The sequence below is a fragment of the Mercenaria mercenaria genome, chromosome 16, assembly GCF_021730395.1.
Source record: "Mercenaria mercenaria strain notata chromosome 16, MADL_Memer_1, whole genome shotgun sequence".
In the NCBI taxonomy this organism is placed as follows: Eukaryota; Metazoa; Mollusca; class Bivalvia; order Venerida; family Veneridae; genus Mercenaria; species Mercenaria mercenaria.
The window spans coordinates 34,957,671-35,029,759 of NC_069376.1; the positions used below are offsets into that span (position 1 = coordinate 34,957,671).

Below are 72,089 nucleotides of genomic sequence, written 5' to 3' on the forward strand. Positions count from 1 at the left end.
TTGTCAACGTTTAGGAGACTTGAGGATGCATTGAATTATGTCGTTGATGTGCTTGTTTAAAAATAATGCATTTAGCATTACCGACGTATTTTAAATATGCCGAAGACATCCGTCCAGAGAAGACCAAATTATTATTATTAAATGTGAACATAATCAGCACCGAAACGGTGGTTAAGAATCAAGACTTAGTCTATGTAGGTCACAGTCGAGGATTGTAAAAGTACACTATTAAATTGATTTTAGCAATTAATGCATTATGCGTCTACGTTCAAATCTTTTTAAAATCGTAAGTTTAGTTATTTTTAATGTGTCGCAAAATGGACTCGAACCTCTATTACTTTTGTAATAAACAGTGTTCAGGGATCTTGAGGATGGATTGAGTTATGCCAATATTTTGCTGGTATCATTTCCAATACATTAGCACATAATACATTACCGGCGGATTTTCAATATATAACATTTGTAACATTTAAATACTAATACCTTCTGTTTTCAAATTTACAATAAAATTAAATTGTAGTTATCCTTTTTATATATATATATTTGCCATCGAAATATAGTTCAAAACGGTATCCTCAAATGTAGGATAAATATACAAAACACCAATACACAACTCGCACTATCATTTTTTGTAACATACTAATCTGGTATTTCAATTCTTAATATGAAGATACGTCATATAAATATATTTGATTCAATGGAAGTCTGTAACTACTGTCTATGTCACATTTTGTGTAACAGAATGATATGTATCAACGTTTATTTCATCTGATATAAAACAACTCAGTTTATTATGTATACAGTTGTCACAATATACACACACACGGCAATAATGTTTTACAGTTTTCTCACATACAAGGTGTTCACCTGGAATCGCTTCAGAAGAGTTAGAATTTGTTCTGATTTCGATTTTGTCCTATTGAAAGATAAGATTGGTGTCAAAAGACTTTGAAACATTGAATGATTTTTATTAACGTTAGAAATCTGTATTTTACTACTATTTAAAAGGGGAAAAACAGACAATAAAATTCAATCGTGCAACCAGGACTGGTGACGTCATTTATGGATCAACCCTCGTACTTGTTAAAACCGTTTAGTTTATTGCTTTGTCTTAGTGTTCTTACAAAAATTGACGTTTAGAAAAATGAATGATTGGCGTTTTCGCTCTAGACCTCCCGATAGCCCATACTAACCCTATAGAAGCTGGTCATTACGTGTGCTTTATTCTGTCTCATATTAGTATAATTAAAATAATATCGTTTAGCCCTGCGATAAGAATATAGATTTCAACTTTCATACATACACGGTTTCTGGGACAAATTGGCGTATATAACATCAAGGTCTGATTTTTTATATTTTGCTGCGTTCCCAGTAGATTCTACCTCGATGACAGAAGTTGATTTTTGCGTTGTCACGACTTAGTTATATTGTTGCCATAAGACACTATTGTGTTTCCCCGGAGCTTCATTATATTTAACAAATTTTTCTTTCTATCAAATTTGTTCACATTATATAAAGTAAACTTTTTGGTATTACATCCAAAATACCCATTCGCGTTGTCCTTGTCTGAACTAATATAATTTTTCATTTTATGAATACATTTATATATCGCCAGTCAACAGTTCCTGCTGTTGACCTCTCCATAGTTCAACACAAGTTTGCCGTGACAAATTGAGAAGGCACCTTGAAATTTATTTTTTTGTCATGTTACAAAACATTTTAATCCCGGGCTAATAGTCATTCAATAAATATTCAAGCCATTCAATAAATATATATCATTGTTATCTTATTTCAGTGTCTTTGCACTCGTACAGAACAAGCTTTTAAAAATTACTGAAACAACAATACGTTTTGTAAAGTTTGGTATAGTGTTAACATTTTCATTTCAAATTAAAGATTTTCATTTTATTATTGTTTCTTTGTGTGACAAACAATACACTCTGTGTCGGATCAAAACAAATGGTGAATGGATTCACAAGTCCATCTGACGCTGTTGCGATCACTCCTTTCTTCTTTCCATCTTGTCCTATCTGTACAATGTTGTTTGATCCGTATCCACATACAAATATGTTACCTCTTCTATCAGTATCAACTCCTGAATCATATACTAAATCTGAATCGGTGTATGTATCAGTATGATTTCCGTGAATATCAAGAGTTCTCATCTTGTTTGTGAAATCGACGACGAACATTTTATCTTTGTTGTCACTGAAGGCAATGTCTCTGCTTTTTGTGAAGAGAGGATTCCCGGCACTGTCTTTTGATACTGTCTGAAGCAGATTACCTGTCATATCATGTATGTAAAGGGAAGAACTATTATCAGTTATGTACAATTTGTCTTCATTGTAAGCAATACCATAACAACGATGACCCACAGTTAGTTGGCGTGTTCTTGCCATTTGCTTTCCAATAGAGACAAATTGAATTGCCTTGTGATTAAAGGTTACTGCTGCTTCCTGTTTATTTGTAGCGCAAACAAAGTGAGGAATATCGGAAAATTCGCAATAATCTATCGCAGACAAATTGGTAACGTATGTACGTTTGAGCTTTCTATTGTTATAATCAGTTAACAGCAGCATTCCTGTTTCTGTTAAACATGATCCAACGATATGACATGTGTTTCTTTCATATGGTAATTTGATATTCATATCACTGGTGCCTGTAATTGAATAGACGCTTGCTCTAGGTTTGAAAGCTGTGGAAGAAGAAATGTAGAGTTCTCCTAATGACTTTAATCTACGCAAAGTATCTCTTATATCTGTGTCCACTTGAAATTTTATTTTTGTGTTAGAAGGTGACTTCAAGGACATAATGACTTCATCTGCTATGGTAGCTTTCTCTTGAGCGATTTTCGTATTGACAAATGTTTGAGTTTTGTTCACTTCTAGTTGCCGAATATCATTATCAGCTTGCTTCATGTCTTTCATTTCAGTTTCAGCTTTCTTCTTCTCTTCCTCTAGCATACTCTTCGTTTTGTGATATTCTTCTTCAACTTCATTTAAAGATTTCTTTTTAAGGTTTTGAAGTATAACTTCCAGTTCCTTTATGAAGTCTGTAATTGCAGTTATTGCTTCTGCCTTTGAACCCTTCAACTCTTTAAGAAGTGACAAACGCGTCTGTATAATTTTCTCCAACTGCTTTATCTTATCCTGTAGCTTTAGCGATGTATCATCTGCGTCTTCCTTTTTGAAAACAGTGTTGATTATATCGGGTACCAGTTGTACGTCTGTGCAACTCCTGAAAAGAAGTAAAAATGCTTAAATGTAATAAAAATATGTGATATTTATCCGGAACATTATCCGTGGAGACATCTCTACAAGAGCGAGGTACATTAACGATTCTAGTTTGTAAAACAAGAAATCACTACTTATACAATATTTGATACTCTAAACGTCTTTAACGGCAGACGTTCAGGGTACAACAAGTGAAACTTTGAGATAAACCATAAATTACGCACTTTTTTAATACTAACGTTCATTTGTCATCTATATTTAGTTTCTGCAATACTCCTAGAGCAAGATTTAGGCAAACATTTTCAATATATCCTCAAAACAGTTCCAGTAAAAGAAAGCAAAACTACAAAGAGAATTCTACTTTTTGCGTCTAGCGCATCTCTCATGAGTTTGTTGGGTAAAATATAAAAAAAAAACCAGCTCGGTCGACTTTTCCGATGCTGGATAGTGAAATTCGGCAAATCTGAGGAAGATGGAGCTGCCACTGGAGTGTTTAATGACCATTATGTAGACGAAAATATTGTACAGTTTCAAATGAATTTAAAAGTAACAGAGATAGAGGTAAAGTGTATCGAAACATTAAATAAGTATAAATTAAAGAGCCGTAATTCATGGAAACTTTCTGCACGGGTAAAGCATCATGTGACATATCATGTTAAGGGCGGATTAAGGCAGGCGCACCCTCGCATACGTAATTTATCTTTGGATCTGGTTTAAAAATATAAGATATGCATTCTTCTCGCTCGCTACGCTCGCTGAGGTAATTTATCTTTTGTTCTGCTTGAAAAATATTAAACATGCATCCTTTCTCGCTCGCTACCCTCGCATTGGTAATTTGTCATTATTCTGGATGAAAATAATAAAATATGCATTTTTTCTCGCTCGCTACGCTCGAACAATCAAAATCCGACAAAATTTGCACGAGCTCCTATAACACTCTTTACCATTTCTATGTTAATAGCTCTTGGTAACCCCTCCCCGTAAAAATCCTCAGAAATCGGACTAAGAAATTCCATTCCAAGATACTTATGCAAGAATAAGTCTGACAAGTCATCAAATATATACATGTACTATAATTAGCATGTTATTTAGGTTGATTTTGTCACAAAACCTGTCCTTTTCAAAACCAAATAAAGTATCTTAGAACGCCCATAATGCACCAGATGGATCCAGTTTTCAAACTTTTCCGGGGGCGGGCATGCCCCCATACCCCCTAGTCTCTCTACTACAAATAATTTGCAATCCCCACCTCCCCCTAACACCAAATCCTGTGTCCGACCCTGCATGTGGCTAATAATGTAAATAAAATATTTTCAAAACGATATCCTTTAATTCCTAGATAAGAGAATGCATAACTCATAACATATTGCTGCCAGAGTTATGGACCTTCTGTCATATACTGTGGATGATGATGTGAAACAACTATATTAAGTTTGTATCAAATCAATTTAGTAACAACAAGCTAAGTTGAAATTCTAGGAAAAAAGGGAGCAAAATTCATGAAATTCTTGCACCAGAGTTATGGAATTTGTGTCATGTTGTGTTGATGATGATGATGATTATGATGATATTGATGGTGATGATGATGTTTATAATTATTATTATTATTATTATTATTATCATCGTCATCATTATTATCATTATTATAATTATTATTATTATATTCTATGCAAAAATGGTGTATAATTCAAGGACAGATGGGCCAGAGTTATGTACCGTGTGTCATATACTAGTAATATGTACGTGGTTACACTAGTCGAACTAATCCGACGTATACAGTTTCTTTTATATTGTGACGGTCATTTGAACTGTGCAAGCGGTGGCTGCAAAAGTCAGAAATTAAAAAAGCAGCCACTCAGCGACAGTAAGCTTGTCTAGTGGTAACACTGGAACAAATACTTTATGCTTAACCAAATCCATTTTAATAGTAATAACTGAAATAGAGTGAACGTGCACCAAACGTTAAACCTAAAATTCTTAGTAAAACGGGAGAGGGGGAGGGGGTGTAATTCATTAAATATTAGTCCGAGAGTTATGGTCGTTGTGCCGTATGATGTGGATGTTGATGAGGAATAACTATTCTAAGTCTGAAGCACAGCCATCTAGTAATTACAGATATAAAGGGAAAGTGCACTAAAAATTTAACAACGGGATGGACGCGGATGGGACGTTAAGATGGATTTCACGTAGAATTATGACCTTTGATAGTCAAAAACATGCAAAAAGGGGCAACATTTGAACAGCCTAATCTGCGTACAATGTACGAGGAAGAAGAAGAATGAACAGCCTACTTTTCTTAAAGTAACCAGCATTTCAAAAATATTCATATTCTCTTAGTAATGAAACCAAAGTATGAAGCACTGTCTTAGAAGACTTGTTAGCTTATGAGTTTTGTTATTTACAACATGAACCTTGCATAGACAGCTCTGAATGAAAAACTTCATATGTCAGTCTCTCTCAAACCTGTCTGAATGAATTAAGTCTGATTTAAATTTTAACAATAATCATACCTGTGCGTCAAAGCCATACAGCTTGTGCAACCCACCACGTCATGGTTTCCACAGTACATATCCATAACCTTTACTGTATGAATCTTGCATCTCACGGTCGGTAAATCCGGGAGGTCCGTCGTAATACCTGTTGACTTAAAGTCTGATTTATCAAGAAGCTGATGTCCTTCCAAAGCGGGAAAATCTTCATGTATGTCTACACATGACCTACAACAATATCCCTGACACTCCACACAGTATTTTACCGCTTCTCGGTTCTTATTTTTCTTGGCACAAGGCGTGCAATTAAAGTTAAATATTTCATCTGAAGTAACTTCACACCCACCTGTCGCCATTTTGTTCAGATAACAACGTTTTCTATCTCTTTCGATTTCAAAGATCGTTAACGTTATCAGATATCACTTCAAATTAACTTTAAAGGTAGTGATAACCTCATACATGGTAAACCCACAGTTCGTTTTAGATTATGTTTTAAATTTTGTTGAAAAATGTTTTTAGACATTGTATTATTGTATTTGTTGTCTTATTTACTCTGACCTTTGTTATTTCAACGACTTTCCAATATTGTCTCATTGAAATACAGTACATTTACGTTTCACATACAAACCAATGTATTAAAATTACATAACATGGAGTGTAGACTAGCAAAAGCTGTAGTGACGATTTTAAAACCTTTTATAATATTAGTTTTGCATGAAGTCATGCCTTCCAAACTGATTATTTAACCATGGTACAATGGTTCACACAGGGTGCGATATGTATACCACAATATGCTCACAAACCAATTTTCCTGACATGTCGTATGCAGACTTAGACAGTTAGCCTTCCTTGATTGAATCTGCAAGTAACGGACTTCTTCGAAACTGATCCTTTATTCTTAGTTGTGTTCTCCGAGTGCTAAATGCAGGTTTCACTGATTGATTCACCAGTCCTTGTTGCCCAACTAAAATAAAGTTATTTTAGCATAATTAGCCGAAATTCATCCAAAATGTAATTTTACATTATCCGTTTGCCAATCTTGTTAATAAGACAGGTTGGAAATACATAAATATTAAAGTCACACGCCTTTTTAAAGCGCCGTTTCATTCAGATTGTTAAAACATCCCAGTATCTATCAAAAGCAAATGTTAAACTAAAAATTGTATTGAAATAGATAACACACAAATGTAATAATAAACGGGAAAAAACAGTGTGCGGGTTTAAAAACTTTCGTATTATAGAGGGTAATTACAGCATTACATAGAAAATAGTAAAAGTAATACAAAAAAGGTAGTACTGTTATTTCCAGGAAGTAGACTCGAGAGTGATTCAAATATGCTCCAAGCTTTCATCACAATCGGGAAAAAATGAATTTCTTTGAACCTTCAGACATCGCTTTACAGATGCTACATGTTGCTATTACACTGGTTCGACCGCACACGATTCCCGTTCTGCATATACTATAATGAAAAGTCTATAAGTTTGATAATTTTAAACACACTACACAGGTATAGTCAGTTTTAATAATTCCGCATGTAACATGCACTTTCAAAGTTAAGAGTGGCGACTTTGCTAAATTTAGCTTACTTTGAGGTACTACTTATTAACTAGGACGTGAAATTTCGTCAGCGATGAAAAGTTTTGTCGACGATCATGTCATGGACCAATTTATTCATGCATCGTCGATCCCGAGAGTAATTAGCACGTACGTCACTAGTAATTTTCTGAAAGAAATGGTGCTAAAACAGCTTAAGCCAAATTACTGGATTTTTTGTCAGTGGAAGTAAGAGGTATCACACTTATATTTAAGAGACAATATTTATCAGTGTAAAATACATAAATATAAAATGACGTGTCTAGCCGTCCGATGACTGAACGCCTAGCCTGCATTCGAACCATCCTGTAACCGGACGGCTAGCATATTCTAACATATAAGTTTACATATTCGATTCACCATTATTAATTTTGGCAATCATCCATTTTTTTCGGTGAAAATGCAGTACTTTAATCTTTCAAGATGATTTAAAATGTACTTTGGCATGTGTTCAAACAAACTTCTGTTTGCAGACAAGTATTGATGTCATAATGTGATCACTCACTGGCATCTGACCAGAAAGAAAGAATCATTGTACATGTTATACCCTACCCCTATGTATACTATAAGAACCATGATCGTGAACGGGAAATTATGTAACTCACTGCAATCGCACATCTCTCACATAGAACAGTTCGGTAAATGGGTCCTATGTATACTGAAAAAGTGGTAATTTATCTTCCATCGTGCACCATTCTCACTGTCTCAGTGTTGGTTATGTTTTTGTAAACGTTACAGAAAAACTTGGAGGAACGTCCCTATTTGCCGTCCGGTCAAGCCGACAACATATATTCTGGTTGGCTGACGTAGAAATGCCGCATGTTAATAGTCGTTTCATCTATACATGTACACTAAAATGTGTATATAAACATACTGTGTTAAAGGTTTAATACAAATATGTACCACTGTGAAAAATCATTTTTAGAATGAGTTTAATTCATCATATATAACTGTGAATAATGCACATTCTGTTTTTGTTTGTCCACGTTTCGCCTATCATATGCACACGGCCGTGTCAATGTAGGGGGATAATTAAAAAGTTAAACGAGGTAGATTTATGGTTCTTGCACGCGTCACATCGTCATGTCATGCTGACTTTCGCAAAGTTTTTTTAAAAAACATCCGTACGGACGCTGAAATTTGTATATGCCGCCCCCATGAGTCGTTATAAAAGTTATCTCCGCCTGGCTCAAATAAACGTCTTTGTTTCAAAGAGGACGCTATGTAAATCACAGACATGTTCATGTAATTGTAATTAAAGATATGAATACCATTAACTCGTAAATAAATTTGTAAATAAATTTGTTGTCATTTATTTTTATTTGATATATTTAAGGCAAGACTCGAACAAAACCAGGAATATTTTAACAAAGTATATAAACATAATTGTTACAAAAAGTCATAGATGATTCGTAAAAAAATACCCTCTGAGCAATTGTTTAAGGTAGAGGGTACACTTCGAATTTTGGCCCCCGTCAATATTTGTTATAAATAGAACTTCGTGATTTTGGATGTCTGTAAATTAAGCTGAGAGATAATGATTATTAATTCTTTAGAAAATTTATACAGCCGATACATGTAAAATTCTGATGTCAGTTGGAAAACTAACTGCTGGTAGCTTTGTATGATCAATGAGACACCTTTTCGCGGAAAAATTCAAATCACGGAAGGGTTCTGTGCTTTTTGATTGATACTCAAGAACATTTTCGCTATTTTGTGAAAAAACGAGCTGGATGGGCCCCCATTCCGTTTATGTCCTGACGTTCAGTAAGGACTATTAAATTGAGAAATGCAATAAAATTGGGCATTGTTCTTGCAGCGGGATCATTGCAGGCTGTTCAAAAAGAGCAAAATTGATGATTTTGGCATGCTATTTTTCATGGATGGTGTAAACCTTTCGTTTTGATAACATTCTTTATTCTTGTATGAGAATTCTGATCTTGCCATTAATTAAAAGCACAAAACATGCACGCAATTTATAAAATGGCGACCCTAATTCTGCTCATAAGGGAAGTGCAATATTGCGACTCGCTACATGTAAGACCGTCCGTGCCCAAAATTTTCGCATCTAAGTGTACCCTGCTACCTTTATATTGGAGGCAGTCATTAATTTCCCGGACTTCGTTGTTATGCTATAAAATATAATAATTAGAAATACATCGTGTTTAAACGTTGATGAAATGCAGGCAAATAACAACGATTGTTAAATACACAGTTAGGCACGCACGGGGAATTTCAAATATCAGAATAGTGACGTTACATACAATTTATGTATAGGATATCGACCGAGTACGAGGTCTTTCTCTGTAGGAAAGACCTGCGCACGGGCTTTTCTACAGAAAAAGGCCGATGTACGAGGTCGATATCCGACTTACATACCGTCATTCCTTCTCAAAATGTCCAGCAGTTACGATACATCGATATTCGAAGACAACATGAAACATCAATAAAGTAAAAATACTTTCATTCTTTTAGAGAAAATTATGCACATTTTGGTCAAAAAACACCAAAAAACATTGTCAAAACTGTTTTAAAAAACCTTTTACTGAAAGCGTCCATGAAGAAACTTGATGTGATTTGACAAAGTTCACACAAATCCGTCCGTCCGGAGCCATATCTAGGAAGTGGTTTGGGATATTTAAATAAAACTTCATATTATACTTGTTCACCACTACAGGGAAATGGGGTCCGTCAGGTTTCAATCAGACTGCCCAAATAACACCAGAGTTAGGGCCTTTAGTAGATTCTAGTGTTAACTATATAGGATACTATAAATTTGGAAATTTCTGCTTCATAACATATTTAAGCAACTTCAGAGTTATTTCCCTTTAACTGTTAAAAAATGCACATATTTGTACATAACAAACTAACCAATTGGTAGATTTTCACTTCTTTCATTTTTCCCATAAACATTTATTATCAACATGTGAAGTTGTGTACCCGGTCATTCCACTCCACCGCCCTGGTCACACCTCGTTCCAATCCCTACCCCACAATTTTCTTTCTTTTTTTTTTCATTTTTTAACCTTGAACGTTCCATGAACATTTATCAGCAAGCAAAGCCGTACCCTCTCCCCGCCTCGCTCCTCCAACTAGTCACCCCCATCACCCCCGATCATGCACCCCACCCCATTTTTTTTTCCATTAGTATTTATTATCAACATGTGAATTTTTGTACCCTCACCCGGACCTCCCCCCACCCCCACCTTCCACCTAAAAAATAAAACAAATTTAAACCTTCCATGAATATTTATCACCATATGAACATATGAAGTTGTTCTAAAAGCTAATTAAGCCTAAAACAGTAATTATAATTCCGTTCAAAAAATTCATTAGTCAGGATCAACTTAACATACATTTATTATGTACACTTAAAACATTCGTTTTCTGTTAAATTAATTTTGATATATTTCATTTCCTTGCCTTTCCTCACCACAAACCCATTTTGCGAGGTGGGGGTGGATACCAATTAATTGAATTTGCTTGTTAAAATCTGTGTTGCTGAATAAACAATTGCTCAAAATTTATTCAACTGAAAATAATGTTTTGAGTGGAATTTGCTGGAAAATGGTGAATTGTAAAACTTTTTTGTCTGCCTCAGTGGTAGAGCGGTTAATCTTAATTTTGACTTATCATTTTCATTTCACATACATATATTTTCCTTTCATCTTTTGCGGCTTTATGTGGAAATTAGGATTTTTTTTCTATTTTTAATTATGCATACATGTAAGGTGTATTTAATAACAAGAAATGTTAAAAAAATTATGCATGCTTTTTGAAAATCCGTTTATTTAACACTGACTATTTTATTAGGAAATCACCATAAAAAAGCATGTTATTGAAACATATTTATGAGTTTAACAGATGCTATTACGTCACTTTTTCACGTGCTCAGGTCTGGGTAAGAACAACCAGACCTCTGCACGAGAATTCTTTTGTTTAAACAGGTCTTTCAAAAAATATAGACCTCTGTCTAACAAAGGAAGAGGTATGTAAGTGGTGCTTGATCGCATTTATCATAAAGGTATCAATACCATGTCGAGTCCTATCTTGACACTATTGTTCAGACAATCATTTTGAGTTCATGTAACGATTAAAACTTATTCTGCCCTGATAAGCGTTCAGCCTTCAGGATATAGCAAAGTCTATAGGTCCGAGGTCCAGAAGGACTGAGATGCTCAAAGCAATATAATTTTAGAATAATCAGTATATACTCAACACGATGACTTCGTGAATTATTTGAACGAAAGATGGAATTCTCTGTTTTCAATTGAGGACATTATGCGTGCTTGTCAGCGCCACTTTTAAAAAAGTAAAGAACGTAATATTAACGGTACGCGTTTTGACGGCCGCTTATGTAAAATAAGTACTTGTTTCTTGGTAATAATCCGCAACCGGATAACTTGAGTCCCGCGCAAAAACGCGGACGCCATTTCATGATCATTGATAAAACAAAAATTAAAACTGTGTGTGTATATTATTTGATAAGAAGGTATCAGTATTTTAATTGCACAGTCTGTATAATTCTTGCACACCGGACTGGCGTTTCCGGTGATTTTACCCATACCTGCAAAACCCATCTGGCATCCCCCATGCCTGATGACTCTCGTGCTGTTAATGACAACTAGTGATTCAAGTACTAATAATATGTTGTTTACGTAAAATACGAAAAACAGCGGGTACCCTGATAGTATCTCTCCGTTCCTTATAGTAAATTTCTCGATTCAAAACACGTTAGTTTAAAACTAAGTGGAACTTTGTTATTGTGCGTAACCCAAAACACCATGACATCACTTTTGCTTACGGACGTTAATTTCCCGCGCTTTGTGTTCATTCTCTATTATAAGAGTGCTATACAAAGAAAGTTTTTCTACCTGTTATTTGTAAAATACGGTATGCTAGAAAAATAATCTACAGAATAAAATGCTAAAATGTATACGATATGCAAGAACAAATATCAGCCATGTGTTTACGAATCGGATAGAAATATCCGTCCCGAGGGCACCTGCGCATTGGGCGGAAATGAGGCTTGCAATTTCCGTTTGATTACGTAGTCTCCGTATGAGTTCCGGTGGGTAGGAAAGCCGCTACGGTAACGGCCGAAGAACACTAAAGAAGAATTAAGAAAGTACGTAATTTCATGGAATAGCAAAGTCTAAAGATCTATATCCTTGAACCAAAGATAAATAGTTTAACTTAATAAACTGTCAATAAAGATATGCTAATAATGGAGTGTTAGCTCTTATCAATTCATATCAGATATGGAAAGACCCGATTAATATTGTTTTACGTATTAATTAATCTAAGCCCTTTTCTCAAATTTAAAAAGATTATATATACAAAAATTCAGTTCTTCTTCTCATGTTGGCTGAAAAATAAGTCGTGCTCGACTAGTAAATATGAAACTGTTAATTTTCAGATCTAATTTGTGTATGTAGCGTTTCTAAACAAATTATCTCGGATGTCACTATATAATTCACATTCAACACAATGTAAGCACGTGTTTTCATTTTCAATATGCCTTTTACAGAAGGGACATAATTTGTCATTAACAGGCAATCGTCTCAGACTCCACATCTAAATTTAGCCAAAAACCATTAATGTCAGGCCAGCGTGAAGTTAGCAATAGACAACCATATAACTGCTATTACAGATGGAACGTTATAGTAGGCACAGCCGTATTAAAGAAGTAACAAGTGACTTCCATAGCCGAGTTGTTAAGGTCGCTGACTTCAAACCACTTGCCCCTCATCGATATGTTCGAGTCTAACCAAGGGCGTTGAACTCTTCATGTGAGGAAGCTATCCAGATGGCGTATGGAAGGTCTGTGGTTCTACCCAGGTGTCCGCCCGTGATGAAATAATGCACGGAGGGGCACTTGGGGTCTTCCTCCACTATTGAAGAGCCTGAAAGTCGCCATATGACCTATAATTGTGTTGTTGTGCTGTTAAAGGCACTGACCTCCAGTTTAGGCTAAAAATAATCTTTCTTTCAAATTGAAGTTTTGGTCATATTATGAACATTAGAAAAGGAGTTTATTTTTCTAAAATATTTAAAAAATTCTAAATCAAGAAATAAAGATGACCTCGTTAGGAATCGAACCCCGGACAGCCGCGGCAATAAAGACATTTTGGAATCAGTGAATTATAACTTCGAAATATAGATATTTATAATCGAGACAGTTTACCTGGAGTAAAGCGTTACAAACCAAACGCTTTTAGATTTTCATCGTAAAAAGTAGTAAAAACAGCAAGTTCTCATGTGTTTCCGTAACATAAAGTTTGTCAGTAATTAAGTTTTGAAACCTTCTAAAGAAATATAGCATTTACCTAAAAATATTTTTGTCGAACGATCTGGAGGACACCCTTTAAATCCAACAAAACTAAACAAATAAAGAAGTAACAGCTGTAAAGTCACAATGTTTAGGAGGGCTTGAGGAAGCATTTAATAATGTCAATATATATTTTATGAAATCTGGACATGCTTTGGTTTTCAGTTTTTGCTAAAATCAGCACCTAAACGGTGGCCACGAATCATGTTTTGGTAAACTTAGGTAGCTGGAAATTATAGTAGTACTATCAGAATTACTGCTATGACTGTTACATTTACAGTGGCAACAGTGTAACTGCTATTAATACCTTAACTACCAACAGCAGAAACTACAGTATTACTGCTATTACTGTGATAACTGCCAACAACAGTAGCGACAGCATTACCATAATTTTTGTTACAATATTTTCTATACCTTACTATGTTCAGGAGGGTTTGAGGATACATAAGACTATGTAAATATTAAATTTGTGTGTCTATTGTAATAGTGCATATAGAATTGCCGACGGATTTTAGATATGCTGACGACATCTGTCCAGAGAAGATCAAAGTATCCAATATGAACATGTTTTGGCGTTCAATAACTGCTGTAATCAGCACCGAAAGGGTGGCCTCGAATCAAGACTAGGTCTACTTAGGGCACAGTCGGGGATTGTCCGAGATACACTATGAAATCGGTTATAGCAAACATTGCTTCATGCGTTGACGAAAAACAATCAAATCTATTTGAAATTGTAATTTTAGTTAATTTTCATGTGTCGAAAAATGGGCCAAGTCTCTGTTACTGTTGTAACTAACAATGTACAGGCAGGCTTGAGGATGCATTAAATCACGTCAAAATGTGGCTGGTATTATTCTCCAGTACATTAGCAAAGTCCCACATTGCCCTCGGATTTTCAATTTGTCGGCGTGATACGTCCAAAGGGGATCTTTACGGAAGTTGTACATACTTTGGTACTCAGTTACTGCGGTATTCAGTTATTGCTGTACTCTACACCAGAACGATGACCTCGAGCTATGATGTTGTCCGCCTTGGTCATCGTTGGGGACTGTATGAGATACACTAAGAAGAGATACACTAAGAAATAAGATATTCTTTATTCCATAAAACAGTGAAACTGTATTTACAATGCGCATACAATTTTATACAACCATGTGCAGTATGTACCTTTATAACATCTAAATATCAATACCTTATGTTTTCACATTTAATTATCATTTATATAAAATGTTTATCACCAAAATATAGTTCAAAACGGTATCCTCTATATAAACGCCATTTCACAACTCTCAGTAGTGTCTGTATCTCATTTTCTGTAACATACCAATTTGATGTTTCAGTTCTAAATATGAAGTTGACACATATAGATATTCATGATCCAAACGAAGTCTATAACTACTGTCTATAACACATTTTGTGTAACATAATGATATGTACCAACATTTATTCTAACACAGTATATTCTATATAGAGTTGTGACAACTCTGTTTTATATAGGTGTTACACTTACAACTTTACATCATTTGCAAAGCAATGGCTTTATTTCATGTGCATTAAAAGATTATTTGAAAATATACACAATATGGAGTGGCCATGTTTTTCAATTGTCTCGCATTCAAGGTGTTCACCCGAAAGTGCTTCCGAAGAATTAGAGTTTGTTCTGATTTCCAATTAGTCCCACTGAAGTTAAAAGGCTTTGAAACCTTAAATAGTTATTATAATGTCACGAGATGACGTCATTAAAGTTTTATCGGCAGAAGGCAGAGAGATGTAACTTCATATCAGTATGATATCATATGACTTGATCCATTATTTTGAGGCTAACTTACGATGATCTTTATTTTTCTGTTAACAGAGTAAACATTATTTTCGCGTGTGGCAAAATAGCGTAGGTAGTACCTCTATGTATTTAAAAGGAAACAACCCTTTAATCGTGTAACCATGACTGGTTACGTTATTTTTTATCAATCCTCGTACTTGTTATTACAGTTTAGTTTGTTGTTGTGTCTTAGTGTTCTTAAAAAATGAATGATTGGCGTTTGGGCTCAAGTCCTCCTGGTAGACAATCTGACCTTAGAAACTGGTCGTTACGTCGCCGTCTGCTTTATTCTGTTGCATACTGGTATATTTAAATGCATTTAGCCAAGTGGTAAGAATACATGTTTCGACTTCCATGCATAAACGGAATCTGGGACAAATTGTCGTGTTTTACGTAGAACAAGTGGATCATCGCGTTGTCACGAGTTAGTTATCGTGTGGCCACGAGACACTATCTCGTGCAAACGAGATACTATCGCGTAGCCATGAGATTAAGAAAAACGCACACTTGTGCCCCGGAGCTTCATTATATTTAACAAAGTTTTTCTTTGCATAATGGTTGCACATAAACGTCATGAAATGAACTATTTAACGACGCATGTAGTGGACAAAATTGTTCACATTAGTCATGTACGGTAAACTTTATGATATTATACCAAACCACCCAATCGTGTTGTCTTTGTTTGAACTAGCATAATATGATTCATTTCATGACTCCTTATTATAAATCGCGAGTCCACAGTTTGTGCCATTAACCTATCTATAGTTCAAGACAGGTTTGTTGTAACAAATTGAGAAAAAATGTACTTTAAAATTTATTTCTTATGTCATGTAATAAAACATTTGAATCATGGGTTAACAGTTCTGTTGACCGGCAAGCCATTCAATAAATAAATAGTATTCTAGTCTAATGTCAGTGTCTTTGCTCTCAGACAGAACAAGCTTTACTGAAACAACAATGTGTTTTGTCAAGATTGGTATAGTGCTATCATTTTCATTTCAAATTCAAGACTTTCAGTTTATTTATTGTTTCTTTGTATGACAAACAATATACTTTATAGTCCTACTTCAGTGTTTTTGCACTCAGCTAGATATGTTTTGATAGGATTTGTATAGTGTTTGCATGTTCATTTCAAATTAAAGACTTTTATTTTGTCATTACTTGCTTGAGTGACAAATAACACACTCTGTTTTGGATCAAAACAAATGGATACTGGGATCACTATTCCATCTGATGCTGTTGCGATCACTCCTTTCTTCTTTCCATCTTGTCCTATCTGTACAATGTTGTGCGATCCGTATCCACATACAAATATGTTGCCTATTCTATCAGTATCAACTCCTGAAACTTCAATTAATCCTGAATCGGTATATGTATCAGTATGACTTCCGTGATTATTAATAGTTCTCATTCTTTTAGTGAAACTGATGGTTGTCTTTGTTCTTCTGTTTACGAAGCAAACATCATTTTCGCGTGCGGAAAAAATGATAAATGTGGTATACTTTGAATCGCTATGTATTTAAAGGGAAACATCCCTGGACGATAATATTTAATTGTGTATCCAGGAATAATAATAAAACAATGAACAATTGCACAACGGACACAGTGCCATTTCTGGAGTATACCACGCACATGTTCAGACCGTTTAGTTTGTAGTTTGTTGTTTTGTCTTAAAGTTTTGTTTAAAAATGGCATTTAAAACTAGAGCAAATGGCGTTTGGGTTTGAACCCTCCCGATGGCCCAACTTATCTAAGAAGCTGAGCATTACGTTTCATGGTGATTTATTCTGTATATATTCAACACATTTAGCTTTGTTTGTCAAACCCTGCGATAAGAATGGTTTCTGGAACAAAGTTGCGTGTTGGATTTGTATCTTTTTGCCGCGTTCCCACGAGATACTACCTCGACGGGACAGGCTGATTATCGCGTTGCCATGTGAACGATATACCATCTTGTAGCCAAAAGACAAAGAAATGGAACTTCATTTATATTTAACACGGTATTTCTTTGTATGATTGTTGCAAATAAACATTTTAAAATAAAGTATCAAACGACATCAGCCAACCATTCAATAAGTATATACAATCGAGACTGCCTTAACGTCCCCTGAATTCAGCGACTCCCTCTCATATGCGACCCTATTTTATGCTCCGGACGCAAATTTATTATAAAAATAGCCTGAATTAAGTAACCCCATTCCTTACACGACAAGCGACTGTGAAATCAGGCTCCGGAATCGATTATTAGACCGTTTGAAACGACTTTGAGACGCCTCCTCGCAAGTTTGTACCCGACAGAGTTACCGTTCGTTATCTCACGTGAAGTTGTCTGAGGCGAGAACGTATTTGTTTACAAAAAATGGCCGATGAAAAATGTAAAAAAGAACTGTTTTGACATTAGAACAGCATGTTAAGGCACTAGAATTGCTCGATCAGGGAAAACCAGCGTATAAAGTCGCTGAAAGAATTCGGACTCAGGGCATAATTAACAATGTTCCCGGTGAAACAAAAAGAAGGCGGGATTAACCGGAAACGAGGATATCAACATGGTTTAAAGATGCAGTCAATAAATGAATAAATATCACAGGACCAATAATACACAACGAAACAACTGAACAATAACCTCAGTGTGTAAATAGTTCTTCTATATCTAATGGAACATTTATATTTTAAAATCCCAATTACTGTTCGCCTTTATTCTCTTGCCAGATCATGAGTTTAAATTTTAGTGAATGATGCAAACTATGTCAGATGTTTTATTTTATCAAAATGTAATCAAAGAAATAGTATTTAAACAGTTTTCACTCTTCCTTAAAAGATATCCGATATACATGTACTTAATTGTCAATCAATCAGAAATATATGAAACCAGCGTCAGTCGGTTGAGTGAGACTGTTTTAAGAGACTCCCTGTCATATGTGACCTTTTTTGCTGCTTCTCAAAGTCGGTCTCTTAAAACAGTCTCGACTGTAGTATACTAGTCCTATTTCAGTGTATTTGCACTCATGCAGAAACAAGCTACACTGAAACAACAATATGTTTTGTCAAGATTGGCATAGTGCTATCCTTTTCATTTCAAATTAAATACTTTCATTTTATTATTGTATCCTTGTGTGACAAATAACACACACTGTTTTGGATTAAAACAAATGGATAATGGATTTGCAATTCCGTCCGATGCTGTTGCAATCACTCCTTTCTTCTTTCCGTCTTGTCCTACCTGTACAATGTTGTTTGATCCAAATCCACATACAAATATGTTGCCTCTTCTATCAGTATCAATTCCTGAAACTTGAACTAAATCCGAATCGGTATATGTATCAGTATGACTTCCGTGAATATCAAGAGTTCTCGTCCTATTAGTGCAATCAACGATGAACATTTTGTCTCTGTTGTCGCTGAAGGCAATGTCTCTGCTATTTGTGAAGAGAGGATTCCCGGCACTGTCTTTTGATACTGTCTGCAGCAGGTTACCTGCCATATCATGTATGTAAAGAGATAGATTGGCATCAGTTATGTACAATTTGTCTTTCGTGTAAGCAATACCGAAACAACTATGACCCACGGTTAGTTGGCGTGTTCGTGTCATTTGGTTTCCTATGGAGATAAACTGAATTATGTTGTTGTAAAAGGTTACGGCAGCTTCTTGGTCATTTGTAGCGCAAACAAAGTAAGGAAAACCAGGTAACTCACACTGATCTATCACAGAAAAGTTGGTAACGTATGCACGTTTCAGCTTTTTATTGCTATGATCAGTCAACAGCAGCATCCCTGTTTCTGTTAAACATGATCCAACGATAGCACATGTTGTTGTGTCATTTGACAATTTGATATTCATATCACAGGTGCCTGTAATTGAATAGACGCTTGTCCTAGGTTTCAAGGCTGCGGAAGAAGAAATGTTGAGTTTTCCTAATGACTTTAATCGGTGCAAAGTATCTCTTAAATCTGTGTCCACTTGAAATTTTATTTTTGTGTTAGAAGGTGTCTTTAAGGAATTAATGACGTCATCTGCAGTGGTAGTTTTCTCTTGAGCGATTTTCATATTGACAAATGTTTGAGCTTTGTTTGCTTCTAGTTGCCGAATATCATTATTAGCTTGCTTCAGGTTGTCCACTTCATTTTCAGCCTTCTTCTTTTCTTCCTCTAGCATACTCTCCTTTTTGTGGCATTCTTCTTCAACTTCATTTATAGATTCCTTTTTAAGGCTTTGAAGCAGAAGTTCCAATTCCTCTATGAAGTTTGCAATCGCAGTTATTGCTTCTGTTTTCGAATCTTTCAATTCTTTAAGAAGTGCCAAACGCTTCTGTATAATTTTCTGCAACTGCTTTATCTTATCCTGTAGCTTTAGTGTTGTTGCATCTGCGTCTGACTTTTTGAAAATAGTGTTGATAATATCGGGTATCAGTTGTACGTCTTTGCAACTCCTGAAATATTGTACATACAATGTATGCTTATTAATAAATATAACAAAATATGTGATATTTATCTGGAATATTATCCTTGGAGACATTTCTACACAAGATACACATAGTGAATTCACGGGTTATACATATAAATCGAAGAACATCAACGAACGCAGATTGTAAAAAAGAATTATATGCACTATTTGATACTCTATGAAAGTCTTTAAAGATAGACGTTCAGGGTACAGCAAGTGACACACTAAGATAAATCATAAATTATGCACTTCTGTAATAGCAGCATTCATTTGCCACGTATATTTAGTTTCTGCAATAATCCTAGAGCCAGATTTAGGCTAACTTTCTCAATCTATGTTCAAAATAGTTCCCGTAAAAGAAATGAACGCTACAATTTGCGTCTAGGGCATCTCTAATGAGTTTGTAGGGTACAATTTAAAAGCTTTCAAGGTAGACAGTTCACTCGACTATTTCGCTGCTGAATAGTGTATTTCTAGTGAAATTATTAAGGAAACTGGAGCGGCCACTGTGGTGTTTAATGACCGCAATATGGGTGAAATGTATTTAGTAATTACAGATATAGAGGTTAAGTGTATTGAAACATTGACTAAGTATAAAAGGGCCATAATTCATGGAAACTTTCTGCAGGAGTAATTTATCATGTGTCACATCATGTGGCTAATAATGTAGATCAACTATTTTAAGTCTGAATCAAATAACTGAAATACAGCACAGGTGCATCAAAACACAAATTCCAAGTTAAGACAGCCGGTGTAACATTAAATATTGACCCCGTTGAAAATCGATCCCATTGATGAAAATTTAATGTTGAATAGTTGGCGGTGTCAATTCTCAACGTTGAAAAAGTACCTTTTGATCAAAATTTAATGTTGAAATCGTGACGGGGTCAATTCTCAACGTTGAAAACGTACCTTTTGATCAAAATTTAATGTTGAAATGTTGGCGGGGTCAATTCACAACGCTTAAAAAGTACCTTCTGATCAAAATTTAATGTTGAAATCTTGACGGGGTCAATTCTCAACGTTGAAAATGTACCTTTTGATCAAAATTTAATGTTGAAATGTTGGCGGTGTCAATTCACAACGTTTAAAAAGTACCTTCTGATCAAAATTTAATGTCGAAATCTTGACGGGGTCAATTCTCAACGTTGAAAATGTACCTTTTGATCAAAATTTAATGTTGAAATGTTGGTGGTGTCAATTCACAACGTTGAAAATGGACCTTTTGATCAAAATCTAATGTTGAAATCTTGACGGGGTCAATTTTCAACGGAGTCAGTATTTAATGTAACACCCGCATAGGTCATAACATATTGCTGCCAGAATTATGAACCTTGTGTCATATAATGTGGGTGTTGATGTGAAACAACCTTCTTAATTTGTATCAAATCCATTTAGTAACAACAAAGATATGATGAAACAGCTTCTAAAAGCTAAACTGAAATTCTAAGGAAAAATGGAACTTAATTCATGAAATATTTGCCCCAGAGTTATGGATATTGTGTCATGTGATGATGATGATTATTATTATTATTATTATTATTATTATTATTATTATAATTCATTTTTATGATGATGATGATGGTGATGATGTTTGGATTAAATTCAGTAGGTAATAATAAAAATATAGTGAATGTTCACAAAAATTAATCTGAAATTCTGAGTTAAGAATATTTTAAGTTTGAATCAAACCCATTTTGTAGTAACATGAATAGAGTGATTCAAGTAAAAAGGGGGGTATAATTCATGAAAAATTGGTGCAAGATTTATGGCCCCTGTGTCATACGATGTGGTCGATGATGTGGAACAACTATTTAAAGTTTGATTTAAATCCATTTGGTAATAATAGAGATATAGCAGTAGTGAAAATACATCAACATTAGCCTAAATTCTGTGAAAAATTGGTGCCATAGTTAATTACTATGTCTCATATTATGTACGTGGTTAGGTGGAACAAATATTCATTTTTGAATCAAATCCAATTAGTACTAAATGAGATGAAAGTACACCAAAACATTAACGTGAAATTTTAGGTAAAACGGGGCATAATATTAACTGAAATATTGGTTCGAGAGTTATGACTCTTATGCCGTATAATTTGGGTGTTGATGAGGAATAACTATTCTAAGTTTGCAGTAGAGCCATCAAGTAACTACAGAGATAAAGAGAAAGTGAACTAAAATTTCAACAAAGATGTGGACGCAGAACGGACGCTAACCGGACGCCGACGCTGGGTCAAGTAGGATAGCGCACCATATACTTCGAATAATCGACCTAAAATTACACACGTTTTCCGCTAAACAGACTAGAGTATTCAAACAAAATAGATATCATATTTGATAAGTCTTCATGTATAAAAACATCAAAAAGACATATAATAATTGTGTACATTTGAATTAATTTTAATTCGTTCCTTTTGTGAAATGAAGTATCAACTAAAGAAACGCAATTTATTTATAATCCATACTGTATAGTGAAACCTCTTTGGTAAACTTCGGTTTTGGAAGTGGAATATTTGGCGTTTCGTAAATATCTAAATGAATAGTTTTAATTGACTGTTTTGACAATAATTATATTACAGCTAGAGTACATTATACCGAAGCTTTGCTGAAACTGAACTTCATTAGGAATATCCCCCAAAATGTACTTTCTAATACTCCCGACTTCGTGAAAGATTATCAGCAGAAATTAATAAACTCTCTTCAAGTTGAATTTTACATTTCCTGTGCAATTCTCTTATTATATATGGTGTAAATATTATGTCTTAAAGGACAAGGGATGTCTGACAATAAGTTAATTTCATATGAAACCTATTAAGCAACCCTTTCATTATGCTAAAAGAGTTTTAAAAATTGGACCCCTATCAAAAAAGATATGACAGTGTGGTAGTTAGAAAAATGGCTGATCATGGAGGCAGTCATTTTTAGTGTATTTATGACGTCATTTACATACTGCTGAATTCTTTATTTAGCAAAGAACCATTTAAACAGATTATTTTCCAATGTTTCTTGCGTGTAAGATGTAAAACAGGGTAATTTCTTTCATTATGGCTGGAACAAGTGGAGAAATGATTTTAGAGATAAAGGTAAATGAAGTTCAAATATATATCCAGAATATTAGTAAATCTGTCATTTAGTTTAATCTTGCCATGGAAACAAAATTGCTGCCATTATGATCAAGTATTAAAATGGTTATAACTTTCTCATTTTAAGCCGTTTAACTTATTTAAATAATTCAGAAACTCCTAGCAGATAGAATTTACATAAGAACAACATTCCATTTCACTTTAACATTTATGCAGTGTTTGAGGACACAGACTCTTCTTGCGCGGCAACAGCTGGTCAAATAAAATGACATATCAGAAAGATGTTTTCCACGAAGTAAATTTTACTATCATGCCAAGATTGTTGTTTTTTAGTTAGAGCAAACTTTATACATTTTTTACAAGTTTGAATTCATTTCTTTTATCTAGAAATGGTATTGTCATCCGTTTTACTAAGTGTTACGTAACAAGAGCTGTTTGTAGAACACGTATGTCCCCAATAAAGGGTTGCCCCATTTTCATTCTCGTGGTCACTATGACCGTGACCTGCTAATCAGAAAACCTTCTGGAGTTATCTAAATCATAAGCCCAATCATACTATCAAGTTTGAAAACATTGGATCAGGTGGTTCTTAAGTTATTTGGCGGAAACGGTTTTCAAGCTTCATGTTAAATTGACTTCGACCTTTGACTTATTGACTAAAACAAAAGGGGTCGTCTACTTCATTAGCCCAATTATGCCACTAAGTTTGCATATTGTGGGTCAAGTGTTTCTCAAGTTCTTAGACCTACTGACGCAAAACAATATGGGCTATTTACTGGATCAGCCCAATCGTGCTACCAAGTTTGAAGTCGATAGGTCAAGTAGTTCTCAAGTTATTAGGTGGAAGCTTTTTTCATGTTTCAGGACCCTGTGACCTTTACCTTTGACCTACTGACCCTAAAACAAAAGGTGCCATCTACTCTACCAGTCCAATCATGCTAAGAAGTTTGAGTGTTCTTGGTTAAGTGGTTCTCAACTTATTTGGCGGAAACAATTTTCAACTTGAAACCTTGACATTTGACCTACTGACACAAAAAAGCAATAAAGTTCATACATTTTATAAGCCAAATCATGTTACCAAGTATGAATGTTCTTGGTAAAGTGGCTCTTATCCTACCGGGCGGAAACATTTCTACAAACTGATCGACCGACTATACCGACAGGTGCAAAAGAATATTCTCCCGTAGTTGTTTCAAACACATATTTGTTAATGTGTAATTTGACGTTTTCTCTTAGAAATAACATTGAAATCAGGCCTTATTCTATTTTATTTAAACTGCTAATTCATCTGCTTGTCGGATATAGAATACATATTATAGTACAAAGGAAGTACTTTAGTGTTATTGGTAATACCAATTATTTTACTTTTTCCAGTTTTGGTACGCACTCAGTCTGGTTGCTGGCGAGATACTTATTGGTGTATCAATGAAGTAGAGATTAAATGTACTGGTTGTATCACGATGTATTATATTCAATGTCCAGATTCTTACAAGTTATGCTTTACCTGTGTCAGTGTTATCTGTTAAGTATTAGCATAATAGCATTAGCATAATATCACAGTTTTACTCCAACATTATGAAAGATGTTAGTGTAACATTACAGCAGTTTCGTATAAAACAGGAAACAATACTTTAACACCTAAAGTTGATCCGTTTAGGTAAAGTCATATTTTCAGCAGCATCTGATACGGTAATAGTCTCCTTGCGTTCATGCGTATGTGTGACTTCCGTTACACACTTCTCCTGAGCATTTCTCCAAAAGGCATCTTACTGAATCGTCGGTATACATCCTGTCAGGACTGCTTCCAGTACAAGCCACCCTTCATCTTAAGAGTTTTAAACTATTTTAACAATTTATGTAATCAAAGTCAGGACAGCATTGAACAGCAAGTTCTTATACGGCAACTAACTGTGAAAACTGATAAATCATGCGCTTGGGCTATTAAGATTCCGCCACTCCTTGTACGATATGATCTTGAAAGTGTGTTTACATATATTGAAAACCAAATAGATAAAAACAGTTGGAAAAAATATCTGCATGTATATACGATTGTTGAAAGCAAGTGGAAAAACCAAACTGAAGATCAAGCGCGAATGTATCCATCGCTTAAATATATGAACTGTACGTATCAGCCTGGGAAAGTCCATCCAGTCCTACGTGTCCCAAGTGCATCAACTTTTGAAACTTCCAGAATGTCTTCTAGATTGAAACTATTGACATATTGAACATATGTCCTTCAGAAAAATCGAGCTAGATTTAATCAAAATGCTGTGAATCCTGAATGTCAACTGTGCTATGCTGCTGACGAAACCGTGGAACACTTCATTTTTCACTGTCAAGTATTGCAACATGTTCGTGGTCCGATTATTGATTCCATCACTAACAGTCTACGTGAGAACGGTGCACTAAGTTCTATACCACCATGTGACTTTTTGAGGTTGATTATTGACTATTCGAGTGTACTCCCCTCTTACATGCAAGGAACACATCTTTGTGACAAAATCGAATTTGACTCCCGAAGGCTTATATACAAACTACATAAAACAAGGGAGACCATCTACAGAAGTTCCACTCTTCCGGATTATCAGCTGCCAGGTGCATGCGGTCTGTATGCTCAGTAGACAGGTTTTAAATTTATAAACTGTGCTCGGGTGTATATAAATATTGTGCGGTGAAGGACGTTTTAAGACATTGTATTTGTGTTCATTCTGGTGGTGGATTACCTTACCTGGGGTCACCAGGGTTCGCCATTGTTGGCGGTCAAGAGAATAAGAAGAAGAAGAAGAAGAAGAAGAAGAAGGCTTTGATGTTACATACTTTAACGCCTACTATACGGTCATCAATGCCGTAATAAGAACGCACTCGGATTGATATATCACGTGGCGGAGCTGTATAAGCATTTCACCAGTGATAACATCCATAAGAAAATACTTCGGAACTTAATGGACATTTCCTCTTAAAACGATGAAAGTGTAGTTTTAAAAAAAAATCTAAATTCGTAAGATGTGAATAAAATCAAGGACTATTTAACTACATACTGAAGGAAAATACATAATATAAATCTCTATTTTTTATCTCTTATGTTTACATGCTAGATAGTTTTCATATCGAAAATGTATCGTGCGCAAAAGTCATTACCCGTAAATTAATAGAATAATTATGATAAACTTGAATTCCGCAAAGAATAGAACATCGTTTAACCCTTCCCGCTACCGGCCCCCTCTCTATTAAATCTTATCTCTGCATTCACCATCCGAACAACTTTGATATTGTCAAATAAAAACTTTCAAATTCAAAGAATCAACAGAAATAAAAAATAACAATTTTAAGATTATTTTTTTTATACGAAATGAATTGATCACCATTTGAGTATATCAAAGGCTGAACTTTGTTAACTGAACATTTTTATTTTAAACTTCGACTTTTAATTATATTACAAGTATCATGTAAGATAATTGCGACAGGTTGTAAATTCTGTTAGATCATGTTAGGAAATAAAACAAAAGCTTTATTATTGAATACTATCGGTGTGAAGTGAGCAGTTAGCAGTTGCAGCAGTTCAGCAGTTAACTGCTAGAACTGCTGGCAGTTGCAGCAGTTAACAGCTACTTGTATTATAGTCCATCAAAGGGAAATTAATCAATTAATTTACAAAACCCTTAACAATAGCGAACAGCTAAGTTAATACATCATAAAATAAAATGTGACAAGCAAAATCATGAATACTAGGTATGGTTCATAGATGAGGCTTTGCTAAGAACTTGCGGGTTGTGACGGAAGAGGGCCGTCCGTAACCCATAATGTGCCATATACTATATAAGGGTTATGACAGAATTGGGCTGCCTGTACCCTTTTAGCCTTTAGCCTGCTGCCGGCTAGTGATTCTGCCTTTGCGAGCAGTGCAGACCAAGATCAGCCTGCACACACCCGTGCAGGCTGACCATGGTCTGCACTATTTTGCTATTCAGTCAGTAAATTTTCATTAACGCCCCTTCTAGTAAATGTTGCCCAAACTGAATGATGGAACAGTCCTTTTTAGAAATTCAGCAGGGTAAAGGTTAGATGTAGAAATTTATGTGATTAACTGGGTTATGACAGAAAATGGCTGCCCGTAACCCACGGATTTGTGACAAACAAATATGCTAGACGTAGGGTCAGAGTTGCTGACCTGGTTGCTTTGATTTCATTAGTATTTATGTAAACTTTCAGTAACAGTTAAACTGGTATGAAATTAGCATATTAACATATTCATAAGTAATAAATATTTTACTCATATCGTAATCAGAATTCTTTTATATTTTAAAGAGAAATAAAATTGCTCTTAGAATAATTATTAATATGTAATTCTAACAAACTGTATATATGCTATGAAACAAATGTAATTAAATTTTCAGAATAAAAGGGAATTAATTCATGTGATATTACAGAATTAAGTAAGAGTTACTAAACTTCATATGTCAAAACCACTAAAACGAAAGTAGGGAATTCCAAATTTCAAAGTGGAAACTGAAAAGATTTTGATAGTTTCGCATGTGTCCCACTAAATTTATATATAACACGTATATGCATTTTACATGCATTAATATTCAAGTAGTTATTTATCATTATAATTGAAAAAAGGAGAGGTAAAAAGAATAAACATAATGTATGACAAGAAACGAAATGAGTGGGGGTGCGTCAAAGTCTGGGCAGAACGTAAAATGGCGAGTTTCGGTGTCGGGGTCCAGTCCCGCAACAGTAGAAGAAACTGGGGTGCCACCGGGTGGTCGTTGTAGAGAGGGTGGACGCCCGACACGCCCGGGTGGTGGCCATCCTGGTTAAGGTCTGGTTTCCGAGCAAGGGTGGACTTTGGTGTTTGGCCGGGAACGCTCGAAAACGCCATTTCGCCTCCAGCAGTTGATTGCCTGCATGGCCGTAACCGTAGAAGAAACTGGGGTGCCAGCGGGTGGGCGTTGCAGAGGGGGTCCGTGCATGCGGACCCGGCATAGCGGCCATCCCGGTTAAGGTCTGGTTTTTTCGTGAGCGTGCGTCAAAGTCTGGACAGAACGTAAAATGGCGAGTTTCGGTGTCGGGGTCCAGTCCCGCAACAGTAGAAGAAACTGGGGTGCCACCGGGTGGTCGTTGTAGAGAGGGTGGACGCCCGACACGCCCGGGTGGTGGCCATCCTGGTTAAGGTCTGGTTTCCGAGCAAGGGTGGACTTTGGTGTTTGGCCGGGAACGCTCGAAAACGCCATTTCGCCTCCAGCAGTTGAATGCCTGGCCGTAACCGTAGAAGAAACTGGGGTGCCACCGGGTGGGCGTTGTAGAGGGGGTCCGTGCATGCGGACCCGGCATAGCGGCCATCCCGGTTAAGGTCTGGTTTTTTCGTGAGCGTGCGTCAAAGTCTGGGCAGAACGTAAAATGGCGAGTTTCGGTGTCGGGGTCCAGTCCCGCAACAGTAGAAGAAACTGGGGTGCCACCGGGTGGTCGTTGTAGAGAGGGTGGACGCCCGACACGCCCGGGTGGTGGCCATCCTGGTTAAGGTCTGGTTTCCGACGAGGGTGGACTTTGGTGTTTGGCCGGGAACGCTCTCCCCTTTTTTGACTTGCTTATTTGCTTATTTCTAATGTTTCTCCTGTAGGATAATCGTCGTATAGTTTTGACTGAAGACACCATTTTCACTTTCAAGGACAGGTTTTCAGTATAGAAAGCTATACCGGTATCTCGTTGCGTATCTCTCTCTAAATAGCATTCACCTAGTAGGTTTATATAATACCACCCCCCCCCCCACCCCCCAACACACACACACAAAATAATAATATAAGATAAAATGAGTCTAGGTAAATAAAATGTAGAATGATGACAGATGCGCTATAGTATAATTTTCGTCAGATTTTGTAGTAGTAATGATTTCCTACTGCGTTTCACATGGTCTCCCGTTTTATCTATTTATTTCTCCCTAATTGTGATAAAGATTCACACTTATTCTGCCCACTTCCTTGAATAAAAGTAAGATTAAGGTGTTGTCGCGACCCTATAAGAGCTTGAACCTACAACCCCAGGATCGAAAGGCAAACACCTTAACATAGACCCCGTTTAAAGATTTTTTAATCAATCACTAGCCAAAATTAACTCCATGTGATCTCCTGTCGGGACTATCTTTTAATGCCGGGCAAAAGACAAAACCACATTGGAACTGCAACCAGTGAAATTGGAACCTTGACATATTAGTTCCGCGCACACGATACTAGGGGAAAAAGACAACATTGTTCCGACAAGATATTATACGTACTATAACAATGTAATATCATAACAGTTACATTAATGTAACTACAATTTAAACATACTGAGGTCTTTTTTCTTTATAAAGGTATTAGACACAATAATTCTAATAATTCAGTACCAAAGACATACTGTTGGCATTGTATGCTGAATTGACAGAAATGGTTGATGTCGCAACAATTTAAAACTGTAACATTTTTTTCAACATGAACCAACATGTTTCTGAAAAAAAAATGCTTTTTAATGCTGTATAATGACAGAGCACTAGATGTGTGCACATTTTGTAATTAGGTATCTGGCATACTGACAATCCGTTGCTGAAGCAATACATGATAGTTTGATTCTAATATGAAAATTACATTTAACAGGTACGAATAAAGAGTGCTGCTATATATACATTTAATCTTCTATTTCATATGAAAGGCTTGTTACACTTAAAAGCTAATTTAGGCACAGTGTATGGATTACTAGGTACGCAGGATAGAACTCACTCTACGCACTCCTACGTTTTTTCAGCGTTGTTAGCACAAATACACGTTGCACGGTGACGTGTCCACCTACAATATTGGTGCCTTAAATGAGACGTGAACTAGTGCTTCCCCATTCTTCCATCTACGTTTTTACATAAAAAAGAACATATTACAATCGATCGAAATAATAATCAGCGGAACCATGTTTTAATTATCCAAACAATACTAGTCATTTACAAGCTGCGTGGATAATTTACTCGGACAAGACTCGTGGAATTCTTTCGCAGGTGTAGGCCCTATACTCTGTGTATTGTTTATATAATTTTTATGTTAAAATATGTTTATGCTAGATATTATTTCAAAAATAAACGTAGCTACATATGGTCCGCCCTCAAAATTGGGAATATAGTAGTAACATGGATTCTGTTAATTTAATGTTTGTTGTTACAACAGTAATAGAATAAAGAATGTTGTTACCGTAACTGCTATTAAAACCTAAAAGCAGCAAAACTGCAAGTACTACTCCAGTGCAAACTTCCGGTGATCCGTAGGTTTATGCTACTTCAAACTGTATACATTGTATAGATGTTACATACTTACTAAAAGCTTTGTGTTTTTTCAGCTTTGTAATTATTGACATTTCATACATTCGCAATGTTTAACTGCTGTAACTGCTGGCAGTTGTAGCAGTTAACTGCTGTAACTGCCAGCAGTTGTAGCAGTTAACTGCTGTAACTGCTGCAACTGCTAACTGCCAACTTCCTGCTGGTATTGAATACTTTAATTAATTCATGGAAAATATCATTTTTATATTTTTCTTAACCTAAATTTGCCGAGATCAAAATTGCTGAAAAATAGTTTATTAATCAGTGATAATGCGCATTAGTTAAAGTATATCAGTTGTGAGTTTGCAAAGATCTACCGTAACATATAGTTTCCTTTGTCTTGTGGATATTTACTTTAACACAAACTCATTATTGATCGAATGGATTGAAATGCAATATGACTCTAACGTAATTTATATTGTGCGCAGATGTTTTGCCCTACGTAGAGTGCGCATGCGCGAAAATTGTTTCCCGTTGCCAAGGAAATAGCTCTCTGTAAAAGGTCTATAGCATATGATAATATACATACTGTAAATTTCACAACACCGCATGCTTATACTAATATTTTATGAATACTGACATATCACTTTAATGAATACATCAAGTAGAAAGATAAGATATGAAATTCTTATAATTTCGAATTTACACAAAAATAGTGAGGTGAATTCAGGGTATTTAGGTTGGCATGTCAAATTGATATACTTGGCACTATAAAAGGACATTGTCCTTGGATTTTTCATTTAAACTTTCTTTTACATAATGCTTTATACATATTTTATTGTGCCCACACACAAGCCCCAGCGCCCCACCACCCCCGCGACGAGTTTTTGTTGTTGTTTTTTTGCTGTGTTTTTAGAGGGGCGCAGGCACTTAGAACTACCAATGTCCGTACGTCTGCCCGTCCGTCCATCCGATTTTCTATCGTGCATATCTCAAAAAAATATCTGACATAGAGTCATCAAACATTTAAGTGTTGTTATTCAGCATGTGAAGCTGTGCATCTACGGTTTTGTTTTGGATTTCACAGGGTTAGACGAGAATTATGGCTCTTGATAGTCAAAAACATCACACTGGCCATAGCTTTCGCAGAAGCGGTGAAATGTCAGTTGTGAAATGGCGCATATTTGCTCTTGTCCGCACAGTAAACCCCTACTTTCGGTTTCGATCCGCAAAACATACCATATATATCGGGCGTATAAAGTAAAACAGCTCTCACCTCATGCAGAATGTTTTCTAGCAGGGAAAAAGTGTTTCTACACGAATTTGCGCCAAAAATGAGAAAATTAGGATCTATTTACTTTGTACTTCTTTCGATACACCACGGAAGCACATTTTCGACCGAATTAGATCTACTGACCTATATTCAGGGACTATCAGCAGCTGATCAGCATATTTTACAAAAGTAACCAGCGTTTCAAAAATAGTCTTAGTAATAGAACCAAAGTATGAAGAATTGTCCTACGTGTATGAATTCTGTTATTTACAAATTGAAGCTTGCATAGACAGCTCTCAACTAAAGATCTGTCTGAATGAAATTTAGTCTTGTCTAAGTTTAAACAATTATCCGCAAAGTCCACATACCTGTGTGACAGAGCCATGCAGCTGGTGCAACCCACCACGTCATGGTTTCCACAGTACATATCCATAACCTTTACTGTATGAATCTTGCATCTCACGGTCGGTAAATCCGGGAGGTCCGACGTAATACCTGTCGACTTAAAATCTGATTTATCAAGAAGCTGATGTCCTTCTAAAGCAGGAAAATCTTCATGTATGTCTACACATGACCTACAACAGTATCCCTGACACTCCACACAGTATTTTACCGCTTCTCGGTTCTTATTTTTCTTGGAACAAGGCGTACATTTAAAGTTGAAAATTTCATCCGAAGTAATTTCACACCCACCAGTCGCCATTTTGTTCATATAACTATTAAACTTCCTCTTTCGTTTTCAATTATCGTTAACGTTACCAGTTATCAGTAAAGGTTAACTTAAAAGATTGTGGTAACCTTATACACGGTAAACACAAGGTCATGGGCGGTTCCAGTCAATTTTCTCAGAGGGGTTCCGACCGAACCCTAACTATGACAAACATGTGTCTTTATATATGTATTTTTGTGTGGATGTTAGCCGTTTACAAGTACAGGGTTGTCAATAAGTTTTTGTTGAACAGGCTGAAATAGAAAAGTAGCCGACCAGCTAGGGGTCGGAGGCATGCCCCCTCCACCCCCGGAAAATTTTGAAATTCAGCGCTTCATTTCCTGCATTCTGGGGGCATTACCTTTTCCACTACAATTTCATATACAATATACCCCTTACCCCTTATTTTCACATTTTTATGAGCTCATCTGTTAAATTTGGGACAAATAATAAAATTAAGATTTCTTACAGGTAAAATTCTTTGCTTTTTTGAGATAATTTACATAAATATGAATTACGTCGGGGTCGTATGTAGCAGCAGCCACTTACACTTTGAATGTTGTCCTAATGTTGCCTTTTCGAAAAACCATTTTCTTTCCTTCTTCTCTTCTTTCCTTTTTAGGATTTCCCCGGGGTGGGTGTTCTGGATACACGTACCCCCCCCCCCCCCCCCACACACACACACCTCTGGATCCGCGCATGCAGTTCATTTTAAATTATTAAAAAATGTTTTAAAACAATGTATAACTGTATTTGTTTTCGTATATTCTCTGACCTTTGTTATTTAAATGATTTTCAAATGTTGTCTCATTGAAATACAGTACATTTACGTTTATAATCCTGACCGATGTATTAAAATTACATATGAAGTGTAAACTAGCAAAGGCTGCAGTAGCGATTTTTAAGCCCTTCATAATATTCACGTCTTCCAAATTTGACCATAGTACTATGCTGCATACAGGGGCGATATATTTGCCAAAATATGCTTACAACATGGAAAAAAGCTTATTTAGTCCTCGACCGATGACCTTCCTTAAACCTGGAGCTAGAAGTCAAAGGTGATTACTTGGTCAAGTAACGGACTTGTTCGAAACTTAAACAACTGATCATTTACTCTTAGTTGACTTGTGTTCTCTGAGTGCTAATTTATACAAGTTTCACTAGTGGAAGTTTTAAAATGTGATTCACCAGTCCTTGTTGCCAAACTAAGATAGAGTTGTTTTAGCATAATTAGCCAAATTCATTAGAAATGAAAGTTTGTATCATAAGAATTACCCCTCTTTGCCAATTTTGGTTGCAAGACACATTGGAAATAAATGAATTTTGAAGCTAAATGCCGTTTTTAGACTTGCCTTTTTGTTAATATTGTTGAAATATCACTTTATCTATCAAATGCAAATGTAAAACTAGCAATTTTATTGAAATAACTAATAATAATAATAATAAACAAAAAACAAAATAAAAAAGTGTGCAGTTTTAAAACGTTCGTATTAAAGGTGTGTAATTACAAAAATTCATAGAAAATAATAAGTAATAAACAGAGGATATTACATGAGTGTCTTTTTATATTGAATTTATAAAACAAGTTTAATAAAATGCGAGGCCCTGCCAATTTTATTCAACGAGTTTAATAAATTCAATGTAGAAAGTCACAAATGTAATATTCTTTTTATCACATGTTAAGTTTTCCTGCCAAAACATCAGAAATTCTTCTTTCTTATACTATCATAAACACGTTAATTTGACCAAGTCTCCTATACTTTAAACGACGTCAATGTCAAAGCTTTATTACACTAGTGTATAGGATTATCAAGTTTGTATAATGGCTTTATTTCACACCGGCGACGTCAAACATGTGATAATACCGTTTTTTCCAGGAAGCAGACTCGAGAGTGATTCAAATATGCTCCAAGCTTTCATCACAATCGAGATAAAATGAGTTTCCGTGACCTTCTGACATCGCTTTACAGTTGCTATATATGTTGCTATAAATTACATTTTTTCGACCGACGTGATTCCCGTTCTGCATACACTATGATGAAAAATCTATAATAATTCCAGTAAATTTGGTCATTTTAAACACACTGACCAGGTATTGTCCGTCTAATAAGAAGTCATTTACCATGCACATTCAAGGCGACTTTCTAAATTTAGCTTACTTACTTACAAGGACGTCAAATTTCGTCAACGATGAAAAATTTTGCCAACGATCATGTGATGGACCGTTTTATTCATGCATCGTCGATCCCGAGAGTAATCAGCACGTCCATCACTAGTAATTGCAAAAATATGTATCCAGAGGGCAGTTTGTACGTTTGAATAAAAAATACGTTGAGAAATTATATATAGTTTTCTAAGTTATAAAGACAAACTCATTTTCGTCATTTTTTTTGTCTCTATATTGAATGGATGAAAGTGTCTTGTGGAAAGGAATAAAACATATTTCTGATCGTAAAACGTTGTACAGTTATGCATTTTGAATTTCTTGACCATTATGAAATGATGGATTATAAAGTTATCAAGCTAAGGTTGATGTGTACGAAAAGAACTATGCATTAGGTTTCAAATGGTATATATTTAAATTGTGAATAGCTTGAGACAGTATAAATGTGTACTTCCGCTAAAAAAAGTGGAATACATTTTTGACAATTAACTGTCATTTAATTATGAATGCACATGTACGTTGATGACTACAAATGTATATAAAGGTAAATAACAACGATTACCAAATACACAGTAAGGTACGCGCGAGGCACTTCAAACATCAGAATAGTGACGTTAAATACATTTTTTGTTATGCTTGATCGCATTTATCATAAAGTATCTATACCTTGTCGAGTCCCATCTGGACTATATTGTTCAGACAGTCATTTTGAGCTCGTGTAACTATTCAAGCATAATTATTCTGTCCAGATAAAGGATATAGCAAAGTCCATACGCCCAAAGTTCGGAAGATTTGAGATGCTCAAAGCGAAAGAATAATCAGTATGTACTCATAACTCACCACGATGGGTTTGTGAATTATCTGGATGAATTCTCTGTTTTGAGGAAATTATGCGCGCTTGTCAGTGTCACTTTTACAAGAATACAGAACATAAAAACGTTACGCGTTTTGACGTCCGATTATGTAATATAAGTATTTGTTTCTTGGTACTAATCCGCAATGATAATTTGACTCCCGCGCAAAAACGCGGACGCGTCCATTTCATGAAAACTGATAAAACAAAAATTAATACTAAGTGTGTATATTATTTGATAAGTAGATATCAGTATTTGGTTTAATTTTAATTGCACAATATGTATAATTATAGCTCAGTCGGGTAAAATGTAGATACCCGTAGAATAAATGCTACATTCACTGAACAGTTAGTTCAGTTCTAATATATTGGAGACAGATGATCCATTCTTCATATTTTTCAGTCATTAGTGATTTCATTCTTTGCCGAAGACTGAATAAAAATGCAGGTTTAAGGTAGTGGATCCATAATCGCAATCGACAATTTCCGTTTGATTACGTATTCTCCGTATGCGAGATCGTTATTTTCCGGAGAACACTAAAGAAGAATTAAGGGATTACGTAATTTCATGGAAATGCAAAGCCTATAGGTCTATTACCTTGAACCAAAGATAAATAAATTAACTTATTGAACTATCAATAAAGTTATGCTAATAAAGGAGTGTTAGCTCTTATCGACTCATGTCAGATATGAGAGGGCCTGATTAATATTTGTTTTACGTTTAACCTAATCTAAGCCCTTTTCTCAAATTTAAAAAGATTATAAATGTAAAATTTCACTTCTTTTTCTTCTCATGCTGGCTGTGAAATAAGTCGTCCTCGACTAGTAAATATAAAAGTGTTAATTTTCAGCTCTCATTTGTGTATGTAGCGTTTCTAAACAAATTATCTCAGATGTCACTATATAATTCACATTTAATACAATGTAAGCTTTCAATCTGTCTGTTACAGAATGGACATAATCTGTCATTAACAGGCAATCGTCTCAGACGCCACATCTAAATTTAGCCAAAAACTTTAATATTGTCAGGTCAGCGTAAAGTTAGCAATAGTGCAATAACAGCAGTAACTTACAACCATATAACTGCTATTACAGGTGGAACGTTATAGCATGCACAGCTGTATTAAAGAATAACAAGGGACTTCCATGACCGAGCGGTTAAGGTCGTTGACTTCAAACCACTTGCCCCTCATCGATATAAGTTCAAGCCTAACCCGGGGCGTTGAATTATTCATGTGAGGAAGCTATCCAGATGGCGTATGGAAGATCGGTGGTTCTATCCAGGTGCCCGCCCGGGATGAAATAATGCACGGAGGGGCACCTGGAGTCTTTCCTCCACCATTAAAAAGCTTGAAAGTCGCCATATGACCTATAATTGTGTTGTTGCGACGTCAAAGGCACTGACCTTCAGATTAAGCTAAAAATAATCTTTCTTTCAAATTGAAGTTTTGGTCATACTATGAACATTAGAATATGAGTTTTTGGTTCTAATATATTTTAAAAATTCTAAATCAAGAAGAAAAAAGATGACCGCGTTGGGAATTGAACCCCGGACCGCCGGGGCAGTAAAGATATTTCCCCGTCGTCGTAACCAATAGCGCTATAGCGGAATTAGTGAATTGTAACTTCAAAATATAGATATTTATAATCGAGACAGTTTACCTCGAGTAAAGCGTTGCAAACGCTTTTCGATTTACATCGTAAAAAGTAGTAAAACAGCAAATTCTCATGTGTTTTCGTAACATAGGTTTGTCAGTTATTAAGTTTTAAAACCTTCTTAAGAAATATAGCATTTATCTAGAAATATTTTTGTCGAACGATCTGGAGGACAGACACCCTTTAAATCCAACAAAACTAAACAAATAAAGAAGTAACAGCAGTATCACTGTAAAGTCACAATGTTTAGGAGGGCTTGAGGATGCATTTAATAATGTCAGTGTATATATATATATACAAAATAGAACTTAGAGGATTACCGACGGATTTTAAATATCCCGGCGTCATATGAACAAAGAACCTGAGAGCACATTATGAAATCTGGACATGCTTTGGTTTTCGGTTATTGCTAAAATCAGCACCGAAACGGTGGCCACGAATCAAGTTTTGGTAAACTTAGGTAGCTGGAAATTATAATAGTACTATCAGAATTACTGCCATGACTGTTGGAAATTACAGTTACAGTGACAACAGTGTAACTGCTATTAATACCTTAACTACCAACAGCAGAAACTACAGTATTACTGCTAGTACTATTACTGTGATAACTGCCAACAAGAGTAGCGACAGCATTACCATAATTTTTGTTACAATAACTTCTATACCTTACTATGTTCAGGAGGGCTTGAGGATACATAAGACTATGTAAATATTAAATTTGTGTGCCTAGAAATAGTGCATATAGAATTGCCGACGGAATTTAGATATGCTGACGACATCTGTCCAGAGAAGATCAAAGTATCCAATATGAACATGTTTTGGCGTTCAATTACTGTTGTAATCAGCACCGAAAGGGTGGCCTCGAATCAAGACTTGGTCTACTTAGGTCACAGTCGAGGATTGTCCGAGATACACTATGAAATCGGTTATAGCAAACATTGCTTCATGCGTTGACGGAAAACACTATCAAATCTATTTAAAATTGTAATTTTAGTTAATTTTCATGTGTCGAAAAATAGACCAAGTCTCTGTTACTGTTGTAATCAACAATGTTCAGGCAGGCTTGGGGATGCATAAAATCACGTCAAAATGTTGCTGGTATTATTCCACAGTGCATTAGCACAGTCCTTCATTGCCGTCGGATTTTCAATTTGTTACATTTTGGTACTCAGTTACTGCGGTATTCAGTTATTGCTGTACTCTGCACCAGAACGATGAACTCGAGTCATGATGGTGTCCGCTTTGATCATCGTCGGGGACTGTATGAGATACACTAAGAAAACAAGATATTCTTTATTCCATAAAATAGTGAAACTGTATTTACAATGCGCATACAATTTTATACAACCATGTGCAGCATATAAGTTTATAACATCTAAATACCAAAACCTTATGTTTTCACATTTAATTATCATTTTTATAAAATGTTTATCACCAAAATATAGTTCAAAACGGTATCCTCAAATGTAGTATGCATATATAAACGCCATTTCACAACTCTCAATATTGTCTGTATACCATTTTCTGTAACATACCAATCTGATGTTACTGTTTTAAATATGAAGTTGACACATTTAAATATTCATGATCAAAACGAAGTCTATAACTACTGTCTATATCACATTTTGTGTAACACAATAATATGTACCACTATTTTACTCTAACACAGTATATTCTATATACAGTTGTGACAACTCTGTTCCGTCTTACATTTAAACATTTGCAAATCAATCGCTTTATTGCATTTGAATTAACTGATTTTTAAAAAAAGAATATACATACTATATAGTGGCCATGATGATTTTTTTTTTCAATTGTCTCGCACACAAGAATTAGTGTTTTGCTATGATTTTCAATTTGTCCAATTGAAAAGACAGTATTTGTGTTAAAAGACCTTAAAAACTCCTCTTGAATGTTATCAACATTTTTGTCACTAAGGGATAACAAGATATCATATGACTTTATTCATTATTTTGAAGTTAACTGATAGATGTCTTTGCTATTCTGCTTACGAAAAAGTATTTTTCGCGTGCGGCCAAATGGCGAATGTTGCATACTTTTAATCTGTATGTATTTAAAAGGAAACAACCCTAAAAATTAACTCGTGTAACCAGAATTGAATAAGCCAATGTCTTGATATAATTTATATGATAATATAACGATGAACAATTGCACCACGGACGCGACATTGCATTTGGATCAACACTCGTTTATGTTCAAACCGTTTAGTTTGTTGTTTGGTTTTAGGTTTGTAAACAAGAGGGCCATGAAGGCTTTGTATCGCTCACCTGACCTATTGACATAAAGATCATCAAGATTAACATTCTGACCAAATTTCATTAAGATTATGGTCATAAATGTAGCCTCTAAAGTGTTAACTAGCTTTTCTTTTGATTTGACCCGGTGACCTAGTTTCTGATACCGCATGACCCAGATTCAAACTTGACCCACAGATCATCAAGATTAACATTCTGACTAAGTGTCATGAAGATACAGTCATAAATGTGGCCTCTAGAGTGTTAACAAGCTTTTCCTTTAATTTCATTTAGTGACCTAGCTTTTTACTCCACCTGACATATATTTTAAAGTGACCTATAGATCATCAAGATTCTGACCCAGTTTCATTAAGATAAAGTCATAAATGTGGCCTCTACAGTGTTAACTACCTTTTCCTTTGATTTGACCTGGTGACCTAGTTTTTTTTATCCTACATGACCCAGATTCAAACTGGACCTTGAAATCATCAAGATTAACATTCTGACCAGGATTCATGAAGATACAGTCATAAATGTGGCCTCTACAGTGTTAACTAGCTTTTCCTTTGATTTGACCTGGTGACCTAGTTTTTGATCCCAAATGACCCAATATCGAACTTGTTCAGATTTTATTGAGGGTAACATTTTGACCAAGTTTCATTAAGATTGGGCTAAAATTGTGACCTATAGAGTGTTTACAAGCTTTTCCTTTGATTTGACCTGGTGACCTAGTTTTTAACCCAGACCCAATATCAAACTCGTCCAAGATTTTATTGAGGGTGACCTTCTGACAAAGTTTCATTAAGATTGGGCCAAAATTGTGACCTCCAGAGTTATAACAAACTTATATTTGATTTGACCTTGTGACCTAGTTTTTGACCCCGGATGACCCAATATCGAACTCATCCAAGATTTTATTGAGAGTAACATTCTGACCAAGTTTCATTTAGACTGGGCCAAAATTGTGACCTCTATAGTGTTAACAGTCAAATTTTACGACGACGACGACGGACGGACGGACGACGGACAAACGAAGACGGACGACGGACGCAGGGCGATCACAAAAGCTCACCTTTGAGCACTTTGTGCTCAGGTGAGCTAAAAATGCATTATGAAATAATTGGCGTTTGGGCTCGAGCCCATCCCGGTAGCCAACCTGACCTTAGAAGATGGTTGCCGTGTGCTCTTTTCTGTTGCACATAATTAAATACATTTACTAACAATGCCGAACCATGCGACAGGAATGCATATTTCAACAAATTTTCATTCAAGAATGGTTTTGGGGACAAATTGGCGTAATAGATATAAACTACATCACGATCTACTGTAATACCTATTTGCCGCTTTCTTTTAAGGCATGCTCAGAATGTTTGAAAAATAATGGGTTCGAGTACAAAATCAATCGATCAGTTATGACCCGATGCATGCTGAAACATGACAGTCTTTCGGATGTCTACAAGAGAACGTATATAAGGATGCTCGGTTCTGATTGCATGATTTGCGTTCCCATGAGATAAGTCTGACCGCTTAGCTGAATAGGGAGAGCACGGGTCGCGGGGTCGCGACTTCAATCTCGGGCGAGGCGCATGTTCTCCATTGCGATTTGATAAAAGACATTGTGTCTGAAATTATCCTCTACCTTTGATTCATGTGGGAAAGTTGGCTAACTGAGAACTTTTTTGCGGAGAACAGGTATGTACTAATCCAGTAACATTGGTTAGGTTAACGGCTAGTTCAATAACATTAAACTTGCACAGGGCGCCTTTTAATATTTGGACGTTCAACATGTCCCTGTGTCAAGTTTAATCGAATGTCAGCCATTTGCATAGCACAGATTACGACTTTATTTTATTGAAGTGTAATGTAGGAAAACTCTCAAACACGTGAAACATTGGTTTACCGTAACTAAAACTGCACCAACAATCACTTCCCCGACGCATTTCACAGAAACTTCTAGCGTAATTTATTGAAATATCACGGACAATACAAGACCGAATAAATATATAGAATCAATTATACATGCTTAGACGAAAACAAATACGTTTAGCATACGACACTTGTAAAAAATCTGCGGCCATTATTTAACGCATGGGTACAGCCGAACGCATGTGGACTAGCCTTTTAAACTGCTTTGATAGGACTTTACAACTAATTTAAGTAACGTTTGATAAAATTACAACCAATAAATGCTGATTACACCCATCGATTATAAACATATGCATACTACATAGACAATACGTTAGCAACGGGCCGCATTTTTTTTTCAAATCCGACCGTGAGAATATTTTTTCGTCTAAAATTAATCTTTATAATAAAGAAGATTTGACAGTTCGTGTTGTGTTGTGAAAGTGAATGGATGTAAATTTCATTTTCAAAGTGCGGACTGATCTTCAATATCTTCAGTAAGACAGTATGTTCAATGGATGTGTAAATTAGGTTTCTTTGTCCGTTGTTGGTATTTAGCTATCGCTTTCAAGTCACTTCTATCGTGAACTTGTAAAACTTTCCGCAAGGACTTTTGCGGAAAGCTCTACCGGGAAATTCATACTTTCGATAAAACGTCGGACTATATGAAATGTCAAAATCTTAAAATATTGAAGTCCGACGTTTATTTATAGAACTAGGTTAACGGCATGCCGATACATAGCTGAAATACTATTGAAAAAAGGCGTTATTTCGAAATAAAACAAACAAATTCACGAGATACTACCTCTTTGGGACTTGTTGATTATCGTGTTGCCATCAGTTCGTTATCGCTTGACCAAGAGACACCATCTCTTGCAAATAAGATACTATCGCATAGCCACGCGATTTAATCGCGTGACCTCGAGATAAAGAAAAACGCACACTTGTCGCCGCGGAGCTTCATTATATACAACACTGCATTTCGTTGCATAATTGATGCAAACAAACGTCATGAAATAAGTATCACACGATATATGTAGGGGACAAAATTGTTCTCATTAGTAATGTCACTGTGGGGAATCACATGATCAAAATAATCTCTAAAGTAGTTATATTTTGAAGAACATAAATAAATTTCCTACCTTGATAAGATATGAAATTTACACATAGCCGAACATATGACTAATGAAAATTGTTAAATTATTATGTAGTTGACACTAATGACAGATATCCCGTAATTACAAACACTAAGGAAAATAAGAAGTCTCAGTTTCTTGAAGTGTTTCAGATAATCAGAGGGTAATTGTGATTGAAATCTATGTAGTTTTAGGATACATCTATGTTGCCATATGATAGCTATATTTTAGATTTTATCAGAAGTTGCTTCAATACTATCCGTTAGTATTCATAAATTTATTTTGGTTTAGATATTATTTTGATCATGTGATTCCCACAGTGAATGAATGTATACTTTATGAATCATCAAAAACAAACCGATTCGCGTTATCTTTGTCAGTATTAACATACTTTATTTCATGATCTCAAATATGAATCGTCAGTCTTTATTTTTCAATGTCACGTAATATTTAACGTTTGGACTTCTGGACTATTGACCGGCAAGCCATTCAATATGTACATGTATATAGAATTCTGGTCCTATTTCTGAGTCATAAAGATCAAGTTCTACTGAAAATAATGTTCTGTTAGGATTTATACAGTGTAAGCATGTTCATTTCAAGTTAAAGACTTTTATTTTGTCATCGCCTTCTTGTGTGACAAATAACACACTCTGTATTGGATAAAAACAAATGGAGAATGGATTCGCGAGTCCATCTGACGCTGTTGCGATCACTCCTTTCTTCTTTCCATCTTGTCCTATCTGTACAATGTTTTTTGATCCGTATCCACATACAAATATGTTGCCTCTTCTATCAGAAGCAATTCCTGAAGCTTGAACTAAATCTGAATCGGTATATGTATCAGTATGATTTCCGTGAATATCAAAAGTTCTCATCCTATTAGTGAAATCGACGACGAACATTTTGTCTCCGTTGTCGCTGAAGGCAATATCTCTGCTAAATGTGAAGAGACAATTCCCGGAGCTATCTTTTGATACGGTCTGCAGCAGGTTACCTGCCATATCATGTATGTAAAGGGAAGAACTATTATCAGTTATGTACAATTTGTCTTCATTGTAAGCAATATCAAAACAAATATGACTCACGGCTAGTTGGCGTTTTCGTGTCATTTGTTTTCCAAGAGAGACAAACTGAATTATGTTGTTATAAAAGGTAACTGCTGCTTCCTGTTCATTTATAGCGCAAACAAAGAAAGGACCATAACTTAAGTCGCACTGATTTATCGTAGACAAATTGGTAACGTATATACGTTTCAGCTTTCTATTGTTATAATCAGTTAACAGCAGCATTCCTGTTTCTGTTAAACATGATCCGCCGATATAACATGTTTTTATATCATCTTGCAATTTGATATTCATATCACTGGTGCTGGTAATTGAATAGACGCCTGTCCTAGGTTTCAAGGCTGCGGAAGAACTAATGCTGAGTTTTCCTAATGATTGTAATCGACGCAAAGTGTCTCGTACGTCTGTGTCCACTTGAAATTTTATTTTCGTGTTAGAAGGTGTCTTCAAGGAATTAATGGCGTCATCTGCATTGGTAGCTTTCTCTTGGGCGATTTTCATACTGACAAATGTTTCAGCTTTGTTTGCCTCTAGTTGCAGAATATCATTATCAGCTTGCTTCATGTCTTCCATTTCTTTTTCAGCTTTCTTTTTCTCATCATCTAGCATACTCTTCCTTTTGTGAAATTCCTCTTCGACTTCATTTATAGATTCCCTTTTAAGGTTTTGAAGTATAAGTTCCAATTCTTTTATGAAATCTGCAATCGCAATTATTGCTTCTGCCTTTGAATCCTTCAACTCTTTAAGAAGTGTTAAACGTGTGCTGATAATTTTCTCCAACTGTTTTATCTTATCCTGTAGCTTTAGAGATGTTGCATCTGCGTCTTCCTTTTTGAAAACAGTGTTGATAATATCGGGTATCAGTTGTACATCCGTGCAGCTCCTGAAATATTGTAAATACACTGTATGCTTATTAATAAATATAACAAAATATGTGATATTAATCTAGAATATTCTCCTTGGAGACATTTCTTCAAGAGATACATGTACACATAGTGAATTCGCGAGTTATACATATAAATAGAAGAACATCAACGAACGCAGATTGTAAGAAAGAATTATATACAATATTTGATACCCTTTGAAAGTCTTTAGAGATAGACGTTCAGGGTAGAGCAAGTGGCACTCGGAGATAAATCATAAATTATGCACTTCTGTAATAACAACATTCATTTGCCACCTATATTTAGTTTCTGCAATACTCTTAAGACCAGATTTAGGCTAACTTTCTCAATCTGTGTTCTAAATAGTTCCCGTAAAGGAAATCCAGATTACAAAATAAATGCTACAATTTGCGTCTAGGGCATCTCTAACGACTTTATAGGATAAAATTCAAAAGCTGCCAAAGTAGACAGTTCACTCGACTATTTTGATGCTGGATAGTGAAATTTGGCATATCTGAGGAAGCTGGAGCTACCACTGTGGTGTTTAATGACCGCAATGTGGGTGAAAATCTATTTAGTAATTACAGAGATAGAGGTAAAATGTATCGAAACATTGACAAAGTATAAAAGGGCAATAATTCATGGAAACTTTCTGCAGGAGTAATGTATTATGTGCCATATCATGTGGCTAAAATGTAGATCAACTATTTTAAATCTGAATCAAATAACTGTAATATAGCACAAGCGCATCAAAACACAAACCTTAAAAGTTAAGAGAGAGCATCAGTCATAATATAGACAGACAGACAGACATTTTATTTCAAATCAAATAGGCTAAAAAGCCCATGATGACATACATTTGACACAAATACAATAGCGGACAGTGTACAAAACAAATATAGTATTTCAATGACACATACTAATATAGTAACATAAACATCTAGCAAAACTGACATTGAGTTTAATGAAACCCTATTTTCTGAGGAAAGTACATATATTCACCCGGAGAAGGCCGGTAAGAAATAGAAATAAGTTATCAAAAATAATGTCATAGCAGAGTGCATTTCAAATGTATTAACCTTACAGCGATTTTAGAATGTCAACATTTCACCTTTTAGTTACGTTCAATGTTTACCGGAAAGAAAGATAATTACGAGACTGGTAAGCCAATTTCAAATAGCAGTTTCACAATCAGTTTAAGAATATTTATGTAACATATTTGAAAACAATTTTAACAGAGACAACAAGACAACAACAACACACTGTCACATTAGCTATATAAATACAAAAGTACATAAACTACATAGTACATTATAATTTTTTTTTTGCTACAATATGGATGCAAAGCCTTGTCGAAAATAAAAATACAAGGCTAGCTATCCTACAGATGATTTACATTAAACAACATTTAGCTTAGGAAGACCTTATACAATATCATCGAAAAATAAGGTCTAATTATTCTTACTCTAAATAAAACTAATATAAATACTTAAAATTTCCTTTACTTTTCGTTTATGCATACTCAATACCTTTGCAATGCATATACAAGTCATCTGTGTGATATACATTTAATTATCTATACGTTCTCAAGTTTCTTAATTCAAAGGCATGATATGTATACATACCTAAGTTTTTCAACAGTGTTTTATTCTCGGAAGTTACTAGCTCTACAAACTTATACATACTAGGATTTGTCCAGAACCTTTTTGGTATATACATTTTTCTAATATTTTGGTATAAAATACATTCAATAACAAAATGATACTCATCTTCTAATCTGTTACAAATTTGACATTTTCTATCGTGTAATGGTATTCTTAGTGGTTTTTTCCACCTTCCTGCTTCAATTAGCAATCTATGGGATGATACTCTTAAACGAGACAAAGCTTGACTGAACTTACTGGTATTAAAACTTTCAAGATATGGTTGAAACTTGAATGATGCGATTGATCTATAAAATAATGCTCTACTTGAGTTATTTAATCGATCATTCCAATTTTGCACGAACTGATCATTTAACCTTTGCTTTACTAAAGAAAGAAACATTTTATCATTACCTACTCCTTGGTTCACCCACGCTTCTGCCAAACCAAGAGAACAAAGCAAATTTTTAAGTAAAGTACACCAGTTAACCTTGTTTGGATATAACTCCATGTCGTTTCTCAATAACTGATAAACAATATACACATATTTGTCTTGCCTTAATGTCAATATTCTTAACCAATACTTTATAACCTGAAGCATTTGAGTAGTTTTATAAGAAACCCGTCCAAATTCCCCATAAATAAAATCATTTTGTGTGGTTTTCTTTACTCCAAGTAATTTCTTACAGAATTGCATATGAACCCTCTCTAAAGACTGACTTTTTGCAAAACATGTAACTTCACAGCAATAATTTAAAATAGGAGAAACAAGTTTGTCAAACAACTCTAATTTATGTCTAGGCGGAATGTAAGTGAATTTATATAAATATTTATCTAGTTTATACATGGCCTTAAGGGCTTGTCCGGCTAATGTATCTTGCGCACTACTAAGAGATCCTCCAGTAGTAAAAACAATACCTAAGTAGCTAAATTTATTCACTATTTCAACCACCTTACCATCATAATAAAACGTTGTGTTTCTGGGAACGGAACCACCCTTTTTAAATATTACTACGTTTTTGTTTTTGAAACATTTACCTTCAGTGTCCATGTGCAGCAATAATCATATAATAAATATAAACTCCTTTGTAATTCTTCAGCAGTATTAGCAAAAATAACTATGTCATCAGCATAAAGCAACATGAATACTTTAAACATATTAACGTTAATACCTTCCATGTTACTATTTATAAACATTTCTTCTAGGTCATTTAAAAACATAGAAAATAAAAAGGGAGACAAACACTCCCCCTGTCTTACCCCAAGCATACATGTATATTCATTACTTAATTGGTTACAATGCTTAACTCTAGATTTGACTGATTCATACATGGACTTTATGACATTTAAAATATTTCCTCTAAGACCTAGCTTAATTAACTTGTACTAGAGATTATCACGTACAACATAATCAAAAGCTTTAGTGTAATCCACAAACAATGTATAAAAGGTTTTTCCTTCATTTAATACATGCGTTATTAAACCATTCAATACAAAAACATTATCGACTGTGCTCATTTTTGCTCTAAAACCTGCTTGTGCCTCAATATACACATTATAGTTTTCGGCCCAATCTTTCAGTCTGTTATTTAAAATACGTGTGAACAGCTTACCTAAACAGCTTAAAAGAGTAATACCTCTGTAATTTTCTACATTGTTTATACTTCCCTTTTTATGTAATGGTATCACATAACCTTCAGACCATCTAATAGGAAAATATCCGATTTCAAAAATCTTATTGAATAATACATATAGTACAGGTAATAATATGTCCTTACCAGCAACAAAAAGTTCATTTACAAAAAGGTCAGGACCTCCAGACTTATTATTTTTTAACTGATTAATAGCAATGTCAATTTCTTCAAGAGATAGCTTACTATTAAGTTCTTCAAACATATATTGCTGCAAGAGTTATGAACCTTGTGTCATATATATGGGTGGTGATGTAAAACAACCATCTTAATTTGTATCAAATCCATTTAGTAACAACAAAGATATGATAAAACAGCTTCAAAAAGCTAAATTGAAATTCTAAGGAAAAAGGGAACTTAATTTATGAAATATTTGCACCAGAGTTATGGATATTGTGTCATGTGATGATGATGATGATGATTATTATTATTATTATAATTATTATCATCATTATTTTTATGATGATGATGATGATGATGACAGAAACAACATAATTAAATTTGGTTCAAATTCATTAGGTAATAATACTCCATATAACCAATATTCAAACTGGACCTAGAATTTATCAAGGTAATCATTCTGATCAAATTGCATGAAGCTAAAGTAAAAAATTCAGCCTCTATTGTGGGACGTTTTGGCCAGCGGACGTTTTGGCTCGGACGTTTTAGCCTAGGATCTTTCGGCCTAGGACGTTTTGGCCAGGCATTTTTTGGGGGTAGGATGTTTTGGCCAAAAATAAATTGTGGTTCCATATCATGCAAAATATGGTCTGAAGATTATTCTAAAGAATGTTATAGTATAAGTGAACAAATTAAACTGATAATAAAACATACTCGTGGTATTTTATTTTTATTTTTTGTAATCTTTTTATATGTATACATAGATATTAGAAAAGAAAAAAAAATAGATATTAGAAAAAGATATTAGTGTGTGTACGTGAAAATATTTGCCATTTACAACAAATCAAAATGAAAATAAAATTTATTCACAACTATTTTTCTTTAAAAAAATGATTAATTATACTGTAACATATGATATCATATTAATATCCAGATCATATTTTGCATATTATGGAATTTTTTTTTTTTGGCCAAAACATCCTACCTCAAAAATTTTCTAGCCAAAAAATCCTAGGCCAAAACGTCCGTGGCCTAAACGTCCGTCCTCCGTATGGTATATTGCACACACAAGCTAAGTGTGAACAGACGACAGACGACGGACGATGGAATCGAGCGATCTTGCTTCATTTTTTTTCCGACTTGAATGACATTTACATACTTAGGAGACACGGCTACATGTCACTGAAGTTGCTGTTTTAAGTAATATACCGGAAATTATTACGTAACTATTATGCAAATGACATGATAAAACATAGGTCACCTAGTAATCAAGACCCTTATTTAATTTCGAGGGTGTCACCTAATTAGTGCGGATCATAAAAAGTTACTGAAGCATATAAGATGGCTTTGATGTGACATACTTTAACGCCTTCGGTCATCAATGCCATAATGAGAACGCACTCGGATTAATATATCACCTGGTGGAGCTGTATAAGCATTTCACCAGTGATATCATCCATAAGAAAATACTTCGGAACTTTAATGGACATTTCCTTTTAAAACGATGAAAGTGTAGTTTAAAAAAAAAATCTAAATTCGTAAGATGTGAATAAAATCAAGGACTATAACTACATACTGAAGGAAAATACTTAATATAAATCTCTATTTTTTATCTCTTATGTTTACATGCTGGATAGTTTTCATATCGAAAATGTATCGTGCGCAGAAGTCATTACCCGTAAATTAATAGAATAATTATATATAATTATATTATAAACTTGAATTCCGCAAAGAATAGACTGTGACATCGTTTAACAACAGATAAAGAATTTAAGTGTAGAACACCCCTCCCCGCTACCGGCCCCCTCTCTATTAAATCTTACCTCTGCATTCACCATCCTAACCACTTTGATATTGTCAAATAAAAACTTTCAAATTCAAAGAATCAATAGAAATAACAAGGGAATGAAGTATTGCCATGCAATTCAAAGTCCCCTACTGGAAGGCACCTAATTTTCTCACTGCAGTATAACATTATGAATGATATCTGTCAATGATGTATAAACAATATTGTACTATATATACAATATGTTATAACAACGCCGATTATAAAAAAGTTATCATATAAGTTATTCATAGTAACAACAAAGGGAAATTAATCCTTAAAAAAAATCTATATAATATAAGTCCACAAGAAACTCTTTACCAGGTAGAGATATGTCAAAGTACACCTTAAAGTCGGATGTAACATGCATGTTGTACCACAGAAAAGTGGTCTTGATTTTTCTCTACCGCCAGTAATAAAAAAGTTACAATAAAATCTATTTATAGTAACAACAAAGGGACGTAATTCTAAAAACAAGGGTGCCTCATGGTGGTGAACATTTGGTCCAAGTTACATCAAAATCCCTCCTGAAGAAATGCACCGTACAAAGTCATTCTTGAATTTGACCTTTGACCTCTAAATATGACCTTGACCTTAGACCTTAGACCTAGGGACCTGGTTCTTGCGCATGACAAACCGTCTTATGTTGGTGAACATTTGTGCCAAGTTACATCAAAATCCCTCCATGCATGAAGAAGAAATGCTCCAGACAAAGTCATTCTTGTGTCAGACCTTTGGTGTCTAAGTGTGACCTTGACAGTAGACCTTGGGCCTGGGTTTTGCGCACGACATGTTGTCTCATCCAGGGCAATATTTGTGCCAACTGATATCTAAATCCTGTTTTGCATGACAGGACAGGAAAAAAATCCTATTGACCTTTGATCTCTAAAGTGTGACCTTGACCTTTAAGCAAAGGTACTGGGTGTTGCGCATGACACGTTGTCTCATCATGGGGAACATTTATGCCAAGTAATATTGTAATCCCTGTTCTGGCTCGGACAGGAAAAAAACCTTATTGACCTTTGACCTCCAATTGTGACCTTGACCTTTGAGCTAAGGGTCCGGGTTTTGCGCATGTTGTCTCATCATGGGGAACATTTGTGCCAAGTAATAATAAAATCCCTTCATGGATGGCAGAGTTATTGACGGGACAGGAAAAAAAACCTGTTGACCTTTGACCCCCAATTGTGACCTTGACCTTTAAGCTAGGGGTCAGGGATCTGCGCATGTCACGTCGTCTCATCATGGGGAACACTTGTGCCAAGTGATATTAAAATCCCTTCATGAATGTCAGAGTTATGGACCGGACACGAAACAGACCCTGTTTATGCTATGTTAACATTTGACTGCTAAGTGTGACCTTGACCTTTGAGTAGGGGTCTGAAAGTTGTGCCTGGGGAAACCTGTTTTCCGATCGCAGCGCCATCTATATTACACCCGAAATATGTGGGTGTCTGATAAAGAACGATAACTTCTGAAAGCAATAATCCATGGCTAAAAATAGAAACGGAATTCTCACGGAAAAGGCAGATCGGAATCGTATTCTTCCGAAGGGTTCCGAACAATTCCGGGCCACAGACAAATACCAGTTTTTACCTCCCATAGCTTTTCCGGCAAGTTGTAATAACATTTAAATATGTAAGCAAACTTAAGTTTGCGTCATAGCCATCAAGATGTTATATAAATGCAGACCTAGTGATCTACGAAAATTGCCGAGTTTTCAGCAGAATTGCCTCGTTTTCGTTTCAAACAAGCGCAAATATGATCATATGTTAATTAGGCTAATTATAGAAAATCGTCAGCACTGACATGGAAACTCCTTCAGATTTCCCCAGGCGTTGATAATATCAGAAACTCGATGAATGCCAATTAACACTAATTAGCGCAAATTAAGTCGGATCTTTAATGCATAGAGATTATGTATTATTTCTTCTGACAAAGCACAAATATTATCAACGGCTTCCCAGGCTAGGTAAAAGATTCTGGTGACGTTTTGGTGAACAAAATCATGAGATAAAGTTTCTGGCGATGTTTTGGCAAACTGTTCATCCAGTAAAGTCTGTGGTGAGTTTGCTGCAAAGTCACCGAAACGTTTGCCGAAAGATCGCCGCTACCGGCAAACTCCTGCAAACATTTATTACTCTGTTCTGGTGAACTAAAATGTTTGCGGCAAATTTACTGCAACTTTGCGGCACATTTGCCGCAAACTTTTCATTTTGGTAAGGGGGCCAGTTTAGAGGCACGGACGGACGGAATGACGGAAAAGCGCATTCCTATAGTCCCCGAAACTGGTTTTCAACCAGTAGGGGACTAGAAAATAACAATTTTAAGATTTTTTTTTTAAATACGGAATGGATTGATCCCCATTTGAGTGTATCAAAGGCTGAACTTTGTTAACTGAACATTTTTACTTTCAACTTCGACTTTTAATTATATTACAAACATCATGTAAGCTAAATGCGGCAGGTTGTAAGTTCTGTTAGATCATGTTAGGAAATAAAACAAAAGCTTTATTATTTAATACTTTATTAATTCATGGAAAATATCATTTTTTCATTTTTCTTAACCTAAATTTGCCGAGATCAAAATTGCTGAAAAATAGTTTATTAATCAGCGATAATGCGCATTAGTTAAAGTATATCAGTTGTGAGTTTGCAAAGATCTACTGTAACATATAGTTTCCTTTGTCTTATGGATATTTACTATAAAACAAACTCATTATTGATCGAATAGATTGAAATGCAATATGACTCTAACGTAATTTATATTGTGCGGTGATGTTTTGCCCTACGTAGAGTGCGCATGCGCGGAAACAGTTTCCCGTTGCCAAGGAAATAGCTCTCTGTAAAAAGGTCTATAGCATATGATAATATACATATTGTAAATTTCACAACACCGCATGCTTATACTAATATTTTATGAATACTGGCATATCACTTTAATGAATACATCAAGTAGAAAGATAAAATCTTATAATTTCGAATTTACACAAAAATAGTGAGGTTTCCCCAGGCGTTGATAATATCAGAAACTCGATGAATGCCAATTAACACTAAGGGTATTCAGGTTGGCATGTCAAATTGATATACTTGGCACTATAAAAGGACACTGTCCTTGGATTATTTCATTTAAACTTGCTTTTACATAATGCTTTATACATATTTTATTGTGCCCACACACAAGCCCCAGCCCCCCAGAATTATGGCTCTTGATAGTCAAAAACATCACACTGCCCATAGCTTTCGCAGAAGCGGTGAAATGTCAGTTGTGAAATGGCGCATATTTGCTCTTGTCCGCACAGTAAACCCCTACTTTCGGTTTCGATCCGCAAAACATACCATATGGGGCGTATAAAGTAAAACAGCTCTCACCTCATGCAGAATGTATTCTAGCAGGGAAAAAGTGTTTCTAGAGCTACACTTTGCGCAAAAAAAAATGAGAAAATTAGGATCTATTTACTTTGTACTTCTTTCGATACACCACGGAAGCACATTTTCGACTGAATTACTGACCTATATTCAGGGACTATCAAGGGACAAAATATCAGCATGTTTTACAAAAGTAGATCTAACCAGCGTTTCAAAAATATAGTCTTAGTAATATAACCAAAGTATGAAGAATTGTCCTACGTGTATGAATTCTGTTATTTACAAATTGAAACTTGCACAGACTAAAGATCTGTCTGAATGAAATTAAGTCTTGTCTAAGTTTAAACAATTATCTGCAAATTGCACATACCTGTGTGACAGAGCCATGCAGCTTGTGCAACCCACCACGTCATGGTTTTCACAGTACATATCCATAACCTTTACTGTATGAATCTTGCATCTCACGGTCGGTAAATCCGGGAGGTCCGTCGTAATACCTGTCGACTTAAAATCCGATTTATCAAGAAGCTGATGTCCTTCTAAAGTAGGAAAATCTTCATGTATGTCTACACATGACCTACAACAATATCCTTGACACTCCACACAGTATTTTACCGCTTCTCTATTCTTATTTTTCTTGGCACAAGGCGTGCATTTAAAGTTAAATATTTCATCCGAAGTATCTTCACATCCACCGGTCGCCATTTTGTTGAGATAACAATTTTACGTCCTCTTTCGTTTTCAAAGATCGTTTACGTTCAGGTTAACTTAAAAGATAAAATAGAAATAAATACATGTAAACCCACAGTTTATTTTAAATTGCGTTTTGAATTCTGTTGAAAAACGTTTTTAAGACATTGAATGTACAGCTGTATCTGTTTTCGTATTTCCTCTGACCTTTGTTATTTAAGGTATTAGGTCACTAATAGTAATGTTTACAAAATGGCCTTTGCTTGGTATATTCTGAAAGGTAACCGTGTTTTGCACTAATTTGCAAATTTTAAACAACTTTTACCGTGCCGTTTTTAAAAAAATTTGAATAACTTATGGTATCTCCTCAAGCTCAAGTAGAGACAAATTTCAAAGTGATAGCCACTATCCAAAACGTTTGCAGAGAACTCATTTTACCATTAATTTCAATAGACGAAACATCAAACTATTGGTAAACAATTATAAAACACAATATAAAAATGTCAATATCATTTTTTCTATGGTGCCTCAAGAAAACGGATTTAATGAGACAGAATTCATACTTCAACATTGAAAAAGTAAGGTCGAATGATGTGTTTCTGTCTTGAATTTTGCTTACTCCATTTAAAAATAACCTTAGGGAAGACGTAAAACCTACCTAAATATCTTCCACAATATATAATCTAAGAGTGAAAGCAAAATAGATAACTTTCACCGTGCGTAACTCAATATTTTTACAGATTTGTAACTCTACCCCTTCTGTTTAAGTAGTAAATTCTCTTTGAACACCAAGAAATTGCTTATAAGATTCATCTTTTTCCATTTTTGTACAAAACATCAATAATAAGTCTTGAAAGAAGTAAAAACTTACTAGTAAAAAAGGAAAATAAGGGGAAAAAAATTTGGTCCCAGTAGGGCTTGAACCTACGCCCCCCTAAGAATTGCAGTAAAAGTAGGTTTATGGTAGGAATTGAATACTCTTCAAAAAGGAGGTTCTCTATTAGTGATCTAATACCTTAAACCAGTTTTCAAATGTCTCTTGTTGTCTCACTGTAGAGATAGATCTAGTACCTAAAATCTTAGATTATGAAAAACACAAATACAGGTTATATTGTTTGACAATATACCTGCGCGGAGGTTGCATTTACGTTTCTTATCCTTACTGATTTTATATTATTAGTATTGCCTCCGTTTGTCTATCTTAGTTTCAAGACAGGTTGGAAATAAAAAAGGTGAAATTTCTGATTTTGGCGCGTTGTTGTCTTTTCGCTTTGTCGCGGGCGCTAGAGCGAAAATGCGAGATTTAGAACTCGACAAGCGACAAACCACAACGCGACAAGGCGAGAATCTTGAAGCTTATTATTATAAAGATTTATATTGAATTGCTTGTCTTTCATAGAGTACTTAAATAAATTACACAAAACATACAAATAGAACACTTTTTACAATTGTCCTGCTTGATGATTGCTAAAAAATAATATTTCTAGATGCTTGAACAACACTTATTTCTGACAACCAAACAGTTTATATTCGTATGCATGCAGTTCTTGTTTTAAATGTTACATGGCTTAAACTTATACTAGCCCAAAATGATTTTATACGATAGTAAGAATCATTAAATGCTTTCATAAAATACGGACCTTAACAAAAAAAAACTGAAAACATAAAAAGAATGAAATAGGGGTCTTAATATTTACTGAATGCAATTAAATGTAAGTACGGTATACATATCTTTGTTTCGCGACTGGGAAGTTAGGTTTCCTGTCCAGGAAGCTTTAAAATTCAGAAATGTAAAAGAATACAAATTTTGTTCAGACATTAACAAAACAAAAAAAAATGTGAATGGTTGAAATTAAAATAAATTATCTAAGTTTAACTTGACATATTTAATTTAATGATGCCTTGTATACTCATGCATTTGGTCTTTGATGGAAACAAGTCAGAAAATGATGACTTTGCTTCTCGAACAGGAAACAAGTTACTATATTTAGCAACAAGTTTCCATTCGAAAAGTGAGTAGAAAAACATAAATTAATTTCCTGAATTGGAAGTATTCCCTACTGTTTTCATTGTCAATTTTTATAACTTCTGTTCTTTCACGCTGCTCCGCTTTTCACTCGAAATTTTCATCATCTGATCTCAATAAACTATGCTACAAAAACATGATCGTCCACTAAATAAATGGGGTAAATGATATATAAATTTCCAGCTGGAAATGCAATAGTATTTTATTTAGAGGCTTTTTGTTATTTTCAATGTTAATTTTCACCACTTATGTAAAAAATCATTTTTTTACAACATCCCGCTGTTTCACATGCGATTATTGTGAAAATCTCACTAAGTCTTCTGGTTTATGATGCAAGAGAATTATACTTCCATAGCAGCGTATCCTCGTAGATTCCATTTCTAAATTAGTATTTTTTCTGTGGTATTACTCATTCTTTGTATTTTGTGTGTGTGTGTGTGTGTGTGTGTGTGTGTGTGTGTGTGTGTGTTCTTTTTCATTCTGCCATATGTATGCAATTACTGCCAGTATTATTAGTGCCATAAATTAACTTATTGATAATCTTTGATGTTCTGTAAACTGTTTAACAAGAATCCATAAAGTTGATGTTCTGTTCAGTTCTGTTCTGTATATTATCTCGACACTCCATATATACAGTATTCCAAAAACAAGAACCTTGTATATTGTACTACATTTTGTATTTATAACATTCTAATATGGCAAACCATGTTTTATTTGTAATAAAACAGCAAGGCTGGTCATACCTGCGATGACTAAGAATTTCAGTTGTATGAAATAATACGAGCATGGTGGAGAGGGGTGGGGGAGGGGTGAAACAAGCTGAGATATAAGTGCGAGTGTGAAACAAGCTGAAATAAAAGTGTGAGAAACTAATAAGGGGGCCATTTTGGCCCTAGACCACTTGCCCGAGTTTCGCTACTTGCTTGAACAGTTTTTGTAAATGGTTATAAAGGAAAATGTCTTTAATATTTTTTTTTAAATAGTGCCTGTATTATCTGACTACAATATTGTAAAATTTCTAGTAAATTATTATGGTTGGGGGATGGATAGGGGTAAGAGGTTGGGGAAATGATGGCATTAGATACTTAGAGACAATATCAGACAAGATTTTAAAAGTTCCACAAAAATGGAAAAATATCATACTCTGTTGTAGCTGTGTTTTTTGATGAATCAGAATGAACAATCTTCATGCAAAGTCACCAATGGAACATTTGTGTTAAATTATTTTAAAATTAGGTTTGCTGTTTTGATAAGAACCTTTTTAAAGTTAGAAAAAAGTGACATTACCTCCTGGTGGCCATGTTTTTTGATGAATCAAAATGATTTGAACTTTCTTGGTAGAGGGTCACACAATGACAATTTATTTGATCTTATTTTAAATTCAGGGCATTAGTTTTACACAAGATTTGTAAAGTTTCCACTATATACATATAGGGAGACTTGACCAAGCCCTCTGATGACCACATTTTTTCACAAATTGTAAGAATTTTAACACTCTTGGTAGAGGGTTACAAAAAGATCATTTATGTTAAGTTTCCACTTGATATATATAGGGAAAGTGAACACATCTATTGGCAGCCATTTTTTGATAAATCATAATATTAATTTGAAAATCCTGGTAGAGGGTTACATTATAGGGACCATTTGTGAAATTAATTCAAAACTGGACTAGCAGTTTAAGATTAGATGTCTTTTGAAGATTTTTGTATTTTTAACTCTATGTGCAATTAAGCAAACCAGCTTAAACAATTGGGAACAAGACCACCCAAGGAACATGAAGGCTAAGTTTCATCAACTTCCATCTCATGGTTTCAGATGAGATGTCATTTTAAGGAGTGCGGAGCGACAGATGGTGAAAGATCACAATAGCTCAAGCAGAGAATTTTGTCCTCAGGTGAGCTAAATATAGAGGGTGGAGGTATTTGTCCTCAGGTGAGCTAAATATAGAGGGTGGAGGTATTTGTCCTCGGGTGAGCTAAATATAGAGGGTGGAGGTATGTGTGCTCGCTTTAACCAGCAACATTACACTTTTTGACCCCAGTGACCATGACCTTCGTGATACCTGACCCTAAACTATCAGTTGTCTGCCCCTTACCAAAACCAGCTCTTGCACGAAATTTGATGATAATAGGGGCAGTAATTAAGAAAACGAAGAGAAATCAAGAAGCGTGCCATAAAACTTCAACCTGTAAGTAACGATGGCACCGATCCAAGTGCAAATATCACAGTCCTTTTTATCCTTCAAATAGCCAAACTAAAAACAAGTAATTAAAGGGAGAATTACAGTAGCAAAATGACTTTATTGCTCATCTAAAATAAATACAAATTATATAAAATTTTAACACAACTCTTAATACAAATCAGTAACACTTATAAAGCAAATAAGTAGCAAAAGCAGTTTTTGTATAAAGTTTATAGCACAACAGAAAACAAAATGACAGTTGTTTATAATATGAGCCGCGCCATGAGAAAACCAACATAGTGGCTTTGCAGCCCGCATGGATCCAGACCAGCCTGCGCATCCGCGCAGTCTGGTCAGGATCCATACTGTTCGCTTTCAAAGTCTATTGCAATTAAAGAAACCGTTAGCAAACAGCTTGGATCCAGACCTGCCTGCGCATCCGCCACTATGATGGTTTTCCAATGGCGTGGCTCATATAAATAACAGGAAGTCAATTGAACCAATACTTAACCTTTAGCCTGCTGGCAGCAAGTGATTCTGCCTTTGCGACCAGTGCAGATCGAGATCATCTGTGCAGGCTGATCATGTTCTGCACTGTTCGCTATTCCATCAGTAAATTTTCTTAAACTCCCCATTGGACTAATAAATAGTAATTGCCCAAACTGAATGATGGACAAGTCCATTTTAGAAATTTAGCAGGGTAAAGGTTAATGAAGACACATCAGAATACATCATAGTTAAATGTACTGGCCTTTCACATTATAAATAAGTTGAAATAACAGAAATATCAGAATACATAATAACTATTGCACTGGTCAATCACATTATAAATAAGTTGAAATAACAGAAATACTGAATACATGCATTAATTTCACCGGCCATTCACATTATAAATAAGTTGAAGTAACAAATATTTAATAAGTAATAGAAACTGCACTGGCCATTCACATTATAAACAAAGATGAAATAACAGAATTACTGAATACACAATAGTAATTGCACTACAAATAAGTTGTAATAACAGATTTATTGTATACATAATAAAAATTGCAACTCCCATTCACATTATAAATAAGTTGAAAGAACAGAAATATTGAAAAGGCAATAGAAATTGCACTGGCCATTCACATTATAAATAAGTTGAAATAACAGAAATATTGAATAGGCAATAGAAATTGCACTGGCCATTCACATTAAAAATAAGTTGAAATAACAGAAATATTGAATAGGCAATAGAAATTGCACTGGCCATTCACATTATAAAAAACAGAAATAAGTTTTATGAAAACATCAAGTAGATCTAACATTTTCATTATAAACTTTAGTTGCACTGGCCTATCATATACCTCCATTTAATTTCAGAAGTTTAAGGAACCTTTTATATGACACTGAAAAAAACCCATAAAAGTGTAAAACAAATAATAAAACTTGTTTCAAAAACGTCTGTAAGTTTTAAAAAACAAATATCACAAGAACTGAATACCTACGGCTTGTATTTTTGTACCTTTTGCATTGCATGTTGCCAGACTACTTTCAATTAATATGCATGACCTGACAGTTCTATAAATAGCGCACAAAAAAACTACACTCTGCTGAAACACTGAAGATTTCATTTAATAACAAAACAACAAACAAAAGACGGAGGTATTTAATAAAAGCATCATTAAAACAGTAGCTAGATCTGGGATTTTGTATTCGTTTTTTGTGGATTTTGCCAGGTCAGATCACATCTGGGGCTTGTACACCTCATTTTATCTGACCTGGCAAATTCACTCAAGCTGAATACAGCATCCCAGAACAAGCTACTATTATAATAACCATATTATATTCCTACATTATAAACATATGTTATGCCTAGAATGTACGTTACTGTGTTCTTTTAAAATATATATGTTTAAAATGTAGCCAAGATAACTGTAAAATCATCTTGCCAGGCAAAAAGTCTACAAAACTGGAGGTAGAATATCTCTGATATATGACCATCTTGTGAAATATATAGGGTTATTTCTATAAATATCAGCACTTTTACAAATATTTATTTTTCACAACTACTGAGAGTCGGTGGATTCAAAAAATAAATCATGCATGAAAAATTCCAATTTTATAGTACATGGTTTTTGTGAATAATTAATTAAATTACAAGGCAGCCTGAAAGACAGCTATATCCCCCATCGCTGTTACGGATAGTGAAAGGGGTGATGGTATTAGGTGGAAGAACTGACATTGTTAAGTATATTTCATAGTCCATGTATGACGACATCAATGAATTTGAAAATCCTTCTAGGGGTTTAGGAGATACAGAGTGGACACAAAATGGGAGGCTCAAACCTGACCTTGAGTTGTGACTTGACCTTGAGTCAACATGGCTGACTCATGGCTTCTGCACACCATCTTAATGAGGTGATCATTTGAACCAAGTGATCATTTGACCCAAGTTTCATGAAAGTCCTTCAAGGGGTTTATGATATACAGAGCTCAAACCTTTGACCTTGAGTTGTGACCTTGAGCTGACATGACTGACTCATGAGTTCTGCAAATCATCTTTGATGAGGTGATCATTTGACCCAATTTTCATGAAAATCCTTCAAGGGATTTAGGAGATACAGTGCGGACACAAAATGGAAGACCCAAACCTTGAGTTGTGACCTTAATCCTAAGCCGACATGGCCGTCTCATGAGGTCTGCACATTGTCTTGATGAGGTGATCATTTGACCAAAGTTTCATGAAAGTCCTTCAAATGGGTTTAAGAGATACAGAGTGGACACAAAATGTTATGGACGGACAGACACTGGTTGTGGGGGGATTAAAAAAAAACTGAATTGTCAGACATACTGACATAATGATGGTTTAACTGGCTGTATACAAGTATACTTCTGAAATAAACATAATGTAATGGATTAAACTTCACTACGCAAATGAAACATAAATGGAAGGAATACAATTCTATTATAACTAACTGATGACCTCATTCTACTTGCTATGAAAACAATGTCACTTTACCTAACAATACAGCTTTTGATTATTTTGAAAAAGAACAAAACAGTTACTGGTAATGAATAATAATTCTATAAATGTTATACAATAACAGTTATTGAATGTTTAATAACAGAACTGATAGTTAACAAAGTACAGAGTACACAAAAAAAACTGCACAAAAATACTGAACACAAAAAGCAGTAAAAATAATCTCATTCAATGTAAACTTTCTTTTAAATGTTTCAAGCATCAGTGAAAACACCAGAAACTTCAACCTGGTATACAAGTATGCAAAAATACCCGTCAAACAATCTCATGACATCATTTTGATGGAACACAACTTGTGATAATTATGACCTAATCAAGTACATACTCTTTCTGCAAGCATGAGAAAAAGTCTTCTTCTATTTTAATCAGCTGTTTGTTTAACTTATCAACATATGCTTATGGCAGTTTAAAACAACACAATCAAGTGAAACGAATCTCAACAAGAGGGTCAAGATGACCCTGGATCGCTCACCTGAGTAATATGAGCTACATGTTTCAAATGTCAAACTGATGATTTTTAGAAATTTTTTGGAAGATTTTCTGATGTACAATCAAGAAACCCCTGGGGCTGGGTCAATTTGACCATGAGGGGTCAAGATTTGAAAAAAAAATTGTAGAGGTCCACTAGGCAATGCTACATGTCAAATATCTAAGCTCCAGGCCTTCTGGTTTATTTCTAGAAAATTATGAAGTTTTTTCTATGCACAATCAAGTAACCCCATGGGGCGGGGTCAATTTGACCCTGGGGTCATGATTTGAACCAATTTTGTAGAAGTCTACTAGGCAATGCCACATGTGAAATATCTAAGCTCTAGGCCTTCTGGTTTACTTTTAGAAATTTTTTAAAGATTTTCCTATGTAAAATCAAGTGACCCCTGGGGCGGGGTCAATTTTGACCCTGGGGGTCATGATTTGAAAAATCTTGTAAAGGTCCACTAGGCAATGCTACATGTCAAATATCTAAGCTCTAGGGCCTTCTGGTTTATTTTTAGAAAAATTTTGAAGATTTTCCTATGTAAAATCAAGTGACCCCTGGGTGGGGTCAATTTTGACCCCGGGGGTCATGATTTGAACAAATTTTGTAGAGGTCCACTAGGCAATGCTACAAGTCAAATATCTAAGCTCTAGGCATTCTGGTTTATTTTTTAAATTTTTTTGAAGATTTTCCTATGTAAAATCAAGTGACCCCTGGGGCGGGGTCAATTTTGACCCTGGGGTCATGATTTGAATAATTTTAGTAGAGGTCCACTAGGCAATGCTACATGTCAAATATCTAAGCTCTAGGGCTTCTGGTTTTTGAGAAGAATATTTTTGAAGATTTTCCTATGTAAAATCAAGTGACCCCTGGGGCGGGGTCAATTTTGATCCCGGGGTCATGATTTGAACAAAATTGGTAGAGGACCACTAGGCAATGCTTCACACCAAATATCTAAGCTAGGGCATCTGGTTTTTGAGAAGAAGATTTTTAAAGTTTTTCCTTTCGGTTGCCATGGCAACCAGTTCTGCATGGAATTCAATTCTTTGAACAATTTTGAAAGGGGGCCACCCAAGGATCATTCCTGTGAAGCTTGGTGTAATTCTGCCCAGTGGATTTCAATAAGAAGATTTTTTTAGAAATTGTTGACGCACGACTGACGACGCACGCCGGACATCAAGCGGTCACAATAGCTCACCTTGATACTTTGTGACAGGTGAGCTAAAAATGAGCATTACTCACACAAAGATACAGGCTAGACAATGGCACAATGATACAATTTTACAGCAGATATTAACATCTTGGCACAATATTTTTACATATTTAGTTTAATGTGGTTTATGAAAACTGGTCCTATAAATCTACAGAAAACAATTCTTTCCAATCTTTATATAGCAGTGAGTGCCAAAAACAAGTACAAAATATCAAATGGAATAAGAAGTTGACTTTAAAAAAAATCTACATCTGTCATTTATCCAGCATCTGTAATGTAAAAGTTTTATGGGGACACGCCTCCTAATGTATATCACAATTTTTTCTTTAAAAACAGAAAGCAACCTCTATAAAATAAACTATTAAGAATAATCCTGTAGGTACCGTAACAAAAAAAAATATCCTATAGGACTATATAACTATATATAAATATTGATATTTCATTGCACTTTTAATAATACCATTTATAATGTAATTTTTAAATAATTTGTAATGCGCTTTTTCGGCCCGGCCAAATGATATATAAATTATGATTAGTAATCTTCAGATATGTTTCAATACATTATATCATTACTTATATCATTATAATATATAAAGATTACAACCTAAACATTTATATAATTTATAATTACAACTTGCACTGCATTAGATTTAATACCATTTTTATTATATCTATTACCCAAGTTGAAATTTAACAACTTGATTTACAGTACTGTACTGCAAAACTCTGTGTTTACATCAAATTTTACTGTGTGATTAACACAGTAGATACAGCATAAGATCTGACTACAATCACACTGATTTTACTTTTAATTTAAACCCATGAAAAAAAAAAAAAAGGAAAAATCAAGTTTCTATATTCTGAAACAATGACATGTATCTGGAGGCATGCTTTTCTGATTTTGCTTTTAAATTACTGTGAAATTGTTTCATAATGAGGGCAAAGAATTTCGTGGTTTTGACCATTATGGCTTTTATGTGGTGATATCAATGCCCGTATTTCAATTTTTGCCCTTATTAATAAAATGAATGTTGGTTGGGATTTAATTTCGTGGATTCATGCAACCACGAAATGCATGAAAATTAGTCCCCTGTGAATATTAATGATTTCACAGTAAAATGCAAATGCGCATAAAAATGTAGTCTGCTCATTTGATTTTGCATTATCGATATCTGCAATTTTCTAGTGCAAAAAGTCTTGGATATCAAATTTAACACAACCTATATACTCGGTATGCTGTATAATAATGACTAGAGGTATGGCATGCCTGAAAGTATATATAGAGGTAAGAGATGTCTAAATGTATGGAAACTTTGCCACAAGAAACAACATAACAAATACTGTATTTGGAAAAAAAACAGTTATCCTAACTGAATACAAATTATCTTTGTTCAAATTTAGGTTTCTAAAATGACTTCATGGTAAAACTAAACCTTCATAAAACATGCGATAGTTCTGGTTCAATCAATTAAGAAGAATTCCTCATCTAGATACGTCCCTCGGGATTTCTCATCATCTGAATAAACTTCCTCCTCATCTTCTGTTGGCTTGGAAGACGTATTAGCGTAAAAACTTGAAGGAAATGATTTAGAACGTGCCCTGAAAAAAAGTCAATTTCCTTTATTTCTGGAACTAGTAAGTTTTTTAGTGTTAGAATATTTAAAGGAGTAAAACAAAAAATTTAGTGTGCCCAGACCTTCCAATAACTTAATCCTGATCAATGATATTTACTTACTGTTAAGCAGAACTTTGGTCTTTTAAAGAGCTCATTACTTTACTTTAAATGTACCTAAGACAATGTTTGTTCTTTCAAATGTACCTAAGACAATGTTCATTTTTTTTCAAATGTTCTTAACACAGCAGGCTAAGTTAGGAAAACAAGAGCTGTCGGATGACAGCACGCTCGACTATTCGAATTGATTGAAGAATGGAGTCAAAATATTACCACAGATTTTCAGACAAAAGAAAAAATACATTAGACAAACCATGTTCCTGTATTTGTGGATTTCGATAAGTCTTGCACTAAATGGCAATGGGTGACCATGATGGTAATGAACTGTTCAAAGTTTTAAAGTCAAAAAGTTTAAACAAAATATGGAATGGTATGAAAAATTTAACCGATTTCCATGTCCAAAAAGGCCATAATTCAGCCCAAATAGTTGTCAGAATTATGTACTCTTGTCTACAGATGGAAATCATGATGATAAACAAGTGTTCAAAGTTTAAAAGCCATATTATGTCAAATAATTTTGACAAAACGTGGACTTGTACGAAAACAGAACCAATTTCCAAGTCCAAAAAGGGCCATAATTCAGCCAAAATAGAGACAGAGTTATGTACTCTTGCCTACAGATAGAGACTATAATACTGAACAAGTGATAAAAGCTTCAAAGCCATATGTCAAACACTTTACACAAAATATGAACTGGTGTGAAAAGCTTAATCAATATTTCCAAGTCAAAAGGGGCCATCATTCAGCCAAAATCCTTGATGGAGTTATGTACTTTTGCCTATAACTGGATATGGTGATTGTAAACGAGTGTTGAAAGTTTCAAAGCTTTATCGCAAAAGACTTTGTCAAAATGTGGACTGGTACGAAAAACTTAACCAAGATTTCTTAGTCAAAAGGGGCCATTATTCAGCCAAAATTGTTGATGGAGTTATGTACTCTTGCCTATAACTGGACATGGTGATGGATAACAAGTGTTGAAAGTTTCAAAGCTTTATCTCAAAAGACTTTGTCAAAATGTGAACTGGTATGAAAAACTTAACCAAGGTGTGACGCAGACGCCGACGCCGTGGTGAGTAGAATAGGTCTACTTATTCTTCGAATAGTCGAACTTAAAATGTGAACAAATCTATAAATAACAAACCTAATTTGTGTCTGGTTTGGCCAGTAGATATGTTTATCACTAAAACTGAAGTTTTCATCACCAATCAGCTGTTTTGCCCAATACTGGTTGTTATACGGTGGTTGAGTCCCTCCTAGCTCAGCTGGTAATGCCTCTTTATGGATCTCATTGTGTAAGGTACCCAGATTGATACCATGAAAATGTATCTAAAATAGAGAAGAAACATTGACTCTGACAAATGTTTTTGCATGTATGACTGGAACTGTACCATTTCAGTTTGAAGCCTGTCCTTATTTAAATGAATCATCTCCTTTCAGATACTGTATGTTAAAATAATCTTGCTGTACTGAAGTTTAACTGAACATACACTACACTGTAAAGTGAACAACTAGTGGTGTTTAACCTTTACCCTTCTAAATTTCTAAAATGGACTGGTCTATCATTCAATTTGAGAAGTACCACTTATTATTCAAAAGGGTATTCACTGAAAAATTTCTGGCTGAATAGCCAACTGTGTAGACCATGATCAGCCTGCATGGAAGTGCAAGCTGGTCTTTGTCTGCACTGGTCGCAGAGGCATATCACTTGCTGCCACCATGCTAAAAGTTCAACAAACCTAAGCAGGTTCTGACACTCCTCTCAAGAAAGAATTCAGATTTGCCATACATGTTCAAAGAATTTGTTCTGCTCATCAAATAGACTAGAAGCATTTTCAAAAATTATCTAACCACAGTATGTTTAGAATACATGCATAAAAAACCTTTTTCTTGGATTTTAATTCATATGCAATACTTAGTACTGAACTTGTGAAGATCTGTAGTATTGATCTTGTGAAGACCTGTAGTACTGAACTTGTGAAGACCTGTAGTACTGAACTTGTCAAGATCTGTAGTACTGAACTTGTGAAGACCTGTAGTACTGAACTTGTGAAGACCTGTAGTACTGAACTTGTGAAGATCTGTAGTACTGAACTTGTGAAGATCTGTGGTGCTAAACTTGTAAAGATCTGTAGTACTGATACTACTGAACTTGTGAAGATCTGTAGTACTGAACTTGTGAAGACCTGTAGTACTGAACTTGTGAAGATCTGTAGTACTGAACTTGTGAGAATCTGTAGTACTAAACTTGTGAAGATCTTTAGTGCTAAAATTGTAAAGATCTGTAGTACTGATACTACTGAACTTGTCAAGATCTTTAGTACTGAACTTGTGAAGACCTGTAGTACTGAACTTGTGAAGACCTGTAGTACTGAACTTGTGAGATTCTGTATTAATGAACTTGTCAAGATCTGTAGTACTAAGCTTGTCAAGATCTGTAGTACTGAACTTGTCAAGATCTGTAGTGCTGAACTTATGAAGACCTGTAGTACTGAACTTGTCAAGATCTGTAGTACTGAACTTGTCAAGATCTGTAGTACTGAACTTGTCAAGATCTGTAGTACTGAACTTGTCAAGATCTGTAGTACAACTTGTCAAGATCTGTAGTACTGAACTTGTGAAGACCTGTAGTACTGAACTTGTCAAGATTTGTAGTACTGAACTTGTGAAGACCTGTAGTACTGAACTTGTGAAGATCTGTAGTACTGAACTTGTCAAGATCTGTAGTACTGAACTTGTCAAGATCTGAAGTACTGAACTACTGAACTTGTGAAGATCTGTAGTACTGAACTTGTCAGGATATGTAGTGCTGAATTTGTGAAGATTGGTATTATTATATTACCTTATTTTTATTTTTCTCTTTCAAGAAAGGTTTCAGCATTTTGAACATTGCCTCTATGTACCATGGCTGGTTGACAAAATGCACAGCTGCAAATCTGGCAGGAAAACAGTCCTAAAAATAGAACAAAAGCTTTAACATCAAAATTCAGTTTATGTAAATATCTTTATAAAGTTCTGTCTGTAAAACAATCAAGTTAATAGGTTTGTGTTTATATCATATTCACAGAAAATTAGTTCTAAAATGAGTAACACTAAAACTGCCAAATTGTTTTTTTTTCTCACTGTCAAATTAAAATAGCTCGAAATTCAATTTTTACGTAAATTTCCCATTTTTATACAGGGAGGTAATGTGGAAATGCAGAATATTAACTTATGAAATTGCTTGTCCACTTCAAAAGTACATTCTCTGAGATTCCTTAGCGCATAACAATAGCAGCCAGAAACACACTTTGATAATTATTTCCTAACTTAACTGAAGTGGTCTGACTTATGCAAATTCACAGGCTACATGTGAAGCAGTGCATGTTACATGTAACTAACACTTAGAGAATAAAAAGAGTTGCACAGCCAACCAAAAGACAACGAGATACAGTCCTGCATCATTACTCTACATAGATTACTGCTGTTTACAAGTTATTATGTCACAACAACCTCTATAATATAGTAGTTTCAGTTCTGGTGATAACACAGCAATTTAAACAGCAACAAATTGCTAAAAAAAGATTTACAAGTAATATTACAGAGGTCATTGTTTGTGAATTTCTATGTTTTTCAATACCATATTTGATTATTGAACAACTTTGAAATTCATTGACAACCTGATAATGTTTTTTTTCCCCTTTAAGTATATGAATTCGAGATTCAATTACTCCTTAGCTACGTTACCTGTAAGCCTTCAATCATCTGTCGAAGGACGTTAGGGTTTAACCAAGTTGATTGTCTGAATGTAAACTGACTCCAGTCCACTATGATTACAAAACCATTGATCTGTGATTCTTCTTCATCAATCAGTTTTTCTAAAGTCAGTAAAATCGCCCTATATATAGCAGCAAGACCGTAGCGTGAATTATCCCAGTTCGCAGAGTACAATACGATAATTTTACGACCAAAGTGGTCTGTGTTCTCTAGCACTGCTGGGATACCATCATATAAAGCTTCTTTTACACCCTGTTCTGATGTGTTAAAGTCTTTGAATATATTCGGATAATTTTGCCTATATTCAAAGTAACGACCAAGTAACTTGAAGGCTTCAAATGTGTCGAATTTTCTGGCTCGAAGAAATCTGACAACAAAAGCATCGTCTGTTCGTAGAAAGTCTGCAAGAAAGAATTTACGCTTAAGCCTTACCCTGCTAAATTTCTATAATGAACTTGTCCATCTTTCAATTTAGACAGCACCATTATTTGTTAAAAAGAGTGCTTACCAAAAAGATACTGACTGAATAGCGAACAGTGCAGATCATGATCAGACTGCATGGATGTGCAGGCTGATCATGACCTACACTGACTGCAAAGGCAGAACCAATTGTGTCCAGCATGACTACACTAATAATTAGGCACATATTATTTCTCTCTTTCCTTTTTTTTAATATTTCAAATACTTGATTTTACACATCCAAATACATTTCTGTATTAGAACATTAAAGTGTAAATAAATTAATAATAATTACATGATAGTTCTGTTGACCTAAGAGTTTTACCTGCTTCCTAAGGTTCATACCAATCCAGCTACTAATTACTCTCCATATGAAAGAGCTGCGAATAAATGTTACATGTTCTTTACTACAATGGTTCAAGTTGTCTGCATGTGACATCATACAATAGCCATATGTCATCTATTTTTGGCCATTTTTTGTGTATCTTAAAAACAGAAAGTTAATTATACTAAGAACTTACTTATATCTGGCCTAGTGTCAATCTGTTCACGCACTACATCTATCGCTTCAGCTGTATACTCCGGGTTTTCATTAAGCTCAATGGAGGCTTTGTTTTTCAACTCACTACTCAGTCCCCAGCCGTATTCTGCCATTCTCTCAGTCTATATATCTGTTGCATCAGTACTCATCACTTGGTCTACCTGTTGATTGAATGAAAACAGATTTTTTACAAACTGCGTTAGTAGTGATTTTGTCTCGATCCTAATGTACATTTAACATATATATATTAATTAAATGGTGAAGTTTTGGTGGATAATGAGATTACTTTTATTAAAGAATCCAGCATCTCTTCTGCAAATGTACATGTATATACTTGCAAAAAATACGTTTTTAGTAATTAATTCCACACATTTATAAAACCCAGCCTAAAGGTTCATCATGCTGTATCAATGGAATATATATAATCAGATGATTTAATTATTATAATCAATTAACCCTAAGTTTCAAATCCAATTCCTGTTATTAATCATCAATTAAGTGAACTTACCACACAATTATAGATCAATATTCTGTTAGTTACTGCTTACTCACAACATGTAATGGAATTTCCGGATAATTCAGCAAGAAATCAATAAATTATGCATAACAGACATGCTCAAGTGAAAAGGCTGGAAATTCTCTTGGCAATATAAAAACGAACATCTGCCATAAGTATCAGCTCATAAACTGGCAGTTTTATTTTCTGGCATTCTTCTCAAGTCGTTCTTATCAATAATTTAAGTATACTGCCAATAAAAAATGTACTTTCATTATTTTATTGCAATTCTCACGTTTAAGTTGTTCTTACAATAACGCAAAATGGCAGCCTCCATGAATTTTTGTAATTTTTTGCGATATTTTAGTTGATACAGCGTCGTTTTAACTTAGAGACAACTAAATTTTTGAAAGGTATATGAATATTTAAAAGTCCATTTCAGATTATGAAATATCAATACTATCGGACTTAGTTAGTGGCTATAAGGATGCGTTGTAATGGGTTTTCACGACATCATTTTTTCATCATTTATAAATTAGGAGGCTTAGGTATTGCATAAGCCTATACCAATTGAGTTTACATAGATCTACATTAATTTGGAACTAGATACTGTATATTTGCTGGGAAAACCCAGTTTTATATAGTATAGTGTTGCTTAGTGATGGGCCGATTAGCGGATATAATCGATGGCTAGAAAAGTCCAACCGATTCCGATAATTGATTATGTTTTCTCAGAGTCGATTGCTGGTACGAATCTACATGGGTATGAATGAAGGTTTCCGAAGGGAAATACGGTGCGTGAGAATTTATGTTTACCTAGAAATATCCGAAATATGGACTACCTGCATGCATAACAGATAAAACAGAAGTATGTCGACAATCAAACATTATCCAATGAAAATGGATTTAACATCTTACAGTTAGGCACAGCTGTTAACATGGCGGCATCCATAGCGTCAAATAAAGTCGGGCAAAAAAATTAGCGAAACTTAGATAAATTTTTGTATTTTACAACGGTATGCCAGAGGGAATTTATCTGTTGAAACAGGACACTAATGCCGTCAAATTTCCGTGTCCATGATGTAATTTCAATGGAAGGAACTTTGGTGTTTTTATGCAGTTGCAGTTGTCATTGAGCTGTCATGATTTTTTTCTGCCAAAATTCCGTTTTCCCAGTACCGCTGACCAGTTTCCATGGAAACAGATTAAACTCTGATTTTTATCTGATCATCTTTTTACTAAGCTTCATGACATTGTTATATGCCATAGCAACAAGAAGTTGGAACATGGTGCTACTCAGTAGTGTCAGGCTATGGTAACCATTGTATGAAAATATTAATATTACGGAAAAATAACCGAATTCATTTAATGATTTTCTACAATCACTATTTTTGTCAGCCAGAGAAAGACTGAAATATCTGTACTTCCTTGCTGTATGCTATATATGTTACAGGTACAGGTATACCAGTCAACTGTCATAAATGATAGCTATGAGTCTATAATACATGTACACCAGATTGCAATTTATTGTGGTTTCCCTGTCTGCAACTAATTAGTGATTACTAAACAAGTGTCTGTTTACCAGGAACCAGCTTTACATCATCTGATTAATGGTAGTTCGTTATTTTTCAAAAAAGCATATGAATTTTAAGTAAAACAGTCACTTTAAAGACATGACTATCTGAATAAACAAGTATGAAAATAAATAACATTCAACCGATTATTTTTCCGATACATCGCATGGGTTTGCTAACCGATTCCAACTGATAATCGGTTGGAGTTTTCCAACCAATGTCCCATCACTAGTGTTGCTTCTAAGTTCTTTCTGCATTAAATATTGTCTGATGTAATTTTTCAGTAAAAAATTTGACATGGGCTATTCCAGAAAATATCACCAAAACAAGATGACAGAAATTTAAGCTGGACAGAGACTCAAAACGTCATCTTAGAAATACCAGTTTTATGATCAGCCAAAGTCAGCTGAGGTACTTGGCTGCTTAAAAATTTTCTTCCAAATTATTCATCAAAATCTGAACTGTAATTCTTCTCGGGTGTAATTTAAGGGGGCCTCCGTGGCCGAGTGTTTAAGGTTGCTGACTTCAAATCACTTGCCCCTCATTGATGTGGGTTTGAGCCTAGTCTAAATAATGAGACCTCTGGTAGACCGATTTTACATTCTGATATTTCATGTTGGAGGGGGATATCAATCACGACAACCAGTCACAAAAATATAATGATATTCAACTCTTGAGTACAATTATATTGACTATACTAGGTTTGAGCCTCAATTGGGGCATTGAATTCTTCATATGAGGAAGCCATCCAACTGGCTTACGGAAGGCAAGTGGTTCTACCCAGGTGCCCGTTCGTGAATAGTGCACAGAGGGGCATCAGGGGTTTTCCCCCACCATCAAAGCTGGAAAGTTGCCATATGACCTATAATTGTCTTGATGCGACGTTAAAACCCAACAAAACAAAACAATGTCATATAAACATTCTATGCCAAACATGGTGGAAATGAAGATGTTGCAAAATTTCACCCCAACTGTGCTGTAGAAGCTTTAACAGACATATTATTAGAGTCAGGGATTGAATTTAGAGGTTTCTAACTCGCGAAATACAAGTAAGAATAAAAGAATGTGAGTAGAAAATCATGGCACTCGAATATTTTCGCAATCAC

At 35.0% G+C, this 72,089-nt stretch overlaps 4 protein-coding genes across 5 annotated transcripts in view; 1 reads left to right on the top strand and 3 right to left on the bottom strand.

The window, feature by feature from the left end:
- Nucleotides 1–531: 531 nt before the first annotated feature.
- LOC123540241 (E3 ubiquitin-protein ligase TRIM33-like) lies at nucleotides 532–32,244 on the bottom strand. The gene is made up of 2 exons (XM_053526692.1): nucleotides 31,910–32,244; nucleotides 532–3,237 (listed from the first exon to the last, which is right to left on the bottom strand). Exons 1-2 carry the CDS (start codon nucleotides 32,242–32,244, stop codon nucleotides 1,881–1,883), a joined length of 1,692 nt encoding a protein of 563 aa, XP_053382667.1. The 3' UTR covers nucleotides 532–1,880.
- Nucleotides 32,245–41,805: 9,561 nt separating this feature from the next.
- On the bottom strand, nucleotides 41,806–53,722 carry LOC128546058 (uncharacterized). Its single transcript, XM_053526693.1, has 2 exons — nucleotides 53,188–53,722; nucleotides 41,806–44,169 (listed from the first exon to the last, which is right to left on the bottom strand). The coding sequence occupies exons 1-2, from the start codon at nucleotides 53,520–53,522 to the stop codon at nucleotides 42,813–42,815; spliced, it is 1,692 nt and encodes a 563-aa protein (XP_053382668.1). The 5' UTR covers nucleotides 53,523–53,722; the 3' UTR covers nucleotides 41,806–42,812.
- A 4,091-nt stretch (nucleotides 53,723–57,813) lies between these two features.
- LOC123540599 (clavesin-2-like) lies at nucleotides 57,814–69,686 on the bottom strand. The gene is made up of 6 exons (XM_045325778.2): nucleotides 69,422–69,686; nucleotides 68,894–69,074; nucleotides 67,884–68,314; nucleotides 67,000–67,110; nucleotides 65,302–65,486; nucleotides 57,814–64,027 (listed from the first exon to the last, which is right to left on the bottom strand). The coding sequence occupies exons 2-6, from the start codon at nucleotides 69,024–69,026 to the stop codon at nucleotides 63,889–63,891; spliced, it is 999 nt and encodes a 332-aa protein (XP_045181713.2). The 5' UTR covers nucleotides 69,027–69,074; nucleotides 69,422–69,686; the 3' UTR covers nucleotides 57,814–63,888.
- Nucleotides 69,687–69,720: 34 nt separating this feature from the next.
- Nucleotides 69,721–72,089, top strand: part of LOC123540598 (tRNA-splicing endonuclease subunit Sen2-like) — a 15,231-nt gene continuing 12,862 nt past the window's right edge. For both annotated transcript variants that reach the window (XR_006684217.2, XM_045325776.2), the window contains exon 1: nucleotides 69,721–69,822. The gene's annotated coding sequence lies outside the window, so the exon portion shown is untranslated. The remainder of the gene's footprint in view (nucleotides 69,823–72,089) is intronic.

What these genes read in the sequence shown, in the direction of transcription:
- LOC123540241 (XM_053526692.1), bottom strand. Translation starts at nt 32,244, where the DNA reads ATGGCGACTGGTGGGTGTGAAATTACTTCGGATGAAATTTTCAACTTT. An exon ending in TGCATGGCTCTGTCACACAG is followed by an intron (nt 3,238 to 31,909) that starts GTATGTGGACTT and finishes ACTTCTTTTCAG; the next exon opens with GAGTTGCACAGACGTACAAC.
- LOC128546058 (XM_053526693.1), bottom strand. Translation starts at nt 53,522, where the DNA reads ATGGCGACCGGTGGATGTGAAGATACTTCGGATGAAATATTTAACTTT. An exon ending in TGCATGGCTCTGTCACACAG is followed by an intron (nt 44,170 to 53,187) that starts GTATGTGCAATT and finishes ACAATATTTCAG; the next exon opens with GAGCTGCACGGATGTACAAC.
- LOC123540599 (XM_045325778.2), bottom strand. Translation starts at nt 69,026, where the DNA reads ATGGCAGAATACGGCTGGGGACTGAGTAGTGAGTTGAAAAACAAAGCC. An exon ending in AGATGATTGAAGGCTTACAG is followed by an intron (nt 67,111 to 67,883) that starts GTAACGTAGCTA and finishes TTCTATTTTTAG; the next exon opens with GACTGTTTTCCTGCCAGATT. An exon ending in CCAAACCAGACACAAATTAG is followed by an intron (nt 64,028 to 65,301) that starts GTTTGTTATTTA and finishes ACTTTTTTTCAG; the next exon opens with GGCACGTTCTAAATCATTTC.